This window comes from Myxine glutinosa, chromosome 4, assembly GCF_964187855.1.
Source record: "Myxine glutinosa chromosome 4, kmMyxGlut1.1, whole genome shotgun sequence".
Lineage (NCBI taxonomy): Eukaryota > Metazoa > Chordata > Myxini > Myxiniformes > Myxinidae > Myxine > Myxine glutinosa.
In genome coordinates this window covers 144,710,525-144,782,613 of record NC_136264.1, presented here as the reverse complement: position 1 = coordinate 144,782,613, position 72,089 = coordinate 144,710,525, and the positions used below count along the sequence as shown (strand labels likewise).

Below are 72,089 nucleotides of genomic sequence, written 5' to 3'. Positions count from 1 at the left end.
ATGTAGGAAGAAGGTTTTCCCAGTTGCTATCAGGTCATTGTAGGTAGCATTGTTCTCTCCCAGAACAGTCTCGACCAGCAATATCAGTCTGGTTGAGCACATTCAAGGCAGACAGTTTACCTTTTCCATTAGGGTAAGATACCGTGTCACAGCCTGAAAGTGCATGCATTTCCAAGATTCCCTTGCATTTCTCTCCGAGTTTGGCAACAGTGGAATTAATGTCAAGGCCTGATCCCTCCCATTTCTCCATCTGATCACGACAAGATACACTACTTTTCCAGCACCAATATACAGTCACGTGAAAAAGTAAGTACACCCCATGTAAAGTTTTGACTTTTTCAACATATTTCAACATACAGCTATTTGATCTTCATTTCAATAATATTGATAGATAAAGGTGATATAATATAACAAATATCATGAAACATTTACATTTTGTCATACATTGTATAATTTAAATAAACATAAATGCAAATTTCGCATGTGGAAAAAGTAAGTACACCCTTGGCTCTAATAGGTGGTATTGTGGGGGATAAGGCTTTAAACGCCTCATACACCATGTGACTCAGGTCACCTGCTTGCTACGTATATGTGTATGTGGGGATCATGCATTTAATTGTGCTTTTCTTGACTCGTCCAATTAATGTTTGCTTTAACAGCTAAATTCATTTATGCTTTATGCTTCAGAAAATACTGATGATTACATTTGCAAAGTTCATGCTTTGGTCAAGCTGCCCTTGGAGATAACTTTCACAATTGCTGTCCTTGTAAGAGCCAGGGCCTGGTAAACATCTGCGAAGGGGAGATAAGAACTTAAAGAATGTTGCAATAACAGTATGTGCGTCTTCTCCTACACTTTTCCCTGGCACAGCACTCCAAAAGGATAGGACAAGGGTCGGGGCCACTGGTCAACTTTCCCCCTCTATTCCTTTGAAAATTGCTTGGTTTGCAGAATTAGCGGAGATTGCTATCTTGCTTTGGCAGTATATAAGACACGCCTTTGCTGAGTTTCTTTAGTGTGGCTCGGACTTGCACTGCTTTACGTGATAAAGCTCTGCATTTCGGTCACGCTCCACAATTGTTTGATTCTTATTAAACTACTGTTGCTTCAACTTGCCTCTTCTTTCCTATAAAGTGAAGACCGACAACTGGTGTCAGAAGTGGGATACATCCAGCCACAGGTTCGAGGAGGGCTCCTCGGGACGGGAAGGGGAGGCTGGCGCCAGCAACAATTGGCTGAAGTAAGAATATTTGCACACCTAAATTGAAAAGCCTCTTCCCCTCCCTTGGATGCGGCGGACCTCCGTCGACTGTGCCTGAGCGTGTATCCTGAACCAAATTTAAGCGAAGCACCAGTGGGTTAACGAACCAAGCAAGAGAGGGCGCCCAGGGGGACAGGGGTAATAAGTTTCCGGAAGAAAGGGGTAGTGAGGATCGGGTGGCACCCTGATCCAAGAACTACCCAGGAGGGATCAGCCTAAGAAAGGAAGATGGGAAATAAACTAGGAAAAGAGGGAGAACCCCTAAAGAATACCCCGGCATATTATATGAAAAGGGAGCATGGATATGCTGCCGTGCAACCGGGGAAAGCATGGGCTGAGTTGACCAAGGATGTGAGTAATCCTTGGCCGGAAGAAGGGTCATTTGCATTCGAGAAGTTAGAAGCGCTATATGGGGCGTTAGACATCTTGGAAAAGAAAAAGAAAAGGCTTCCACCTGACTCATGGAAGGTATATGGGTGGTGGAAGGAAGAAGCCTTGAAACGACAGGCAGCCTCTAAGCAAGCGAGTTTGCGAGAGGAGTTGGGAAAATACCAGGATGAACGAAAGCAGGACAGACAAATGAAGGTGCTGATGGCGCAATCAAGTCAGAAGCTGATGGTAGCTGAGATGAACTCCGATGAGGAAGAGCAGGATGAGGGAGGTGAAGATCCAGATCCCCACCCCTCCCAAGGCCTTTGTCCAGTCCCAGGATCAAAGGCACGCGCATCCCGACACCAGGGCGCCACAGGGGGAACAAATGGGCAACACCCAAGGACCCGGGAACCCCGAACACCATCGGCTCCCAAGGTAGAGGACGAAGGAGATAGCGGCACAGACACCCCGGGCTTTCCGCCCCCGCTAGACCCAGGTTGGAAATTAGGATTATACCCCTCACTAGCGGAACATCAGGCAGTAAGCAAGGCAGAAACAAAAGGAGCGTTTCCCATGCGATGCGTAGGAATCGATGCGCAAGGCCCAGTGATGGCCCGGGTGCCATGGAAAGAAACGGATTTAATGGCAATGCAACATAGGGTTAAGGACTTGTTACTTGACCAACCCTCTGGGATAGTCCCGCTGATATCTCAGTGGATTATCCAAGGGAGAGCAGATTGGAGAGATATATGCCATTTGGGAGTGTCAGTGCTGCCACCTAAAATATCGGAACGGGCCAAAATTTGAGTGGCTTGGCCGGTCAACAATCCCCAGGGAGGGCCAAACCCAATCACTCCGGCTGCATGAACCCTCGCAAAGGCCATGTTATTGACAAGCATCGACCACGAGCTAGCACCCTCGGGAGGACCAGATTGGGGAAAGATCGGCGCGGTAAAACAAAAGGCAGGAGAAACGGTTGGCGACTTTCGGGAGAGAATAGAGAAAGCTATAGCTCGATGGGGAGGACTAGGGCAAATCCAAATCACAGATCTACCCCCTCCCCTGGTGAACAATTACCTAGTGGAGGGGCTTCGGCCAGCACAAAGGAAACAAGTGCAGACCGTCCTTTTCGGCTGGAAGGGGATGGGAACCAATGAATTATGTGCAAAACTCGAACAATGCCCAGGTTCCTCTTCGGAGGAGAAAAAGGAAATTAAGGAGGAAATGCTGCAAATGTTGGTGCGAGATAAAATAGCGCAGCAACAGCTCGCGAGGCGGGACGACAGAGTGCGTGTATTCAATGCCGTGCACGGCATTGAACGCATTCGGGTGGCCGAGGCAGACGAAAAGAGGATTATAATGAGCCAGGTACAATGATTAAAACGAGTGAGATATGGAAAGAAATGATGCAACTAGCCACGTCGGGTGGTTGCACCTTTGTGAACAACTGAAGTTAAGGGCTCAGAATGAGGAAAAAATAACGCGCGGAGCTGCCGTGTAAGGATGCAGGCCGGCTGGCATGGAGACCGGCGTGATAGGCAGAAGATTGGGAGAGACCCAAATCCTGCGGACAGGTGCAGTCGAGATTGAAACGAACGAGTGTGGGAGAGCCGTCTGGAGAGAAAGGCGCATTATGGAACAGAAAGATGCGTGAGTACGGGGGAGAACCCTGCTATGAGGTTGCTTGGAGGATGTGTGCCCAAATGCATTGTGGGCCACTTCAACTTTCCTACACGTGAGTCGTTCGTGCCTTGCCAGCAAGGTGGTTCATGCAATGTGATTCCTGCCATGCAATGTCATGAGAAATACGTTGTTTATGATGGGATTATGACGAAAAGTTGAATAAACTGCGTAGTATATAAAATGATTAAGTGATAGGCAATTGTTGTGGCAAATGGAGGATTTCAAGAAAGTAATGAATTTCCGGTACCAACCGGAAACCCTATCTTACAGTAAATGATGTACAGTGTGAACGAGGTCTCTCGCTGTGCCGGGAATACGATTGAGCGCTGGTTTAGTGCTCAGGAGCGGATGAAATGATAATAACAATTGCAACCTCAAGGTACGAAAGTGATGCGGTGGCAGCTGGGAGACGCAAGGTGCGTCGGTGCGCCTGTGTTGATTGATGCGCCTGACAACGGCCTTGCGGGCGAGCAATGGTGGTATGGTATAGTTATGAAAATGCATGTGGTTCTGAAGGCAGATAATGCAGGTCAAGTTGCCCCACAGGCGGAGAAGGGGAGAGTATTGGAAATTTGATAATTTGAGAAGAAATGTGGGGTGAACGCTCATCCGAGGGATAAAAATGGTCGGGTTTTCAACTGTCGGTATGTGATGTGGCTCACGCCGTGGGAATGATGAGTGGATGGGGTGCGTGATGCATCTCGGAGATGCGTCAGAGCGGAGACACGGGCGAACTCGAAGCATCTGGCTTGATGAGATGCCTGCGTTGTGGACAATGTCAGAGGTTGAGGGTTTTGGTCGTGTGACATGTGGGGGGCCGAGTTGGAGTGACGTGTTGAGTGAGCACATGTACGTTGTGCGCTGAGTGGCGGCTGAGTGCCGCAGTGTGAAGTATGCCTCCAAGAAGGGTTGTGGGATGCCAGAGTTGGACAGCGTGTCATTCAGCATTCCGACGGAGATATAGGTCATTAGGTGATGGTGACTTATTTGGAAGTATGAACCTTGCGAATGTGAGGTGGAAGGGGATGAGTGGCTGTTATAGTGCCGTTCCCCCTTGTGCCAACCCCTGAACCCCCCCCCCCCCCCCCCCCATGTACCCCTCTTACCACAGGGTGCACAAAATGTTGATTGCATTGTTCTGCATTGGTTTTCCGGTATCTCTGAAATGACGTTTTGATTGCTCATAGTGTGGGTGATCTGCCAAGAATGACATGTGGTGCTGGGAGTCATGACCTCACCACTGAGGAGGAATAGGGGTTATGGGTTTACCCCTGTGTCCGTCTGGGTGTGTCTGACTGCGTGTGCAGGTATGGATCAAGGAGGAGGAGCGGTGTCTGCGGTGTCTGTTATGGTGTCGAATGTCATCCACTGTGTCTGCAGACGTGACCGAGTGTGACTATGATGGGGTGGTGTGTCCCTGCGGGCAGAATCGTGGCAGCCTACAGGTTGGATTGAATGGACCTCTGTGAGACCTTCCTGTTCGTACGTTGGGGGGTTCGTTTATCTGTCTGTCTGTGTGTTTATCGGGTCACCTGTTGGTCGAGCAGGTACCAGGTGGATGAGTTGTTGTGGTCCCCTGTTGTGGGACACATTGGCTTGTAGTGCTGGCAAGGTCTGGATTTGGATCCGGCCTATTGGTGAGCGTGTGCCCTGTCATACTGCCCAACCCCCCCCCCCCCCTCCAATTACTCCCGCCCCCCTTTTCCCTGGATGTGTTGACTGGAGTTGAATCAGTTGCGATAGTTCTGGCCGTTGGGTCATGGTGACCCTGTAGATGGGGCCGCGTGAAGGGGGATGAGAGAGTGATATGCGAGGAATGTTGACAATATATTAATTGATTGCCTTTATGGGAGGCAGTGGGTTTAATCCCCACCGAATGTGAAGTAGGGGTATGGTTTCACCTGTTAGTCTGTCTGCAAACAAGATGTCTCATAGGGTATGAAAATAATCGTTTCCTTAATATCGGTTGAGTAAGATGTGATTGGATGAGGTGGGACTGCTTCGCGGTCCGAGTGTTGGGTTTCATGTGATTATGGTTGGGGGGTGTACAGACAAAAGTGTGCTTCGGTTTGTATGACTGGAAAAGAAGAGACAAAATGGTTTGCTTTGGAAATGCTGGCCTGTTGAAGAGGGGCAAAGGTCACCTCTCTTTGATTGTGGTGGCTGGCTTACACTGGTTTGGGTGGGAGAAAAAAATAAAGTACTGATGGCGCTTTGATCTCGCAGCCTGGTGCGGTTGGGGCTGTGGCTGGGTTGAAGGGTAGAACCCAGTAGTTTACAATCCTGAGCAGAGTGGATTGCCATTGGGCATGTTAATGATTTTAACAGAATGGTGGCTCCTGAGCAGGGGAATGAGTTCTGGGGAAATGAATTCACTGTTTGAATGTTGTTGAATCTGTTTGTTTGAGAGCATTGGGATGCCGCCCAATGCCAAAAGGTAACGGGGGAAGTGAGATACTGATGTCTGCATGAGGATGGCAGAATTGGCCTTCGAGGGACAAATTATTTTGTTGACAAGCTAGTTGTTTGCATGTAGTTCGTGAAAGCGAGCGGACCAAGAGACTACACCACTCTAATAAAGTAATGTCCGTCGGATGGAAATTGAAGCCTTGTGTATGGCCTCGATTGTCTGTCTGTCTGTCTGTGACTGGAAACTCAGAGAATTGAACTGGACTTGGACAGAAGGCAGGTAGAGTGATACTGCTCTGCTCTTGCCTCTTGCTTGGCAGAAGGTAGCGGTGGTTGTGGTTGAGGCCACCCAACCCCCTGTCTGCCTGTCCGATGTGTGTTCAAGAGGTCCATGGAGCGAGCTCATGGGCCAAAATTGAGCTCTCGGGGGCTGAAGTGTGAAAGATGGGGACGTCGTCTTGGGGACAATCCGTGAATGGCTAGACAGATGCGCCTGTAACGGGAAATGGTATCTACAACTCGTGTGGGCTGTGTTTGACGACATGGTTTTGGAGGAAGTGTGAATAATGTTTTGGGAAAGTGCGGAGATGACAAAGGAAAGTCGAATCAGATGGATTATTTGTCAATGACAGGTGACTTTGCAGGATTTGCTGAGAAAGTAGGGGAAAAGGTTGTAAAAAGTTGATGGTAAAGGCAGGGAATAAGGGAAAGTGGTTATGGAATGTTTGTTTTTGTGATAAAGTGATAAAAGTGGTTAGCTTGCACTGGGGGAGAGTGCGCCAACGAATGGAAAGTTGTGAATTTTATTTAACAAAATTGTGCTAGATTGCTACACGCAGGTTGACCCCAATTGAAGAGGTGGTTGGGTGCTGGTGCAGATCGGATCACGGCTCTGCAGACCAGGTCAACAGAACTCCACCAGGTACGTTGGGATCACATCAATTAAATTATTGCTCATAAGGGGAGGTGATAGGGCACTTCCCCTGGGAAAATGTGTAAGGAAATGTGTTACTTTGCATGGTTGACTCTGGGTTTATATTTATAGATACATCGAAAATGTAGTGGTTAGAGACGGTCATTAACCAGTATGGCAGCCACATTCAAGGGTAAGGTGTGCACAGAGGAAGCTTCAGATGGGGAAATGTGGTGAGTTTCTCCATTGACCGATTATGGTTGGGAGGATAATGCTTGGTAAATCATGTATTATTAGATGTAGGGAAGATGATTACAGGGAGGTATTTTTGGAAATTGGTGAAAGTAAATATGGCATTTGAATTTCCAGACATGACGCAGGGAATGCGGCTATAAATAGCCAACCATCTGAGAGATGAGGTAATGCCAATTGGCAACGATTGGGGGGAGGGGGGGCTAGGATTTTGATCAGTGAGTATCAGTAAAACTTGCAATGCAGGTACAGGTGAGCAGGTCATGGTGGGCCGAGAGCGGGAGGAAGATGAACGAGACGTCCCCATGTGCAAAGAGCGACAAAAGGGAGGAACCCTTAGATTAACGGTGAATGACCAGGCCCAGCATAATGTAACGAGCTTAACGGTGTCCTGGGGAACACCAAACTCCACCCTTCCCAAAATTAGTAAATGTATGGCCTCGGCCCTTATAGCACCCCATGGAGTAATGTTTATCTGCGGTAACAAGGCATACCCATACCTGCCTGAAAATTGGGGAGGGACTTGTTATCTAGGGTCCATCTTTCCCAAGGTAAACTTGGGAGACCATTTAAACGAAACAGGGTATATCCACAGGAGGGGAAAACGGGCCCTCTCCCTTTGGAACCCAGATGGGACAGTAAGTGTGTTTCTTGCATGCACAGCTCGTTTCAAATCCCCCCACAACATCTCGATGGGATTTAGATCCAGGTTTTGACTTGGCCATTCCAGAACCCTCCATTTCTTTCTTTTCAGCCATTCCTTGGTGGATTTACTGGTATGTTTAGGGTCATTGTCATGTTGCAAGGTCCACCTTCAGTTGAGCTTGAACTTTCCGACAGATGGCCTCACATTATCCTCAAGCAACCTCTGGTACAATGAATAATTCATAGTGGATTCTATGATGGTGTGGAAGTGTAACTCAGTGTAACTTATTAATTGGCACTGGTAACTTATTAATTAACACTGGTAACGAAGCAGATACATTTTACATGCAAACTCTGTGAAAGACGAGTTTGTAAATGAGTGTCAGGAATGCGCCCGAACATGATAATCTCTTGTCCACCTGGTCACAGCCCCTGGCTGAAGCACCCCCCTATCGTTTGGTAAACGGAACTCACAACAGGAGGGGAGCGAGCTGATGCCAGGACTTGGTACATGCATGACCTCGGGGCATTAGCGGAGAAAGGATTAACGGTCAGCGGACAGAGGATTAAGTCCAGTTTGTCCATATAAACGAGAGCAAACGTTGAGTCGAGAGGACTTGCTACCAGGAGCTCTGACCAACGGGAGTGGCGGAGGAACATCAGCCGAACGAGAAGGACCATGCGAAAAGAGTTAACCTGGTCCATTGAATTATGCGGTATTATTTGGTAAATGGAATGAAGTGAATAACCAGTTAATAAACCAGACCTTTTGTAAACCTGTGTCCGGTCATTGGAGTCTTGAGTCTCTCAGCTACAAATTCTCCCACAATCTGGAGGCACCGCTGACATCAATTGTACGAACAAGTCTTTAAAAAAAGGTGAGTGTGTCTTGTTTTGTCCAATATGATTACGAACTTGGAAATAGTTTTGTACATACATGGGGAAGGAGGTGGTTCTGGGGGTTCCGTGCGCACCGATGCCGCGATAGGTGGCGTGAGCCATCACGAAAGGTACTTCGATAAACGACTGTAGCAATTTATTCGTGTTTTTTTTTTTTTTTTTAATGATTTCTGTAAATACGTATTTTTGCGCTGGTCATTAAGGGTCTTACTGTGACCTGGGAGCAAACGGAGCATGCGTGCACCTTGCGACCATTTGCTTCCAGGACGTGTAAGGCCGGTACACTCGTTTACACACCCGTACACGTATAAAGTACTTCTTTTTTTTGCACTTGTTCAAAGCACTCGACTTGCTCGGCGAGCGACAGGGAACCGGGAAATGGAATTATATTTATATATATATTTTTTTACCTCATTCCAATTTATGGTATTGCGACAAAACGGCTTATATCTTTGGAACGACTGGTCGGATTTAGACAAATTAAAACTCGTTCGATCAACAAATAAATTCATGACAGACAATCCCACCTCATGCCGGTCCAGAATTAGTGTGAAAGATGGCGATTGGATAAAAATTGCATACCAACACTCCCTCACTGTCCCTTATTGTCCCTCATGTCCATTCCGGCACCCTGTCTCTTGCTCCCGCTCCTTTTCCCTCCCTTTACTTCCCATTGGCGGACGTTTTGCGAGAAGCAAAGCGTTTTGCAGGACGCTTCCAGGAAACAAAACCAGTGCTGTTGTTTTTTTTTTGACGAAATTTGCCAGATAAATAGCATGGGTGACACGGACAAAATGATTGGATTTTGGTGAAGACCCAGGTGCGAATCCGGCTACGAGAATTGTTTAAAGTGATTCTTCACCATAAAGAGATCGGGTGAAAAGCGATATACATGATATTTAACATAATATACTTATTAATGTTATTATTTTAATATTATTCATATATTTAAAAAAAAAAGTGACAAAAACACGCCGATTCCATTTTTGGTTCAGGTCCGAATCCACATCCGGCCTATCAGTGGGATACAAAACATAAACTGTTCACCAAGGCGGAGATATGCTCTCTACTGAGCGTCGTTCTAGTTGTGTGTTTGTTCGTCTGGGCGATATCTTAGCCATCCTTTGAGATAGGAAGCTGAATTTTGGGGAAATTGGTGAACAAGTGCTTTTGAAAAATAATAATAATAATAATAATAATTCTGTATTATTTGGTTAACCAGTTTGTGTGAAACCTCAACCTAAATATAAAAATTGATCTGCTTGGTGTTAGTTTAAGGGCTGTTCCAAATTTATCCTGATTATGAGAGATAATTACAGGAAATGTGTACTGTTCTTGTTTGGTGATTATGAGACAAAAACAGCAGAGTGGGAATCGGCAGACAATGGAACAGCTAGCGACGAGTGTTTGTGAGTAACAACCACCCTCTGGTCGAGGCTCATAGGAGGGGTGATGCTTACTGATTCGGCACGCTTACAATAGGTGTTAATGGTGGGATGTCAGAGGTTTTGGTGTGGTTTAATGTTCACACTGTTTTGGAAAATAATGCTCGATGCAACATGATCCTAAAAAGAACCCATCCCTACATCGAAAGATCAGGAAGGGAAGGAATGGAAAATTTGAAGTATTAAAGTTACGGAACTCAAAATGTCTGGGTTTGGATGTAGTCATTAAAGGATTGAGTCATTCATTGGTGTGATGATGGTCCTAATATTTTGATAAATGTTTGATAATGGTCCTGGTAATTTTAGTCTGGTAAGGTAAGGTAAGGTTAGTCCTGGTAAGGTATATTGCTGGGGACCCGAGGATGTGCCTTTTCAAGGTTTGAAATTAATCGGACAAGTGGGTCCCAAGGTATGGTCACCGTACTCGCAAGCCGTTCGCTTTGGCTCTGCGAATGAACCAAACCATTTCATGTAAATAGAGGGGGGGGGTTCTGTGGTCGTTCGCTTTGGCTTTGCGAATGGACCAAACCATTTCATGTAAATAGAAGGGGGGTTCTGTGGTCGTTACTGCCACGTGGTTTCAAAGTTTTTGTTGTTGTTGTTTGCACGCATGTTTTTTTTTGCAAGCACGTACGGGCAAGCACGTACGTGCGGGCACGCCCTAGTATATATAAATTGAGGTAATATTAAGTTATGAAATTAATTGCTTTCAACAATGCAAAGGGTGACAAGATATGGGATTTTAATGGGATTTAAATGGGATATTGGTTTAGGGATGTTTAGAGGTCATTGCAATGTGATAATTACTTGTGATCTTTCGTTGTTGCAACGTTTTGCTCCAACGTTTTGGGAACATTTAAATGTTGGGTTTTGCTGACGTTTCCACAACGTTGCCACAACGTTTCACTTTCGTTGTTGCAACGTTTTGCTCCAACGTTTTGTGAACATTTAAATGTTAGGTTTTGCTGACGTTTCCACAACGTCGCCACAACGTTTCACTTTCGTTGTTGCAACGTTTTGCTCCAACGTTTTGTGAACATTTAAATGTTGGGTTTTGCTGACGTTTCCACAACGTCGCCACAACGTTTCACTTTCGTTGTTGCAACGTTTTGCTCCAACGTTTTGTGAACATTTAAATGTTGGGTTTTGCTAACGTTTCCACAACGTCGCTACAACGTTTCACTTTCGTTGTTGCAACGTTTTGCTCCAACGTTTTGTGAACATTTAAATGTTGGGTTTTGCTAACGTTTCCACAACGTCGCTACAACGTTTCACTTTCGTTGTTGCAACGTTTTGCTCCAACGTTTTGTGAACATTTAAATGTTGGGTTTTGCTGACGTTTCCACAACGTCGCCACAACGTTTCACTTTCGTTGTTGCAACGTTTTGCTCCAACGTTTTGTGAACATTTAAATGTTGGGTTTTGCTGACGTTTCCACAACGTCGCTACAACGTTTCACTTTCGTTGTTGCAACGTTTTGCTCCAACGTTTTGTGAACATTCAAATGTTGGGTTGTGCTAACGTTTCCACAACGTCGCTACAACGTTTCACTTTCGTTGTTGCAACGTTTTGCTCCAACGTTTTGGGGACACTCAAATGTTAAATAAACCGGATAAGAATTCACGAGTTATTTAATTATGAGCGATTAATGAAGTACTCATTTAATTAATTACATTTCTTATTAAATTACAGTAATTACATTACAGTAATTACCTGAGGTAATTACAGTAATTACAGTTCCGGTAATTACAGTAATTACAGTAATCATTACAGTAATTGCAGTAATCTTATTACAGTAATTACATTACATTAACTCAGGCACCTTTTGAGTAAGGAAGCTGATATTTGGACATGACACTGACCAAGTGATGTGGCTGTCAAGGAAAATATTGATTTATTGATTAATCATTTAATAAATTAACTCGTTGATTTATAAATGACTTATTTAATTAAAAGTCCTCAGAAATACATCTTCGGATGAAATACTTACAGATTGGTTATGCTATGAGCCAATTGATTAAGGAAAATATTTTGTGATGGCCATATTGGCAATTTCGTGGCCATATTCGTGGCAACTCAGTTAGTGCCACTGCACCTTTAAAATGCATCCCTGCGTTCATTTTTCGATCGATTGAGTTGAAATTTTGAACAATCGGATCTGGACTGTCGCTGTTAACGACTCTAGCACGCACTCGTCCAATCAGGATGGAGCGGTATGGTCCCCGGATTATCACTGCCCGCAGTTTTAATTAATTTTACTTTTTCTCTTGGTCATATAATTTTGAAGACATGCATGTCATGATAGAGGAAATGTTTGTTCTGTTAAACGGAATAAATGTTGTTTATTTGTGTGGGTGTGTATTTTTGTGTATTTGGATATATTTTCACGACTAATTCCAGTTATCGTCCTGCAAAATGTCTGCTCGTTCTTTTTCCTTTGAGTCGTAAATTCCTGTTGAACTCTCATTAAAATGCGGAATTAAGTACGCTGTGTGATGATGGAGATCCTTGATGACGAATCAGGAATAGTGAATGAGCAAACAAATATCACGGATGGTACACCGGATAGGGAAAATGTAGATGAAACCCCTTTTGCTCAGGTGCTGTGCAGCGCTGCACAAAGATCCATATGAGCGGGGCCTGGGTGCTGTGTAATTAGTACACAAAGAACCAATTACTAGGGTGCTGAATAAACACAAAGATCCATTTTTGGAGCTGGTTCTCCCGGTGCTGTGATTTATTCAAAGAACCAAATCTTGTAAGAATTAAGATATGATTTGTCGACATTATAAATACTTTAATATATGTAACGATTTTTGTAACGATCATCCTGCAAAAGGTCTGCTCGTTCTTTTTCCTTTGAGTCGTAAATTCCTGTTGAATTCTCATTAAAATGCAGAATTAAGTACGCTGTGTGATGATGGAGATCCTTGATGACGAATCAGGAATAGTGAATGAGCAAACAAAATAACGAATGCTGCGGCTGGAGCAGTGGAAGCGATTTTTGAATTGTTCAATGATTATTCGATATTGTTATGACTTATTGTCAATAGGTATACTAAGTGGCCATGAGGTAGCCTGTTGCTATGTACAGTTTTATTCTATTGTTGATTATACCACATAGCTGTGGTGATAAAGGAAATGTTCGTTTAAATAGATGATTATGATAGGACCATGACTATAAAATCATGATGATTATTATGAATGATATCATAGGGTTCAAATGCAGAATGCTGCATGAACTTGGGAAAGAACTTTCAAGCCCTATGGGATAAATTGGGTATTACAAGCGATGGAGTTTCAAAATTTAGCATGATTGAAGGAATTTGACAGTCCCATTTCAGGAGTTTTACGAAATTTATATTGCCAAGAGATTTGGGTACTATTAAAAGAAAAATGATGAGATATTTTTCCCAAAGAACTTTAATATCTGCCATCCATTTTGGCTGTCTCACGAATGAAGGATGAGTTGCCTTTAGTGGTTGCAAAGAAAATTTGTGGAGACCAGGCAAAATGGGGAAATATGTCAGATATGACCCTAGGACAGGACGGTGATTCATCAATTAACATGAGGTACGAACCAGAGGTGACGGTCAATGGATGGACCTGTCCTGACATCATTGGGGAAAGGGCTTATGCAAGGAGTCATCCAAAATGATTAATTTGATTTATTGATGAATATTGATGAATTAATTGAAATTGAATAATTGATTGAATTGTTAATTGATTGAATCTAATTGATTGAATTTAATTGAATAAATTTAACTGGATAAATTGAACTGAATAAATTGAATTGAATATATTGATTGTTTGATTGATGAAAATGCGGTCTCAAGAAAGAAGCTTTGATATCTTTGCGAGATATTAACAATGTGGAGACAACCTGGGAAAATTGAGCAAGGTGGTGAGTTTATATACAGATATATATGTGCGGTTACCATTGTGTGATTTCCCCGTCAACAGAGCGGACACCTGAGGATTCACCCATTTCATACTGACCCTCCGGCTCATCTGCAAATACTGATCTGTGAGATTGGATTGTGCAAAAGCCACGGCTGAGGGAGATTCTCTGGAAATCACCATGTGAACAGGTGGAGAGACCCTTCCTGGAGGTACGAGTGAAGCTTTAGAGGAACAAACTACAACACATCCAACGCTACTTTGATAAAAGGCAGAATGGGAAATGGAGCCTGCAAGAATACACAAGGACAACCAGAGATTCCACAAAAAGGTACTTGTACACATCATATGTACGACCGTTATGGTGCAGAAGCTATAAGGCAGGTCGAGAATTGGTATTTGTGGACAAAGGGACTTAATGAGGAGTTTCCAAGAGATGGTACATTTGAGCGAAGTCGATTGGAAAGATTGGAACAAAGATTGAAAGCCAGGAAGAGACAGAATCTAACGGTAGACTGGCTTGCATTCCATCTTTGGGATGGTGAATCCAGACAACGGGAACAGCAAGAACGGATAACGGATCTAGAACTTAAAATAAAAAGGATACAGGATACAGTGGAGGAGACAAATGCACAACTGCCCTCGAAATTAGGAATGAAAGTGACGGTTGTCCCATCTGATTTCCAGTTGTCTCCCCAAAAAGGACGGTACAGAGAATTTTTTCATGTTTCAGGAGACAACGAGAGATTGCAGTGGCAACTCAGGGATGTAGAGATGCAGCCCAGCAATACAAATGCACAGGTGCACAGACCAGGAAACGACAGAAACCGGTGTTTCGAGTGTGGAAAGATGGGACATTGGAGAAGAAGATGTCCGTATGTCAACAGGAGGACAAGGTCATGGGGCAAACCAAGATCAAGGGTACCAGTGCGTACCGGTACCTCAGACAATGATTAGGCCTTCATTGCTGCAAATCCCAAATGATGATTGGCCTCAACAGATTCGATTACTGGACAAACATGAATAACTGTCGATGATTCTTGGGTCTGAAAAGTTTTCGGAGCAAGAATTATTCATTTTTTTCTTTTGCTTGTAAGCAAATTAGTAATTAATTGATCACATGCCGAAATTGGATCTTTTATGTTGGGCACACAATTTTAAATTTACAAAGTTGGAACAATTGCTTTGCAAATTTTAAACCAAGGGACAAGGGTCACATGATGATCAGGTGGGAATTTCGGACTATTGTTTCGCATGATTGATAGGTCAGTGGTCGACTGACATGTAAATGGGTGTGTAGTCAAATTTGGATAAATTATTGTGGGAACTGAAAGGGTAATTTCAATGTGACATCATAGGGGTTTTCTAAGAATAAACTTTTTGGTCCATTTGTGTATTAGCATTTCTAAAAAAATTGAAGGACAAATTTTATGAAATTGAAATAAAATTGACACCCATCTTGATCTGTAAATAATAGTTCCAACGCAAACAAATACGCATAATGCATGTGTGTGTGTATTTTTTGTGTGTCAATGTTAGTGTTTTTTATTGTTTTGCATATCAATCTTACAAGATTGTTGACACCGACAGTGTGCCTGTCTGGAAATGGATAGTTTTATGTGGATGGGATTGAATATGCAGAGAATCCGTAAAATAAAATAGAAATAAAATTTGATTATGAACATTATCTCTTTTGTCAAGGGAGATGGAATATAAAGATTTGATGTGCTGGGTTATGAGCAGCCATTAATTAAATAGTAAAATTGTGAGTAATTTGGGGATTCCATTTTTGATAGAATTTATATGAGAATAACAGCTATTTATGGATATGAGCTTCATAAAAAGAAATGAGGGAGTACAAAATTATCCAAATTTGGGAGAGGTCTTACACTGACTTCCCAGAATACTCTGCTCATGGATTTATACATATATATATAAACTTGAATTTTATCAGCATATAAATTGTGCTGCATGTATGGATGTGTATTAGGCATAGATGATATGGGAAAATAGTAAAGAAAATCTTGCTGATTTGAACTATTGTGAGTTTTAAAACGGAATGCATTGTGCATCTTAAACCAAGGGGCAGACATGAACGCGCTGTTACGTTATTTATACTCAGAACGCGCTGTTACGTGTACCTGCAACATATTTGTTAATCTCGCACACCTATATTGGCATACTGGTGTCAGTAGTACTCACTGGGTGCATAGAAATGGATGAGCAACAGTTAAGGGGGTGTAAAAAACACTTACTTGGATATTTTCTACAAAAGTAGGGGTTTCAATAAGTGGTACCATACACATGGGATTCATCAAATTAAGTTTTGGAGTTCAAACAAAGTCACTGGTTAACAGATGGGAATGGATAGTAAATAAATTCTTCGATGCTGGGTAAATGAAGTGAGATATTACAAAGACTTATTAGAGCTATTGTTCTTCCTTGCAGCAGTGGGAGAAAATTTAGATCCAACATAATGAATCTATAAATGAATGTGATAGGGATAATATCCTCAATTTGTACTAATTATTTGATTGTGGGTAAAGGAATTAATTTATCGTAGTGGATTGTTAACAAGCAGCCTGAAATGTCCTGAGAGTGTGCATCCATGTAATCAGAAATCCCAGATTTGTTTTTACAAACAACATTTTGGTAGAGATCTTATGTGGACGAATACTTGCTTGGTAGATAAAAACGGTACTGCATGTTGGCAGCCACTTCAGTGGCCATTTAGGCCGAACAAATAGGGAAAAACTGTAATTGAATATGTAATTTACAGATGAGTATTTGGGAAGTAAAAAGGGAATTTATTGATTTGGGAGACATTTTTCGAAGGTTTATTAAAGTGTTGCAATATGACAGTTGGCAAGGAAAATTATTGGATGGGAAAATTAGATCTGTTTATAAAATGAGTTTGTTGACCCATTGAAGTTAATTCTTTGAATTGTTGTTTAATTAGCATTTTGAGTTCAAATTGGAAATAGTTTGGTAGAGCTTTGGTTAAAACCTTTGGTTGCAGTGTTTTGGAACAAATTGATAAACCGTAGGAGGTTGATAAGAATAGAAACAAATATGGACCTAAAATAGAAAGATTGTTATGATGATATGAATAAATACTGAGATTAAAAGATTAAATCAAGTGATGTTGCAAATGAAACAGTAGAATTAAGATAATGGCATAACGACAATGTTATGAGTTGTGTCAATTACAATATCAGTGAACTCATATCACCACGAGTGACACACTGTTAGAAAAAAAAAAGGAAAAGAAAAAGTGGAGAGGAATTATGGTAATAATACATTATGCTTAATTTGTTGGTTTGGGAAAATTGTTGTTGGGAATTAGATATTCCCGTTTGTGATTGTAATCATATACAATTTATTTTCTTAGAGTAGTGCTAAAATACCTACATGAGTTAACTTTTGAACTATATTAACCTGAAAGCAATTGTGGATGCTATTCTTAGTTTAGTAGTGAAATACATACCTGATTGAATATTATTTGTGTGACGCATATAAATGAATATAACTTTTTGTGTTAAGGAAAAACAACAAATTGTTGAATGTGAAACTGTCGGAAGATATACATGATTATGCTGATTTCATGGTAAGATGCACCCTATCTGATCCAGTGTGTGCGGAAAGCAGATTCAGATGTGACTGAGCATAAGGATAAGACGAGATCACATTTTGGAGGGATTGCTAACGGAATTGGGAAGAAGTTCGAGAAAGAAAATTTGTGGCTAAAAAATGAAGTTAATCGTGGCATACACCCTCTTTCTCAAAGAATGATGAAGACATTCTCCCGTGTAACTTGGAGATGAATGCTTACCTTCACCAAGGAAATTTATGTGACCATTTGCCTGGATCACACTGCAACATATGAAAGAAAGGCGATCACTTACTCTTGTTCGAAGGCTTCGAACATTCACCACATCAGAAGTTGCAGGACAACGACATTTTACCTGCAACCTCTGTGAAATGCGGGGACATATGTTATTACTTCACCAACGTCCGGGGAACCAGCATGGAGCTGCAAAAAAACGGCTGTGCCCTTGTCACAACAGCTGTGCACGATTCTGCTGGTTGCTCCTGGTAAGGACCATGAATGACCTGAACACCATGGTCCCAACATCATTGTGGATGCATCCGGCATCCCTGTTCCACATCTTGCTGGCCAATCAACGTCACACCAATACTTGCTGCCCACTCACAATGAGGGAGGAGGCAAGTCGACTACAACTGGGTGAAGGCCTTGTTCAGGAATTACTATGGTTTACAGCAAAAAGTGGCAAGAATGCTACATGGAGAGCAGGGTCAGTCTATGACTCCGAAATGTTACCACAACAGCGAAATCCTACACGAAGTAGTGCAGGAGCTATGAAGACATTAGGAGAAAATGTTTCATACCAGGATTCAAACACAAGTGATCAGCCCTTCCTTTCAAACAAAGTCAACATTTGTGTGGAGGCAAACGTTTTTGCCAGATGGTGCAGATGCTTTATAAAACTTGAAAATGAAGTGAAATTGTTGTATCTTGGTGATGGTGAAGTGTTGTTTTGAAAATATATTTGTGATGCAAATGCAATAGATTGAACGATATGGAAGGAGTCAATGACCAACGAAATGTTTTGTGATTCTTGCAGGATGACGGTGTATGCCCAAGGGAATTTGATTACCAAAGTGATTGATTATTTACTTATACTTGTAATGATGTTTACTTGTAGTGATTGATTGTTTACTTATATTGATGTTTAGATTAATGGTTAATATAAACAAAAACAAAAAGATGAGGGAATTGTGGAAGTGTAACTCAGTGTAACTTATTAATTGGCACTGGTAACTTATTAATTAACACTGGTAACGAAGCAGATACATTTTACATGCAAACTCTGTGAAAGACGAGTTTGTAAATGAGTGTCAGGAATGCGCCCGAACATGATAATCTCTTGTCCACCTGGTCACAGCCCCTGGCTGAAGCACCCCCCTATCGTTTGGTAAACGGAACTCACAACAGGAGGGGAGCGAGCTGATGCCAGGACTTGGTACATGCATGACCTCGGGGCATTAGCGGAGAAAGGATTAACGGTCAGCGGACAGAGGATTAAGTCCAGTTTGTCCATATAAACGAGAGCAAACGTTGAGTCGAGAGGACTTGCTACCAGGAGCTCTGACCAACGGGAGTGGCGGAGGAACATCAGCCGAACGAGAAGGACCATGCGAAAAGAGTTAACCTGGTCCATTGAATTATGCGGTATTATTTGGTAAATGGAATGAAGTGAATAACCAGTTAATAAACCAGACCTTTTGTAAACCTGTGTCCGGTCATTGGAGTCTTGAGTCTCTCAGCTACAAATTCTCCCACAATCGTGAGCTGCCCAGGCCCTGATGCAGCAAAGCTGCCCCAAACCATAATATTTCCACCACCATGCTTTACAGTTGGTATCAGGTTCTTGTGGTCAAATGCTGTCTTTGGTTTTCGCCAAACATGTCTTCTGGTGCTGTGGCCAAATAGCTCTCCCTTTGCCTCATCTGTCCAGAGCACATTGTTCCAGAAGTGCTGGTCTTTGCCTCGGTGTTCATTGGCAAACTTTAGTCTTGCCCTGATGTTCTTTCTGGACAGCAAAGGTTTCCTCCTGGCACACCTCCCATGTAGATCAAATTTGTGCAGCCTCTTTCCAATGGTAGACTCATGCACTTTGACATCAACAGTGGCAGGAGCTACCTGTAGGTCCCGTGATGACATTCTGGGGTTCTTAGAGACTTATTTCAGCATCTTGCGATCTGCTCTCGGCTGAACTTGCTGGGGCGGCCTGGCCTGAACAAGTTGGCAGTTGTTTGCAATCTTCTCCACTTGTACATGATCTTCCGGACAGTCGAATGATTGATTTCAAATTGTTTGGAGATCTTTTTAAATCCCTTCCCAGACTCGTAGGCATCCATAACCTTCTTTCTGAAGGCCTCAGAGAGCTCTTTTGATCTCAGCATGGTGACGCCGCACACTTCAACAACAAAGAGCAAACCAAACTAAATGTCTGAGGTTTAAATAAGACAGGTTCCTCCAAGATCCTCTCTAACGATGTTCTAATCATTTGCACCTGAGCTGGTGCACCTGATTCTAATTTTAGGTATTTGAAGTAGTGATAAATATAGGGGTGTACTTACTTTTTCCACATGCGAAATTTGCATTTATGTTTATTTAAATTATACAATGGACTACAAAATGTAAATGTTTCATGATATTTGTTTTATTATTTCATCTTTATCTATCAATATTGTTGAAATGATCAAATAGCTGTATGTTGAAATATGTTGAAAAAGTCAAAACTTTACATGGGGTGTACTTACTTTTTCACGTGACAGTACGAGTAGCAAGAATACATCAGTGTCACCACAAAGGATTTGCACAGTTGGAGCTCCTGCCGATGGTTTTCCAGTCTTTGCCTTTTCCAAAACAAGGTTCAAACAAGCAGTGCTTGGCCATGATTCAGGATCTGAAAAAGAGGAAATGGCACAATTAGTACAAATATAGGAGTTAGTTTAATACATGAGGTTAAAAATAAATGAAACACATGGGGTATCAATAAAAGATATATATATTATTTATATGAATGATCGTTTTAAGGCCATTTTCCCCGCTGGAGCGGGGGGTTAGCCTTGCGGGCCACATGACAATCATGGTTCCCTGTTTGAGGCAATGTTTTTATGGCCGGATGCCCTTCCTGACGCCAACCCTTAGTCGCCTCTTACGATGCGCAGGGATACGGTGTACCTATTCTAAATCGGGGTACACACCGGGATCATTCATCCCAGCAAGCTGGTACTCAATTTTCCGACCTCGGAAGGATGACAGGCTGAGTCAACCCCCCTGGCGTTAATTCAGCGATCGATCGGGATTCGAACCCAGGATCGTAGGATCCCAAGCCGGCACCCTAACCGCTAAGCCAACAACAGGCTTAGCCTATATATCCATCTTCGCCTATATGTATATATATCCAAATATATATATTATATATATATAATATATATACAGTATGCATATATATATATATATATATATATATATATATATATATATATATATATATATATATATATATATATATATATATATATATATATACATATATATATACATATATATTGTTGCGAATATGGAATTTGGCCTCCATATCCGCTTGTAAATATTCCCCTATTTCCCCAATACTCCCCAACTATCCCCAATCCCCCATTCCCTAGTCCCATTGTCTGTAAACAACAATCAGTAGAGCCGACCTTCCCCTTATTCCCCCATTAAATGTCGTGCCCAGGTCCACCGCACCACACGTAGACAACTTTCGGACATCTTGCTAGTTATTCTTAGTCTATGTCAGTTAAGGCCTCGTTTCCATTAATTATGACTCTTCGTTGCACCAGAATGTGATTATATGGCATCAGTAGTGAGTTTAGGACCTTTCCCATACCTCCTTCCATCTTCTTCCCCAACAATTACAACAACAACAGAGGAGATGGCGGCGGCGCGGGGGAGGATGCGTCCTCACACCGGCTCGATTAGCGCCATTGACCATGCGCTCCACGGGGTTACCACGGAGGGGCTGGCTGTCAGCTCCTCCTCAAGGGCGGAGCCTGGTAACCCCCCGCACCCAATCAGAAGGGCGGACCGATTCCATCTGGGGCGGCGCTAGCGAGCCGAGGGCGTGTCACTCCCCGCCGGATATACGTGGCGACTTACCGGAAGTGAGAAGAGATGCGCCCCCAGCTGGAGAAAGAGGTACCTGCGAGCGCTGAGTCAGATGCGCCCCGCCTGAGAAAGAACGTTGCCTGCGATCGCTGAGAGAGAAAGACCCGCCTGAGAAAGAACGTCCCCTCCGAGCGCTGTGACCTCCCCGCATCTTTGGACCGGACTGTACCCTGCTTTGAGCCAAGAGTGCACCTTGAGCCATCGCTATCTGCCTTTCCTTGCCATCAATCCCCGTGTGAGTCAGCCGTTGTCCCGTTTACCTGTCGTCTGTCCGGGGTTAATATAAGAGTGTGTCTAAGTGCCTGTCTTCCTGTGATATACCTCTAGCCCCTGTAATCTAACCTTTCCTTACGAATATAATTGAGAATCGAAACATTGGTGTCTGTCATTATAACCCAGCCGGGTGTCTTCTTTTTCCTTATTGAGCCAGCGTGGCGCGGCTTCGTCAACGTTCGGGTACAATCGGGTAATTTGTGCGGACACGACGGCCATTCCGCTCGGCCCACCTTAACATCAAAGTCGTGTCTGTAACAATTGGTGTCGAGGAGTGAGATTCGGACCCGGGACTAAATTAGTTAGGCCCAAATTTTGGGAGGGAAAATCGATCCGGAGCGCGTACTGCGCTCGACAAAATCGATCCGGAGCGCGTACGGCGCTCGACAAAATCGATCCGGAGCGCGGTCCCGCGGTTACTGCACTCGCCGAAATTATAACGAAAAAAAAAATTTTGGATTTGTTTTACGAAAACTCGAATTTTGCAAGTCGCGCCATGGCGGATCAAGACGGCTGGGGTCCGGTAGGGGAGAGTGAAGCAGGGTCGGTCCAGGACCAAATTGAGGGACATGAGGGACATGAGGAGAGCGAAGCAGTGAGGGCGGCAGGTTCGCGAAATGGCGCCTCGCACATAGCTACGGCGGCCGCACCCGCTGCACAAGTGGGAGGAATGGCCCAAATGCAGGCCCTCATGGAGCAATTTATGGCGCAAATGCAGGCGTCCCTCAACCTACAGGGTGAGCGATTGGAAAACCAAATGGGGGTAATGGGGAACCGGATGGATGCTCAGGGTGAGCGAATGGAGGGCCAAATGGGGGTAATGGGAAACGAAATGGGGGTAATGAGGGACGCAGCGAGGGGTACTGGTGAGAAGTTAGACAATAATTTTGAGAAGTTAGACAAAAATTTTGAGGGGTTAGACAATGGGATAAAAGAGGTGAGACATGGGTTAGAGGGGGTAGAAAATAGAATGGCTGCCCAGGAGAATCAAATAGAGGGAGTGAAAAATGGGTTAGAGGGGTTAGAAAACAGGATGGAAGGCAAATTGAGGGACATGAGGGACCAAGCGGAAAGGGAAGTTAAACAAATGGAGCAGCAGATAGAGGGGGTCAGAATGGGGGTAGAAACCAAACTGGATGCTCACAGGGAGGAAATGGAGCAGATGAGGGTGGCATCTGGGCAGGAGATGCAAGTGATGGGAGAGGAGATCAGAAGAGGAGTGAGTGAGGAGGTCGGAGGAGTGCGCGAGGAGGTGAGGCACTGTAAGGAGCGCATGGAGAAGGAGGTGAGAAAGGGGACTGTAAAATTGCAAGGGGGCATAGAGGACCTGACGCAGGAGGTGGAGCAGCTGACGGTGGGACAAACGGAGTTAGTGGAGCAGGTTCAAAGGAACACTGCGGTATTAGGAGGTTTAAAAACGACACAAAACGACATAAAAAACGACTTGATAGCGACAAAGAGGGAATGTCAGATGGTACGTGAGGGACTGACAACGAGGTTGGACGAGGTGATAGAGGTAATGGAGACGAAGGACCGGCAGGTGAGGACGCACCTGGAAACGGTCAAGGTAGCCTTAGAGGATGAGCTTGAGGAGACGTACCGGGGAATGAAAGAGGTGAAGCAGAAACTAGAAGAAGTGGAAGAAGGGATGAGCGAAATTAAGAAGCGACGGAGAGGGGATAAGAAAGAAATAAAAGAGGAGATAAAAGAACTGGTCCAAAGTCTGTGTTTGGATCGTGATGATGTGCTCATTAACCGGATGAGGGATTCGCAGGTGATGGAGGAGAAGCGAAGAGGAAGAGGACCCGGTGTAAGTGGTGACCAATATGGTCGTGCGTATGATGCGCCAGGGGATTTAATAAGCTTGGGGGTCGAGATAGACCCGGGTGTTCGTGAGAGGCCGTTGGTGAAGTGTGCGACAGGTCTGGTGTGCGAAAAAGGAGGTGTGCGAGAAAGTCCGACTCTGGGGTGTGTGAGGAAAAAGTGCGTGCCAAGGAGTGAGGGTGCTGGCGAGAGTGAGTCGGTCGTAGCGCGTGTGCGAGGGGGCACATGGAAGCGCGGTGTGGTGAGTGTTACAGAGGATGTAACGGGAGAGTGTGCGCGAGAAAGGTGTGTGACGGACAGGTGCATGGGGAAAGAGTGCGCTGTCAAAAGTAAGGAAGAATGCACACCTGTGGTGAGTGTTACAGAGGGTGTAACGGGAGAGTGTGCGCGAGAAAGGTGTGTGACGGACAGGTGCATGAGGAAAGAGTGCGCTGTCAAGAGTAAGGGTGAGTGCGCTGTCAGGAATGGAGGTGAGAGTAGTGAGAGTGACAAGGAGAGTGAGCTGGTTGTGACAGGTGAGCGAGGATGTACACCTGGGATGGAAGGATGCACACCTGGAATGGTAGAGCGTGAGTGGGAATGCACGCTGGAGTTGGTGGTGAGGCACGTGGTTGGGTGTGCGAATGAGGGCACACCTGTGATTGTCACAGAGGAGGTGACCGAGGAGGGGGCGCGAAGCGGTGTATTGGTGAGGTGTGCGAGCAACGAATGTGTGCCAAGGTGTTCGGTGGTCAGGTGTGTGACCAAGGCTGTGAGTGGAATGGGTGTACCTGGGTGTGTAAGGAAAGGTACGAGGAGCATGGGCACGGCTGGATGTGTGAGCAAGGAACGGGCTGCGGGATGTAAGCGTCCAGGTGAAGCATCGATGTTAGACGGGGTAGAGTTTAGAACGACTTATAGCCGAATCGGGCCCTCGGTGCGTGCTGGGCCTCGCTTTGAACGGCCGCGTCCGTGCTCCACTAGGCGGAGCGGTCAGCCCGATAGAAAGGGTCGTCATGGCGACCACTTTTTGGTGAGGCATTCCGGCAGGCCGAGATCGAGCCATGGGATGGCTCCGTGCCGAGATGGTGCGTGGGATCTCGGCCCGGGTAAACCTCCTTCCCTGCACCGAATGCGGGATGTATCCAGCCGCTGGCACAGAACAACCCGCATTCATGGCTTGGCTTTACGAAGCCGGGCTTTGGACAGGGATTGGCGCACCGAGAGGTATTAGTGAGGAGACTGGGTGATGAGGATAGTGTTTTGGCCCCAAAATTAGAGAAAAACAAAATTTGATGATTGGCAAGGGATTGGCAGTAGTGATTGGCAGATGATGGGCAGTGATTGGCAAATTTTTGATTTATTGAAATTTGATGTGCAAAATTGGTAGTGAGAGACCCCCGATGTGGTGGGATGGCAAATCCACCATCCTTCCCATGTGGGGGCAAAGGAGCAATAGCTTATGGGGTGTATGGCAGTGAAAACTAGCCCGGGTGGGTTAGGTTATATGGATAGGGCCCTAGAAGATGACATTAGGTGACGTTAAGGTTAGTTAGTGACTGATACCTGTAGTGGGGACGCAGGTAGTTTAGTATGGATTATAATGACGAGGGAGCGCAATAGTTTAAAGGGACGACTGGGAAGCGCAAGTTTCAGAAGGGAGTAGTTAGCTGAGATGATGCCGTGTGTGTGAAGATTGAACAGGTGAGAATTGAACAGGTGTGATTGCACAGGTGTGCAACTGGACAGGTGTGTGGAGCAGTGTGTGAGTAGTGAGTGTGTGGATCAGCGCGAATGCGCTTGGGGAGAGAAGGGTGCAGGTGGCACCAGGTGTGAGAGCACAGGTGTGCAAGTACAGGTGTGTGGAGAGAGTTGGAGTAAGTGGTACGGAGTGGTGTGCATGGTGCGAAGGTGTGAATGGGGGAAGAGTGGACCCCCATCACGGATACCCGGGGCGGGTAGTGTAAGTGTTAGGTAGAGGGTACAGGTAAATTGTGGTTGGATATTGGCATCTGTGGTGCGGTTGCAGAATGGTGTTGTGAATGGGTGCATTAGTGTTGTGGAAATGGCTGGGCGTGTAGCCTGTTAGTGTGTGTAGTTGGTTGAGCACTCCACCACTGTGAGGATGTCGGCCAGGTGAGGCCGCAGGTGGGCTCTGGGAGCCGGTAGAGTTGTGGATGGGGCCCGAGGATCCGGAGGACGGACCCGGGTAGCCCAGTGCCAGAGAGGGCACCGAGTGGGGAGAGTGCCAGAGGGCCTTCCCCAGGTAGTTAGGTTAGGGCAAGGAGCAGGTAAGCTCGGAGGCAACTGCAGTGGTGGAGGTGTGCAGGTGGGTAGACCCACTGGGAGAGGTACACGCCGCAGCCCAGAAATTGTGCGAGGGCACCGGGAGATGAATCGGGGGAGTGAGACCCCAAATTGAAGCGCACCACAGTTTGGCCAATGGGAATTGGTTTTTAGAACCCATAGTGTAAGAGGGCCAATGGTTTGGCCGGAGAAAGACCCCGGGTAGTGTAAAGTTGTTAAAGTCATTTAGGAAATAGTTAGGATTGATGAACCTGTCGCACCATACGCAGCCACTTACCTGTGGTGATGATGATGACTCCACACCTGTGTTTTCTTTGTTTTGTTGCAGGAAATGAGATTGCTGTGGATTTGTGAGACGCATCACGACGTGGATGAGACATTGGGGTGATTCCATCTCTCCCTCCCTAGGAGGGACTGATGATGAATTGGTAATGGCAAATTTTGATGTGCAGTTGGAGATGGCAAATTTTGATGAGAGTTGAAAATGGCAAATTTGATTGGTTAGGAGGGAGAGAAGACGAATTTGGTTTATGGGAGGAACGGGGAAGACAGTAGGGATGTTTGTTGATTTGTAAAGTAGATGTTTATGGGTAGTGTTGTGTTTTGTGGATACAGTAAGGGGTAAGGGAGGGGCCATGTAGGTTACCTGGTGGGGGGGGGGGGGGGCGTACGATAGGAACGTACCTGTCTCACCTGGTTCCCATATGCCCCCAGTGTGCATCACCTTACATTGCGTGCACTTTTGCGCCCTTACCACCTTACTCACTTGTCTGCTTCTTTTGTCTCCCACCTCCGAGGATCTGGCTTTGGGGTAGAGAGAGAGGAGAGAGAGGTGCTGGCTGCGCAGTTGTGGGCCTGCACTTTCGCTGTTTGCTGCCGGGATCGATACACCATATGGACCGCAATGTTTGTGGCCACCCACAATGGACCGCAGTTCGTTTGCGGCCAAGCACCACCCGGGGATGGACCTATGGGTCAACGTGGCACCTATGCCATACAGGTGAACCACTTTTAGTTAACACCAAGTGCACCACAAGAAGAGCAAGAGACACCTGCAGGGTTAGGGGTTGTCGAATTTATTTTTATTCCAATGAACAATGGTGACTGCACCGATTGGTGGTGGGGTGGTGCTTTTGATGCTCGGGAAGGGTGCTCTGCACGTTATTAAAGGCCGTCGGCCACAGAGCACTCGTGGGTTGGTGTATCGATGTTGGCAAGCGCGCTCTCTCTATGCATAACATCTGCATGTGTTCCTCCAAAAACAGGTCCTGGATCGTAGTGTAAATAGCAGCGTAGTCTTGTAAATAATGCTCCCTACCGGCTGTATGTGTAGTTTGAGAACTCTTTCCGGATTCGGTTATCCTGTGGGTGTGTTTCTGTGAGGAGAAGGGTGCAACGTCGCAGGGGGACATATTTACTCATTTGTGAACATCTGTAAAACTGTCGCACTCAGGGTAGAGTTAATAGTAGAGGGACTACATCTGAGTGCCACACTAAACTAGGTAAAAATTTATCGGGTCGGGACGCCCCGAGGGTAGAGAAGGGTGCAATGTTGCGAATATGGAATTTGGCCTCCATATCCACTTGTAAATATTCCCCTATTTCCCCAATACTCCCCAACTATCCCCAATCCCCCATTCCCTAGTCCCATTGTCTGTAAACAACAATCAGTAGAGCCGACCTTCCCCTTATTCCCCCATTAAATGTCGTGCCCAGGTCCACCGCACCACACGTAGACAACTTTCGGACATCTTGCTAGTTATTCTTAGTCTATGTCAGTTAAGGCCTCGTTTCCATTAATTATGACTCTTCGTTGCACCAGAATGTGATTATATGGCATCAGTAGTGAGTTTAGGACCTTTCCCATACCTCCTTCCATCTTCTTCCCCAACAATTACAACAACAACAGAGGAGATGGCGGCGGCGCGGGGGAGGATGCGTCCTCACACCGGCTCGATTAGCGCCATTGACCACGCGCTCCACGGGGTTACCACGGAGGGGCTGGCTGTCAGCTCCTCCTCAAGGGCGGAGCCTGGTAACCCCCCGCACCCAATCAGAAGGGCGGACCGATTCCATCTGGGGCGGCGCTAGCGAGCCGAGGGCGTGTCACTCCCCGCCGGATATACGTGGCGACTTACCGGAAGTGAGAAGAGATGCGCCCCCAGCTGGAGAAAGAGGTACCTGCGAGCGCTGAGTCAGATGCGCCTCGCCTGAGAAAGAACGTTGCCTGCGATCGCTGAGAGAGAAAGACCCGCCTGAGAAAGAACGTCCCCTCCGAGCGCTGTGACCTCCCCGCATCTTTGGACCGGACTGTACCCTGCTTTGAGCCAAGAGTGCACCTTGAGCCATCGCTATCTGCCTTTCCTTGCCATCAATCCCCGTGTGAGTCAGCCGTTGTCCCGTTTACCTGTCGTCTGTCCGGGGTTAATATAAGAGTGTGTCTAAGTGCCTGTCTTCCTGTGATATACCTCTAGCCCCTGTAATCTAACCTTTCCTTACGAATATAATTGAGAATCGAAACATTGGTGTCTGTCATTATAACCCAGCCGGGTGTCTTCTTTTTCTTATTGAGCCAGCGTGGCGTGGCTTCGTCAACGTTCGGGTACAATCGGGTAATTTGTGCGGACACGACGGCCATTCCGCTCGGCCCACCTTAACATCAAAGTCGTGTCTGTAACAATATATACATATATATATACATACATATATATATACATATATATATACATACATATATATATACATATATATATACATATATATATACATATATATATACATAATATATACATATATATATACATATATATATACATATATATATTCATATATATATACATATATATATATATATAAATATATATACACTATATATATATATATACAATATATATTCATATATATATACATATATATATATATATATATATATATATACATATATATATATATATATATATATATATATACATATATATATACATATATATATATATATATATATATATATATATATATATATATATATATTATATATATATATCATATACATATATATATACATATATATATATATATATATAATATATATATATATATATATATATATATATATATATATACATATATATATATATATATATATATATATATATATATATACATATATATATATATATATAAATATATGCAGACTTGGCATTTAATATGGAATGTTTTTTTTTGTGGGGGTGAACTTACTTTTCAAGATGACTTAGAACGAAAAGTTCATTGGAATTATGTTGAAATTATTCTAGATTTTGTTAATGTGACCTTTAAAAGAAACAAAAACCACATTTGACATTTCAAAGCAAATAAATTGATCCTTGAAAGTGATGTAAACTGATATCGAACTCAATTCACGGACAGTACTGTGTTAATCTTCTGTTCGTTTTCCAGAAGTATCTCTTTATTTTGCACATTAGCCAAACATTTTTTGAATGAAATCAAAAGTTAAATTACGACTGGGATTACGGACAGTAAAATTACAGTTCAGTACTTCGTGTAACCCCCACGAGCATTCAGGAGAGCACGTACACGTTGAGGCATGCTGTTCACGAGATTTGCCAAGGTTTGGACAGGAATCGCTTGCCATGCAGTTACAATAGCCTGCTGCAATTCACGCACAGAGGCAGGCTGCTGGTCCAAGTTGTCGATTTGACGCGTTAATTCTGCCCACAAGTTCTCTTTCGGATTCATATCCGGGGACATGGCAGGCCACACCATATGCTTTACACCACGGTCAGCAAGAAAGTGTTGGATCATGCGAGCACGATGAGGCAGTTCATTGTCATCTTGGAAGACAAAGTTTCCTCGAAAGGCTGCACGAACAAATGTAAGCAATGTTTCTTCCAGAATGGCCCTGTGCTTGAACTGGTTCAGGTTTCCATTCAGAACAACCAGGTCAGTTTTGCCCCCTGCATGAAAAGCAGCCCAAACGGTCACCCCACCACCTCCAGCTTGGACTCTTGGCACTATACAATCTTCGTTGTAGGTTTCATGCACTTGTCTGCACACTCGGACGCGGCCATCTTGACAATAGACCAGAAATCTAGACTCGTCACTGAAGATCACGTGATTCCAGTGTCCTGGCTGCCATTGACGGTGCTCTCTGGCCCACTGCAATCGGCGCTGGCGGTGTTGTCTGGTCAGACGTGGCTTTCTCAGGGGACGCCTGGCACGATAGCCTGCTTGAACCAGTCGTTGGTTGACTAGCCTTCTGGATACAGGCACATTTGTCAGTTGCTGCCACTCAGCCCTAAGCCGATTATCTAACTTGGTACGGCCATTGCGAACTATCCGGTGCAGCTGGCGATCATCCCTCCTTGTTGTTCTGCGGGGACGTCCTGGCCTCAGTATTGGAGTCGGGACACCCCTCTGAGCATTTCGTTTCAGGATCTTTGACACCTGACCTTGAGTGATGCCATACTGCGAAGCAATAGCACGCTGTTTCATGCCAGAATTTCGTAAAGCCACCACTCCATGACAAACAGCATTGTCGAGTTGACGGACCATCTCCAGAGGAAGCGGGAATAACTTTTGTAGATGTGCAGCAGTTGATTTCCACTAATACAGAACGCAACAACCCTTATATACCCGATTGTGAAGCCAATCGTCAAATGTACCTGTCCGTACATTTTGTCACGCCACCTGTGATATAATCCTGTTATTGACTTCTTGCTGCGACAGACAATCAGTGACATGGTTCTTTTAACAAAGAAATCACCGAAGCATAAAAGAAACTCACCAGATTGATATACCGAGTTCAGAAAGTAAACCCAAGTCAAGAAAAAAAAATTCCATATTAAATGCCAAGTCTGTATGTCGACATATAGATATACAAATAGATATGTGAAATTTATGTTCTTTCAGGTAAACAGATGGGAGATAGGGGTTTTTAAATAGTGTTATATGAGTTCCTTGAGGTAAAAAACATGGGTGTGCTCATCAAAATAAAATCCGTATCTTTAACAATTTCTGAGTTTAGGTGATTTTAAGATTTATATTGTTATGCATGACGGCTATATTGGATTTTGGATAGTTGGAGGGATTTTAGGAGATTAAAACCGTGTTATTTGGATTCCTTGGGGTCGAAAACATAGGTCCAAAGTCTCCATGTTGCTTATTTATCAAGATATTCCGTATTTAGTGATTTGACCTAATTAATATGCTAATTAGGGCAATTATGCAAAATGCTACACAGATGCAAAATAGCATCCGGAAGTTTCTGAGTCCCCAAGACCCATAGATTACATTTCTACCATAAAACCTCATGGTACTCAACATTTCTAGGTTTACCAGGGTGGCTTGCAGACTATTAGGTATTCTGTCTCGCCAGATGATGCCAAGCACCTCATGAAGGCATCGCATATGGATTTGATGAATTGATCAAGGCGTTTGATATGGCGACAGTAGAGTATCCAAGAGGTTGCCATGAATTTTGCTCAAATCTGTTAACCTTATTATGGCAAGTAATTTCATGAAACTTAGAAAGCATGGAAAGAAAATTTTTCCATAACTCAAAGAAGCATAAATTCAAATTTCCTTTGACATATCATACACCTCAAAGACATATATCATATCATACATACAAAGACATATCAAATTAAAAAAATTAAAATTTAAAATTGCCTGGACAGCCTACTGCTTTTCCTGAGGCGATGCCTCTATCTCTGCTGAACGTATAGCTGAAGTTATTGTTGCAGGAATGGAGGCTTGAATCCCCTTCTCTTTCGAGTCAATTTCTCCTACCAATTGATGGTTCAATAATTCCTGCTCTGCAGCCATTCTTGCAAAGGATGCGGCATATCGGAGATGGAAAAACTCTTCTTCCTCAGACTCACATTCAGCTTTCATATCTGCCAGAAATCATTGCAAACATGTAACTTGTGAGGCGAAACATTCCTTTATCCAAAAGAAATGTGACAACCTCTCATCTTTTTCCACTAGTAGATCTTTCTGGTCATAAGCTGAAAGTATCTCCAACAACTTCGGTTGCTCTGCCTTTCCTTTGGTTTTCCGTTCCGATGGTACTATCGCTGTCTATCCGACTGATAAAGCAACTCTTTTTGGTTCTCTTTTCTCATCTAATTTCGCAATGGATGACTTTTTAACATTCCATCTCCCTTTGAAGCACCCCTTGCCAATCCAATGCCACTCCCTGTAATCTCTTTTCATGCAGTCATAAAAGTATCCCTCTTTCTGGACACATGCAAGGCATACAAACAAGATGGCACTCCTCGTGTCTCGAAGGTGTGTGCCTCAGAACTTGCTCTTGTGCTTTCTCATTTTCCGTTTTAGTTGAAAAACCCAAACTTTTCCTCTTTCCTGGAAACATGCCTCAGTAAAATCTATCTTAAAGAAGGGTGATCGTTCAAACCCTCCCAACTACCATCCTACTGCTCTGACTTCTACTATTTCCAAAGTCTTTGAATGTCTTCTCAATTCCCATTTCCTCAACCATCTTGAATCTCAGTGTTCCATCTGACCATCAATTAGGGTTTCGCAAGGCAAGATCTACCGGTGATACCTTTCTTACATAACGAATGTCTGGGCCTCTTTTCTGAGAGACTTTGGGGAATCCTTTATTGTCGGCCTTGATATCTCAAAAGCGTTTGACAGAGTTTGCAATTGAGGTCTGATATCCAAGCTTCCTTGTTTCGGGTTTCCTCCTTCACTCTGCTCTGTCGTATTGAGCTTTGTCTCCGACTGCTCGATATCTGTAATGGTTGATGGTTCAACATCTCCCTCCTTCCTTATCAACAGCGGTGTCCCTCAGGGTTCCATCCTTTCTCCCACACTCTTCCTTATTTTTAGCAATGACTTTTTTCTTCTAGAAATAACCAAATGCACTCGTATGCTGATGACTCGACATGACATTCCTCCATGTTTTTCCCCATCTGCCCCATCTTCCCTCACTCGATCTACATCTCGTTTCATCACAGCCACCTGTTTAAATTCGGATGTGGGCAAGATTTCCCAGTGGGGCACATGTAATCGAGTAAAGTTTAATGCTTCTAAAACTCAATTTCTTCCGATCCCCCTCTCTCTCTCTCAAACTCTTCTCAATTCTTCAATCTCCTTTGAAAGTTCTACAATTACACCATGTGATACAATAAACCTCTTAGATATTTACCCAAACATCAAATTTATCCTGGCCAACGACCCCATTTTCATAGCAACATTCATGAAGGTTTTTTTTAATGAATAAGTTGCACTTCATCATCACAACAACAAACCAGAATTGTCTACTCACCACAGACAGCCGGACACTTTGACTGTCATCGTCAATTTTTATTTCCTCCTGTTTTTCCAACTTTTGTTCACCATTTCCCTTCATTCTCTTTCTCTCTAGTTCTTCAGGTGAAGAACTCAAAGAAACATCCTCCTTATCTTCTTGAATCTCATCATCTAAACATCAAAATATGTCAGACGAGGACCCCTCAGAAATTAGGTTATCAACAGATTCCTTGAAAAAAAATAAAGGCAATGTCCCTGGGCTCATTTGGTAGAACCATGAAACCATTGGCAAGTGTGAATGGCAGAACAATATTTTAGCAAAGCCGAATGATATTTTAGCAAAGCAGAACGATATTTAAGCAAATGAAAACAATATTTTAGCAAAGCAGAACAATATTTGAGCAAAGCCGGATGATATTTTAGCAAAGCAAAATAATATTTTAGCAAATCAAAACAATATTTTAGCAAAGCCGAACAATATTTTAGCAAAGCCGAACAATATTTTAGCAAAGCAGAACAATATTTTAGCAAAGCAAAACAATATTTTAGCAAAGCAAAACAATATTTTAGCAAAGCCGAACAATATTTAAGCAAAGCTGAACAATATTTTAACAAAGCAAAACAATATTTTAGCAAAGTAAAACAATATTTTGGCAAAGCCGGACAATATTTTAGCAAAGCAGAAAATTTTAGCAAAGCCGAACAATATTTTAGCAAAGCAGAACAATATTTTAGCAACGCTGAACAATATTTTAGCAAAGCCGAACAATGTTTTAGCAAAACAGAACAATATTTTAGCAAAGCCGAACAATATTTTAGCAAAGCAGAACAATATTTTAGCAAAGCCGAACAATATTGCAGGAAAGCCGAACAATATTTTAGCAAAGCCGAAAAATATTTCAGGAAAGCCGAACAATATTTTTACAAAGCAAAACAATCTTTTTGCAAAGCAAAACAATATTTTAGCAAAGCCGAACAATATTTCAGGTAAGCCGGATGATATTTTATCAAAGCAAAACAATATTTTAGCAAATCAAAACAATATTTTAGCAAAGCAAAACAATATTTTGGCAAAGCAGAACAATATTTTAGCAAAGCCGAACAATATTTTAGCAAAGCAGAACAATAATTTAGCAACGCCAAACAATATTTTAGCAAAGCAGAACAATATTTTAGCAAAGCCGAACAATGTTTTCGCAAAGCAGAACAATATTTAAGCTAAGCTGAACAATATTTCAGGAAAGCAGAACAATATTTTAGCAATGCCGAACAATATTTCAGGAAAGCCGAACAATATTTTTGCAAAGCTGAAAAATACATTTGCAAAGCCTAACAATAATTTTAGCAAAGCCTAAATAATTTTAGCAAAGCCAAACAATAATTTAGCAAAGCTGAATAATATTTTAGGAAAGCCAAACATTTAACAAAGCAGTTGCTCAACTGTCCAATGAAAATTTATTGATGACAAGCATGTACCAAATGGGTTTTTGCTCTTCTTAATGCTGATCTTCCTACCTTGACGTTTGAGACAACTTGGTTTGCAACATCTTTGTAGAAAATGGCGAATACATGTAAATAAATTCTTCTTCTTTCCTTCTGCCTGCAGGAAAGGATCACAGAATCACTGAATCGTATGAATGTGAGTAGCTCTGGTCGGCACATCGCTTGGTATACACTAAGCACGGAATCTGTGAATCATGCTGCCATGAATAATAATATCTAAATTCCATTCAACAATGTACAAACTTAAACATCAAACACAGCACACAAAGAACAATAAACCTCCAGGTTTAAACAATTAAAAAGCGAAAACACCAAAATATGTACACGAAATATCAGCACAAATTAATCCAGTACTCTGACTTTTTTTTATTTACAGGAGCGTGGCTCATGTGAGAGCAAAGTAGAACTGACAGTGGTACAAACAACAGGGAATGAACGAACAGGGGAAGAGGAGAGGGGGCATTCCACATCATTATGGAGTGACAATTGAGTCAAAAAATTCCCCTTTTTTCATTTCAAAAATTATTTTTTTACTTTCTATTGATTATGGTGTACACTTCACCCGTGGCTCTGATCAGCAGTTAAGGAAATTCATACACATTGTCATGTATTCCAACAGTCATGAAATGAAATTCGTGCTCTGGAGTGACACTGACTATTTGACCAAGTCTGACAGTGGTAAAATAATCTTAAAATCCTGCTCTCATCGAAAGTTTGAAAAAAAGGCTATTTCACCAAAGAATAGATAATATATCTACTTTCTTTGGAAGGGGTTTCAACCTTCAGCAATGATGCCCCTTGGAATAATAAAAGTGAATGTTACTGTCAAGGAGTGACAAGTCGCATCACAATAATGTGTTCACACGACATAATGAACTGTTAATGCAGTAAAACTTGAAGAATAGTCAAACTTTTATATGCTAACATCTAACAACACCTGAAGGAAAGTCTCACAAAGTAATACAAAATAAAAATCAACATCTGATAGATAAGTAATACAAAAACAACTAAGTATTTATTTAAACGAAGTATTTAAACACATCATTAACTTCAGAGATTATACCTTCACAAAGACCCGTAACATCACCTTAACCTTAGCTTGTTTTGAACACAATGATGGTGTGAGTCATCGTTTTGGAGGAATGTCTTCCCTTCGTTCGTGTGATCCGAAGCATTGTGTGTCGTGCAATGGCTGTATTTATAGTCCAATGCGGGGCCCACAGAGGGTACCGCAAACATCGCAAGTATAGACTGGTCCTTGCAGAGATGGACGTTGGCAGGTTTTCCTTTCTTGCCTCTGCTGTTTCTCGATAGCAAGTCTCTCACATTCAAAGTGGTCCAGCCCTTTGTGGCAGATGTTACGCCAAGCTGACTTGTTTGTGGCCTGATGTTACCAGGTGATAACTGCAATGGCGCAAGACTTGAGTGTCAACTTAAGGACACCCTAACTTCATTTGTCCACCAAGTGACCATTTACCAAATATAAGTTGTCCATAGAAAAGCGCTCGGGATTCTATGGTCTTCCATGCGTGTGTGGTGTCCTGACCAGCAGCACTGGGCTTGCATCAGGAAATACTCAATCCCTTGGATTCGACAGTGGTCTAGGATTGAGGTGTTCGGTATTCTGTCTCGCCAGATGATGCCAAGCACCTTATGAAGGCATTGCATATGGAATTGATAAATTGATCAAGGCGTTTGATATGGTGACAGTAGAGTATCCAAGAGGTTGCTATGAATTTTGCTCAAATCTGATAACCTCTGCAATGGCACGTTCCTCCAATTATGGCAAGTAATTTCATGAAAGTCAGAAAGCATGGAAAGAAAATTTTTCCATTACTCAAAGAAGCATAAATTCAAATTTCCTTTGACATATCATACACCCCAAAGACATATATCATATCATACATACAAAGACATATCATATTAAAAAAATTAAAATTTAAAATTCCCTGGAAAGACTACTGCTTTTCCTGAGGCGATGCCTCTATCTCTGCTGAACGTATAGCTGAAGTTATTGTTGCAGGAATGGAGGCTTGAATCCCCTTCTCTTTCTAGTCAATTTCTCCTACCAATTGATGGTTCAACAATTCCTGCTATGCAGCCATTCGTGCAAAGGATGTGGCATGTCGGAGATGGAAAAACTCTTCTTCCTCTGACTCACATTCAGCTTTCATATCTGCCAGAAATTATTGCAAACATGTTACTAGTGAGGCGAAACATGCCTTTTTCCAAAAGAATTGTGACAACCTCTCATCTTTTTCCACAAATAGATCTTTCTGGTCTTAAGAAAAAGTATCTCCAACAACTTCTGTTGCTCTGCCTTTCCTTTGCTTTTCCGTTCCGATGGTACTATCGCTGTCTCTCCGACTGATAAAGCATCTATTTTTGGTTCTCTTTTCTCATCTAATTTCACAATGGATGACTTTTTAAAATTCCATCTCCCTTTGAAGCACCCCTTACCAATCCAATGCCACTCCCTGTAATCTCTTTTCATGGAGTCATAAAAGTATCCCTCTTTCTGGACACATGCAAGGCATACAAACAAGATGGCACTCCACTTCATGTCTCGAAGGTGTGTGCTTCAGAACTTGCTCTTGTGCTTGCTCATTTTCCGTTTTTGTTGAAAAACCCAAACTTTTCCTCTTTCCTGGAAACATGCCTTAGTACAGTTTATCTTAAAGAAGGGTGATCATTCAAACCCTCCCAACTACCATCCCACTGCTCTGACTGCTACTATTTCCAAAGTCTTTGAATGTCTTCTCAATAACCATTTTCTCAACCATCTTGGATCTCAGTCTTCCATCTGACCATCAATGAGGCTTTCGCAAGGCAAGATCTACCAGTGATACCTTTCTTACATAACGAATGTCTGGGCCTCTTTTCTGAGACTTTGGGGAATCCTTTATTGTAGGCCTTGATATCTCAAAAGCGTTTGACAGAGTTTGGCATTGAGGTCTGATATCGAAGCTTCCTTGTTTCGGGTTTCCTCCTTCACTCTGCTCTGTCGTATTGAGCTTTGTCTCCGACCGCTCTATCTCTGTAATGGTTGATGGTTCAACATCTCCCTCCCTCCTTATCAACAGCGGTGTCCCTCAGGGTTCCGTCCTTTCTCCCACACTCTTTTGTCTTTTTATCATTGACCTTTTTCTTCTAGAAATAACCAAATGCACTTGTGTGCTGATGACTCGACATGACATTCCTCCATGTTTTTCCCCATCTGCCCCATCTTCCCTCACTCGATCTACATCTCGTTTCATCACAGCCACCTGTTTAAATTCGGATGTGGGCAAGATTTCCTAGTGGGGCACATGTAAATTGTAATCGAGTAAAGTTTAATGCTTCTAAAACTCAATTTCTTCCGATCCCCCTCTCTCTCTCAAACTCTTCTCAATTCTTCAATCTCCTTTGAAAGTTCTACAATTACACCATGTGATACAATAAACCTCTTAGATATTTACCCAAACATCAAATTTATCCTGGCCAACGACCCCATTTTCATAGCAACATTCATGAAGGTTTTTTTTAATGAATAAGTTGCACTTCATCATCACAACAACAAACCAGAATTGTCTACTCACCACAGACAGCCGGACACTTTGACTGTCATCGTCAATTTTTATTTCCTCCTGTTTTTCCAACTTTTGTTCACAATTTCCCTTCATTCTCTTTCTCTCTTGTTCTTCAGGTGAAGAACTCAAAGAAACATCCTCCTTATCTTCTTGAATCTCATCATCTAAACATCAAAATATGTCAGACGAGGACCCCTCAGAAATTAGGTTATCAACAGATTCCTTGAAAAAAAATAAAGGCAATGTCCCTGGGCTCACCTGGTAGAACCAGGAAACCATTGGCAAGTGTGAATGGCAGAACAATATTTTAGCAAAGCCGAATGATATTTTAGCAAAGCAGAACGATATTTAAGCAAATGAAAACAATATTTTAGCAAAGCCGGATGATATTTTAGCAAAGCAAAACAATATTTTAGCAAATCAAAACAATATTTTAGCAAAGCCGAACAATATTTTAGCAAAGCCGAACAATATTTTAGCAAAGCAGAACAATATTTTAGCAAAGCCAAACAATATTTTAGCAAAGCAAAACAATATTTTAGCAAAGCCGAACAATATTTAAGCAAAGCTGAACAATATTTTAACAAAGCAAAACAATATTTTAGCAAAGCAAAACAATATTTTGGCAAAGCCGGACAATATTTTAGCAAAGCAGAAAATTTTAGCAAAGCCGAACAATATTTTAGCAAAGCAGAACAATATTTTAGCAAGGCTGAACAATATTTTAGCAAAGCCAAACAATGTTTTAGCAAAACAGAACAATATTTTAGCAAAGCCGAACAATATTTTAGCAAAGCAGAACAATATTTTAGCAAAGCCGAACAATATTGCAGGAAAGCCGAACAATATTTTAGCAAAGCCGAACAATATTTCAGGAAAGCCGAACAATATTTTTACAAAGCAAAACAATCTTTTTGCAAAGCAAAACAATATTTTAGCAAAGCCGAACAATATTTCAGGTAAGCCGGATGATATTTTATCAAAGCAAAACAATATTTTAGCAAATCAAAACAATATTTTAGCAAAGCAAAACAATATTTTGGCAAAGCAGAACAATATTTTAGCAAAGCCGAACAATATTTTAGCAAAGCAGAACAATAATTTAGCAACGCCAAACAATATTTTAGCAAAGCAGAAAAATATTTTAGCAAAGCCGAACAATGTTTTCGCAAAGCAGAACAATATTTAAGCGAAGCTGAAAAATATTTCAGGAAAGCAGAACAATATTTTAGCAATGCCGAACAATATTTCAGGAAAGCCGAACAATATTTTTGCAAAGCTGAAAAATACATTTGCAAAGCCTAACAATAATTTTAGCAAAGCCTAAATAATTTTAGCAAAGCCAAACAATAATTTAGCAAAGCTGAATAATATTTTAGGAAAGCCAAACATTTAACAAAGCAGTTGCTCAACTGTCCAATGAAAATTTATTGATGATAAGCATGTACCAAATGGGTTTTTGCTCTTCTCAATGCTGATCTTCCTACCTTGACGTTTGAGACAACTTGGTTTGCAACATCTTTGTAGAAAATGGCGAATACATGTAAATAAATTCTTCTTCTTTCCTTCTGCCTGCAGGAAAGGATCACAGAATCACTATCGTATGAATGTGAGTAGCTCTGGTCGGCACATCGCTTGGTATACACTAAGCACGGAATCTGTTAATCATGCTGTCATGAATAATAATATCTAAATTCCATTCAACAATGTACAAACTTAAACATGAAACACACAGCACACAAAGAACAATAAACCTCCAGGTTTAAGCAATTAAAAAGCGAAAACACCAAAATATGTACACGAAATATCAGCACAAATTAATCCAGTACTCTGACTTTTTTTTATTTACAGGAGCGTGGCTCATGTGAGAGCAAAGTAGAACTGACAGTGGTACAAACAACAGGGAATGAACGAACAGGGGAAGAGGAGAGGGGGCATTCCACATCATTATGGAGTGACAATTGAGTCAAAAAATTCCCCTTTTTTCATTTCAAAAATTATTTTTTTACTTTCTATTGATTATGGTGTACACTTCACCCGTGGCTCTGATCAGCAGTTAAGGAAATTCATACACATTGTCATGTATTCCAACAGTCATGAAATGAAATTCGTGCTATGGAGTGACACTGACTATTTGACCAAGTCTGACAGTGGTAAAATAATCTTAAAATCCTGCTCTCATCGAAAGTTTGAAAAAAAGGCTATTTCACCAAAGAATAGATAATATATCTACTTTCTTTGGAAGGGGTTTCAACCTTCAGCAATGATGCCCCTTGGAATAATAAAAGTGAATGTTACTGTCAATGTTACAAGTCGCATCACAATAATGTGTTCACACGACATAATTAACTGTTAATGCAGTAAAACTTGAAGAATAGTCAAACTTTTATATGCTAACATCTAACAACACCTGAAGGAAAGTCTCACAAAGTAATACAAAATAAAAATCAACATCTGATAGATAAGTAATACAAAAACAACTAAGTATTTATTTAAACGAAGTATTTAAACACATCATTAACTTCAGAGATTATACCTTCACAAAGACCCGTAACATCACCTTAACCTAAGCTTGTTTTGAAAACAATGATGGTGTGAGTCATCGTTTTGGAGGAATGTCTTCCCTTCGTTCGTGTGATCCGAAGCATTGTGTGTCGTGCAATGGCTGTATTTATAGTCCAATGCGGGGCCCACAGAGGGTACCGCAAACATCGCAAGTATAGACTGGTCCTTGCAGAGATGGACGTTGGCAGGTTTTCCTTTCTTGCCTCTGCTGTTTCTCGATAGCAAGTCTCTCACATTCAAAGTGGTCCAGCCCTTTGTGGCAGATGTTACGCCAAGCTGACTTGTTTGTGGCCTGATGTTACCAGGTGATAACTGCAATGGCGCAAGACTTGTGTCAACTTAAGGACACCCCAACTTCCTTTGTCCACCAAGTGACCATTTACCAAATATAAGTTGTCCATCGAAAAGCGCTCGGGATTCTATGGTCTTCCATGCGTGTGTGGTGTCCTGACCAGCAGCACTGGGCTTGCATCAGGAAATACTCAATCCCTTGGATTCGACAGTGGTCTAGGATTGAGGTGTTCGGTATTCTGTCTCACCAGATGATGCCAAGCACCTTATGAAGGCATTGCATATGGAATTGATAAATTGATCAAGGCATTTGATATGGTGACAGTAGAGTATCCAAGAGGTTGCTATGAATTTTGCTCAAATCTGATAACCTCTGCAATGGCGCATTCCTCCAATTATGGCAAGTAATTTCATGAAAGTCAGAAAGCATGGAAAGAAAATTTTTCCATTACTCAAAGAAGCATAAATTCAAATTTCCTTTGACATATCATACACCCCAAAGACATATATCATATCATACATACAAAGACATATCAAATTTAAAAAAATTAAAATTTAAAATTCCCTGGAAAGACTACTGCTTTTCCTGAGGCGATGCCTCTATCTCTGCTGAACGTATAGCTGAAGTTATTGTTGCAGGAATGGAGGCTTGAATCCCCTTCTCTTTCTAGTCAATTTCTCCTACCAATTGATGGTTCAACAATTCCTGCTATGCAGCCATTCGTGCAAAGGTCCTCTGGTCCTCTACTCTGGACATGCTGCTTCTGCTTTCTCAACAATGGATGGAGGTCCTCAACGCCAAACAGGAAATTAGAGCTGTCTCCCTTGACATTTCACGTGCCTTCGATACGGTCTGGCACCCTGCTCTGCTCTCCAAACTCTCCTCCTTTGGTGTCCATGGAAATCTACACGCATGGCTGGCGGACTTCCTCTCTGGTCGTAGTCAACGTGTGGCCCTGAATGGGTTTCTCTCATCTCCTCTTCCTGTTCAGGCTGGAGTTCCCCAAGGTAGTGTTCTGGGCCCTGTGCTTTTTCTGGTCTTCATCAATGATCTCTCTGACTCTCTTGAAAATCCTCTCTATCTCTTTGCTGACGACTCTACTCTCTGTCGCTCCATTCCTCATCCCTCAGATCGGCAGTCTGCAGCCTCCTCACTCTCTGCAGACCTGGACAAAATCACAGACTGGTCAAACAAGTGGAACATGTCTTTCAATCCTGACAAATCTCACACTCTTACAATGTCTCTCCGAAAGGACCGACTGGACAACCCTCCCATCTACTTTCTCAACAATCCTCTCCAAGAAGTTCTGTCGCTCAAGCTTTTGGGTCTCACTATCTGCCATGATCTTTCTTGGGAAAACCACATTTCCAAGCTGGCCTCCAAAGCCAGTCGCCGACTGGGCATCCTCCGTCGTGCGAAGTCCTTCCTTGGCACACCTGAGCTCCTCACCACATACAATGCTTTCATCCGCCGCTCAATGGAATACTGTTCCCCCCTCTGGGCTGGTGCTCCTGCCTCACACCTTGCTCGGCTTCACGCTGTTGAGGCCAAAGCTTTCAGAATCATTGGAATCTCCTGCAATGTAGTCAACGCCGAGGGCCTTTCACTCACTCACCGCAGGCAGGTTGGTGGTCTTTCTGTCTTCTACCGACTCCTCTCCGGCCTTGCTCCCCCAGCTCTCTCTGTGCTCTGTCCCCCCAATATTCCTTCAGGTCGCACAAGATCTGCCTGCAACCCTCTTATGGTTAAACTGCCAAAGTCTAAGCTCTCTGCTCACCTTCACTCTTTCATTCCCCTTTTCTCCCGCCTCTGGAACAAACTCCCCCACTCCCTTCAATCCCACTCCTCCCTCCAGGTCTTTAAAACAGCTGTTCACCACCATCTCTTATCGTCCCCCATCGAAAACCTTGATCTTTTCTACCCCCGGTAATTCACCCCAGAGTCCTTGCAGTGTTCATATGTTTTAATCCTCTCCCACCTCCCCCCAAGTCCTCCCGATGTCCCTGCTCTCAAATGTTGTGTTTGTGTCCTTCCCCCTCTTCCCCCTCTCTTTTGTGTCCTTCCCCCTCTCTCCCCATCTTGTCTGCCGCTCCCCTTGTTTTTTGTGTTTGTGTGTCGGTTTGTCTTTTTGTGTGATTAATGTTAGCTCTTTCACGAGCCTCGATCTTGTATACAAAAAAAAAAAAAAAAAAAAAAGGATGCGGCATGTCGGAGATGGAAAAACTCTTCTTCCTCTGACTCACATTCAGCTTTCATATCTGCCAGAAATTATTGCAAACATGTTACTAGTGAGGCGAAACATGCCTTTTTCCAAAAGAATTGTGACAACCTCTCATCTTTTTCCACAAATAGATCTTTCTGGTCTTAAGAAAAAGTATCTCCAACAACTTCTGTTGCTCTGCCTTTCCTTTGCTTTTCCGTTCCGATGGTACTATTGCTGTCTCTCCGACTGATAAAGCATCTATTTTTGGTTCTCTTTTCTCATCTAATTTCACAATGGATGACTTTTTAACATTCCATCTCTCTTTGAAGCACCCCTTACCAATCCAATGCCACTCCCTGTAATCTCTTTTCATGGAGTCATAAAAGTATCCCTCTTTCTGGACACATGCAAGGCATACAAACAAGATGGCACTCCACTTCGTGTCTCGAAGGTGTGTGCTTCAGAACTTGCTCTTGTGCTTGCTCATTTTCCGTTTTTGTTGAAAAACCCAAACTTTTCCTCTTTCCTGGAAACATGCCTTAGTACAGTTTATCTTAAAGAAGGGTGATCATTCAAACCCTCCCAACTACCATCCCACTGCTCTGACTGCTACTATTTCCAAAGTCTTTGAATGTCTTCTCAATAACCATTTTCTCAACCATCTTGGATCTCAGTCTTCCATCTGACCATCAATTAGGCTTTAGCAAGGCAAGATCTACCGGTGATACCTTTCTTACATAACGAATGTCTGGGCCTCTTTTCTGAGACTTTGGGGAATCCTTTATTGTAGGCCTTGATATCTCAAAAGCGTTTGACAGAGTTTGGCATCGAGGTCTGATATCCAAGCTTCCTTGTTTCGGGTTTCCTCCTACACTCTGCTCTGTTGTATTGAGCTTTGTCTCCGACCGCTCTATCTCTGTAATGGTTGATGGTTCAACATCTCCCTCCCTCCTTATCAACAGCGGTGTCCCTCAGGGTTCCGTCCTTTCTCCCACACTCTTTTGTCTTTTTATCATTGACCTTTTTCTTCTAGAAATAACCAAATGCACTTGTGTGCTGATGACTCGACATGACATTCCTCCATGTTTTTCCCCATCTGCCCCATCTTCCCTCACTCGATCTACATCTCGTTTCATCACAGCCACCTGTTTAAATTCGGATGTGGGCAAGATTTCCCAGTGGGGCACATGTAATCGAGTAAAGTTTAATGCTTCTAAAACTCAATTTCTTCCGATCCCCCTCTCTCTCTCAAACTCTTCTCAATTCTTCAATCTCCTTTGAAAGTTCTACAATTACACCATGTGATACAATAAACCTCTTAGATATTTACCCAAACATCAAATTTATCCTGGCCAACGACCCCATTTTCATAGCAACATTCATGAAGGTTTTTTTAAATGAATAAGTTGCACTTCATCATCACAACAACAAACCAGAATTGTCTACTCACCACAGACAGCCGGACACTTTGACTGTCATCGTCAATTTTTATTTCCTCCTGTTTTTCCAACTTTTGTTCACCATTTCCCTTCATTCTCTTTCTCTCTAGTTCTTCAGGTGAAGAACTCAAAGAAACATCCTCCTTATCTTCTTGAATCTCATCATCTAAACATCAAAATATGTCAGACGAGGACCCCTCAGAAATTAAGCTATCAACAGATTCCTTGAAAAAAAAATAAAGGCAATGTCCCTGGGCTCACCTGGTAGAACCAGGAAACCACTGGTAAGTGTGAATGGCGTACAAAATATGTAATGGAAAGGAAAGGAAATACATATTTTGGGAGGCAAACGCCTGATTTTTTTTAATGTCGTGAACAAACTTCAGTACATCGTGGGAGATGAAGGTTGTGGTCAAGTTTCATCCCAGAAAATAAAGCACATACCTTATCTTGTGGGGTTAAGACCACCCTCAAACCACCTTGAAAATGAATGAATGAATGATCGTTTTAAGGCCATTTTCCCCCGCTAGAGCGGGGGTTAGCCTTGCGGCCCCCATGACAATCATGATTCCCTGTTTGAGGCAATGTTTTTTATGGCCGGATGCCCTTCCTGACGCCAACCTTTGGTCGCCTCTTACAATGCCCAGGGATACGGTGTACCTATTCTAAACCGGGGTACACACCGTGAAACCACCTTAGACCTTCATTTTTGTTATGCTGTGAACAAACGTTGCTACATCATGGATGATGAAGGTTGTGGTCAAGTTTCATCAAAATCGTGTGTCGTTTCAGAGAGGAGAGCAAATACCTATTTTGGGGGTCAAACCTCACCTCTCCTCAGAAATTAAGCTATTAACAGATTCCTTGAAAAAAATGTTTAAAATCGCACAAAAGTGTACATTGTGAGTTTTAAACATGAACAAATCAATACTGGGAATTTGATTTGCCAATAGGTTGAAGAAATGTTGTGACCTGTTGGGATAGTTTTCATATATGTTTGAACAAGTAGAGTGAGCGTTTGTAGGGTTATCCAATCGGTGAGATTTCCTTGTCTCAAGAGATTGAAGGAATGTATTTCAGGCTTGCCTACTGGGTGAACAGTCCAGCATCCAAACTACAATGTAGTCTCTGGAACAATCCTAACCAGACAATGAAGGTTTAGTGGAATGATTCTGCTTAATAACTGGATAGATGGTTTTACTGCTGCTCTAATTTTACTGAATCGAAATATTCCATACTATGGATTTTATAACTTGTCCCAACACCTGAAATGACAGAATTTTCTGAAATACATAAAATTGTTATATATTGGTAAAGTGAGAAAGATGAGATATTTTTTATAACCTTTATCTGTGAGTTCCTGCACTGTTGTTTCAGAATGCCCAGTCGTCCACGGATGGTGAAGAATATCCTGGAAAACAAAATTCTGTACATGTACCAGCTGAAATTAAACGAGTTAAACACCCCCATGTTAGTCCCTGTGCAAAACATCAAAGTACACCACACCAGGATTTGGTGAATTTGAAGAAGTGTTTTAATACAAACCAAATCATCAATAACTTTGTTGAGAAACAGCCACCCACCTCCATTGAGAACCGCAAGGATGGGTCGTCACTAAACATGCATTTCAAAAGAGAAGTGCAGGATTGTTCAATTCTTGGTGGGGGCTTGTAGTTCAGATGTCCAGTGTTCTGGAGTTCCTGGGGAGGGCATAAACAGGGGTGGGAGGGGAAGAAAACTATTCAGAAAAGAAAAAAAATCAGTCACCATTTCTAAAGTTGCGTGAAATTATCTCAACAATAAGCCATCAAAATTGTAACTTGGACTATTACGGCCACAACCATGTGGTCTATGCCCTGTGGAAGAATACATTAATTGTCCTCCAGTTGTCGTGGTTTAATATGAAGCATTTATTTCTTTCAGAAGAGGGAGAAAGCATGGTATGACTTTAATTACAGCAGAAATACACGGATACTCAGAAACAATGAACAAATACAGGACCACGAGTCATCAGCATATATTTCTCCACGAGTCCTTGTACAAAAACCATTTATATAGCGTTCAGCTTGTGTGAGTTTGAAATTGCCGAGGCAGGAGGCTGGGGGGAGGAGAAGGAGGTGCAAGGGGGGGGGGGGGGGGAGACCTTGAGGAGATATCAACATTGACATCACAAAGTTGGGCCCCTGTGATCCAGCCAATAAGGAGACCCCAGTTGGTTACTGAGACAACAACATTCCTCAATGGCTGAATTTCCCAGATATTAGCTGTAAACATGCAGTTCTCCCTCTGTAAGCCTCCCCCACGCTGCCTGACATCAAAGAAAGACAGCCTTGAGATGCCAGACTCATTGCCGCCTGGCATGAGTATTTTTCAATAGTTGATCTATTCCCAATATATTTTAAAAGGGTTATTTGAAGGGAAAGCACCTTCAGTTGTTGTTTATGACCCCCCCCCCCCTCCCCCCTAAAAACTTCCTGCAGCATGTTGGCTTCTATTAAACTAGCTGCAAACTACTTTTAGCTCGGTTTTTATATACAACCGAGCTGGACACAAGTTTTGATCAATATATATTATACAAGATTAAATTTACCTACAGCACCCAATTATCAGATGAGTTAAAAAATACTATTTACTGCATGGGTTTTCCTGAATTTTTCCTCCTTTGTTCAAGTTACGCCAATATTGGGAAAATAACGTCTCTCCACACAAACTGATTTAAGAAAACAATTTTAATACAGTACAACCTCTTTTATCTGGAGTCGTCGGGAACAAGCACAGTTGGCAATTTGAGTCGATAACTCAGACTTAAGTCGCACTTGAGACTGGAGTCGAAATTGACTTGCGACTCAGACATAGGACTTGGTGCCATGGTAGCATTCACACCCCTTGATTTTTTTTTCACATTATGTTGTGTTAAACCTTGAATTTAAAATGGACGAAATTATTTTTTTTGTCGCTGATCGACACATAATACCCCATGATGTCAAAGTGGAATTTTTTTTTTTAGAAATTCATTCAAAGTAATTAAAAATGAAATACAGAAATATATAATTTACCCCCCTGAGTCAATACTTCATAGAAGCGCCTTTGGCAGCGATTACGGCTTTGAATCTTCTTGGGCATGTCTGTATCAGCTTTGCACATCTGGATTTGAGGAGTTTCTCCCATTCTTCCTTGCACATTTGCTCAAGCTCGGTTAAGTTGGATGGGGAGTGTTGGTGAACAGCAATCTTCAAGTCTTTCCACAGATTCTCAATGGGATTCAATTCTGGCCTTTGGCTGGGCCACTCAAGAACTTTCATGTTCCATTGTAGCCTTGGCTGTATGCTTGGGGTCATTGTGTTGTTGGAACGTAAATCTCTTTTGCAGTCTAAGGTCTTTTGCACTCTGAAGTACGTTCTCCTTAAGGATTTTCCTGTATTTGGCACCATTCATTGTTCCTTCTATCCTGACGAGTCTCCTTGCCCCTCCCGCTGAAAAGCATCCCCATAGCATGATGTTGCCACCACCATGCTTTGCGGTCGGGATGGTGTTAGATGGGTGATGAGCCGTGCTCGGTTTCCGCCAGATATAGCGCTTTGCATTCAGGCCAAAGAGTCCAATTTTCACCTCATCAGACCACTGAATCTTTGCCTCATGCTCTCAGTCTTTCACGTGCCTTTTCACAAACTCCATGCATGCTGTCATGTGCCTTTTTCATAGGAGTGGCTTCCGTCTGGCCACTCTCCCATAAAGCCTATATTTTTGAAGTGCTGCAGAGACTGTTGTGCTTCCGGCAGGTTGTCCCATCTCAGCCAATGAACTCTGTAGTTCTGTCAGAGTGGTCATTGGGTTCTTGGTCACCTTCCTGACCAACGTCCTTCTTGCCCAGTTGCTCAGTTTGGTCAGACAGCCAGCTCCAGGAAAAGTCTTTGTAGTTCCATATTCTTTCCATTTCCTAATGATGGAGCTCACTGTGCTCTTAGGAACTTTCAACACTAGAAATTGTTTTATACTCTTCCCCAGATCTATGCCTCCTCACAATTATATCTCAGAGTTCTACGGACAGTTCCCTGGACGTAATGGTGGAGTTTCTGCTCTGACATGCACTGTCTGCAGTGGGACCTGGAATAGAAAAGTGTGTTTCTTTCTAAATCAGGTCCAAGCAATGGAATTGGCCACAGGTGGACTCCAATCAAGTTGTAGAGACATCTCAAGGATGATCAAAGGAAATTGGATGCACCTGAGCTCAGTTTGGAGCGTCATAGCAAAGGGGTTGAATACTTATTGACTTAAGACATTTCAGCTTTGCAATTTTAATTATTTTGTAAAAATTTCTCAAACAAAAATTCCACTTCAACATTATGGTATCATGTGTAGATCAGTCACAAAAACTTACAATTTGATCCATTTTAAATTCAGACTGTAACACAACAAAATGTGAAAACAGTCAAGGTGTGTGAATACTTTCTGAAGGCACTGTATTTGAAAAGTAAATTTAACATAAATTTATTTTTGCTGGACCAAAGCAGCAAAACATTGCCACTGTATGAAGTTGACAAACAAAACTTGAGGAAATTTTTTAGTCATTAATCGAATAATTCAATAATTAATCATTTAATTGATTAATCAATAAATCAAAAATAGCCTTTGCAGCCAAATCACCTGGTCATTGGCATGTCCAAATATCAGCTTCTTAACTCAAAAGGTGCCTGAGATAATGGTCAGAAGAGAAAGGAAATTTAATTACTTAAATAGGTACTTAATTAATCGCTAATAATTAAATAACTCCTCAAGTAATTGATTAATCAAAAAACAAAAAATACCGTTTTTGACAAAGGACTTGCTCACTATTGTGCCGAAATTTCAGCTTCCTAGCTCAAAGGATGGCTGAGATATAGCCCGGGCAAACAAGAAAGAAAGAAAGAAAGAAAACAAACTGGGCTGAAAATTGGGCAAACTGGGCAAACAAACTGAAAACCGAGTACTCCCTTTCAGCATGCGTCATTGCCGAGCCCCCTTCGGTGCCCGGCAATGACGTTATGCAGCGCCTGGAGATGGCATCGGAAAGGTGCAGTGTACAACAAGAAAGCAAGAAAACAAACAACCAGAGTGAAAACTGAGTACTCCCTTTCAGCGTGCGTCATTGCCGAGCCCCCTTCGGTGCCCGGCAATGACGTAATGCAGCGCCTGGAGATGGCAGAGGAAAGGTGCGGTGTGCAACATGGCTCATTGTAAAGGACTCCATGTGGGGAATAGGTGTTGTTAACGATGATGTCATAATTCGACAGGGACAATGCTTAGTCTGATCAGTTTGAAATGTATTGAGCATGACCGATGCAGCAATTATATTAGAGAATATAAATTTATGATGTCATCGCTCACGTGGTCTGGAAGCCATATTGGATCAAAGCAAAAAATGTTCAAAAACAGAGTTGGCTCGCAATATGTTGACTGCGCAGGGTAAGTATTCTATGAAAACCATCTAGTTTATGATTTTGTCAGTGACATTATTGTTAAGATAATAACGAATTGTTAACACGGGTCCTAAAATCCTGTTCTTCCGCTCTTTCACTCCCTCTCTCTGTTCTCTTCACCCTCTCTTTTGCTCAAGGTCATCTTCCATCTGCTTGGAAATTAGCCAACCTCACCACTTTGCACAAAAAGGTGCAAAAACAAATCCTAGCAACTACAGACCAATCAGCCTTCTCCCAATGATCAGCAAAGTCATGGAATCCATCATTGCTTCAGATATGAAATCTTTCCTCTTCTCCAATGGCTTGATCTCTGATCATCAATTTGGTTTCAGACCTGGTCACTCTACTCTGGACATGCTGCTTCTGCTTTCTCAACAATGGATGGAGGTCCTCAATGCCAAACAGGAAATTAGAGCTGTCTCCCTTGACATATCACGTGCCTTCGATACGGTCTGGCATCCTGCTCTGCTTACCAAACTCTCCTCCTTTGGTATCCATGGAAATCTCCACGCATGGCTGGCTGACTTCCTCTCTAGTTGTAGTCAACGTGTGGCCCTGAATGGGTTTCTCTCATCTCCTCTTCCTGTTCAGGCTGGAGTTCCCCAAGGCAGTGTTCTGGGCCCTGTGCTTTTTCTGGTCTTCATCAATGATCTCTCTGACTCTCTCGAAAATCCTCTCTATCTCTTTGCTGATGACTCTACTCTCTGTCGCTCCATTCCTCATCCCTCAGATCGGCAGTCTGCAGCCTCCTCACTCTCTGCAGACCTGGATAAAATCACAGACAGGGCAAACAAGTGGAACATGTCCTTCAATTCTGACAAATCTCACACTCTTACGATGTCTCTCCGAAAAGACTGACTGGACAACCCTCCCATCCACTTTCTGAATAATCCTCTCCAAGAAGTTCTGTCACTCAAGCTTTTGGGTCTCACTATCCGCCATGATCTTTCCTGGGAAAACCACATTTCAAATCTGGCCTCCAAAGCCAGTCGCTGACTGGGCATCCTCCGTCGTGCAAAGTCTTTCCTTGGCACACCTGAGCTCCTCACCACATACAAGGCTTTCATCCGCAGCTCAATGGAATACTGCTCTCCCCTCTGGGCTGGTGCTCCTGCCTCACACCTAGCTCGTCTTCACGCTGTTGAAACCAAAGCGTTTAGAATCATTGGAATCTCCCACGATGAAGCTAACTCCAAGGGCCTTTCACTCACTCACCGCAGGCAGGTTGGTGGTCTTTCCGTCTTCTACCGACTCCTCTCTGGCCTTGCCCCCCCAGCTCTCTCGGGGCTCTGTCCCCCAAATATTCCTACAGGTCGCACAAGATCTGCCTGCAACCCTCTTCTGGTTAAACTGCCAAAATCAAGACTCTCTGCTCACCTTCACTCCTTCATTCCTCTTTTCTCCCACCTCTGGAACAAACTCCCTCACTCTCTTCAATCCCACTCCACCCTCCAGGTCTTTAAAACAGCTGTTCACCACCATCTCTTATCTTCCCCCAGGAAGGGCATCCGGCCATAAAAACATTGCCTCAAACAGGGAACCATGATTGTCATGGGGCCCGCAAGCCTAACCCCCGCTCTAGCGGGGAAAATGGCCTTAAAACGATCATTCATTCATTCATATTCATCCAAAACCTTGATCTTTTCTACCCCCGCTAATTTCACCCCAAATCCACTTTTTTGAAATACCAACTTCTGTCCTGGAAGTCCTTGGGGTCCTTGTGTTTTATACTTCTCCCACCTCCCCCCCCCCCCCCCCCCCCCCTTTCCCACGCTTCCTCCCTCCAAGCCCTCTCCCTCCCACACATCTCCCTGCTCTCAAATGTTATGTTTGTGTGCTTCCCCTTCTCTCCCCATCTTGTCTTCCGCTCCCTCTTTTTATATATCTTGTTTGTCTGGTTGATTTGTTTGTGAAATAAATGTTAGCTCTTTCACGAGCCTCGATTCAGTATACAAAAAAACAAAAAACGAAGCAGACTTACACAAAAATAAGGATATATAATGATCATTATGAAGGCATCGATTTTATTGCTCACCTTAAGTTCATCTTTTTTGAAAGGGTACTCTCTATTTAACAAGGTGTGCAACGTTACACCCAGGGCCCACACGTCAGCTGCTGGACCATAATAATTCTTTCGCTGGACCATTTCAGGAGACATATAGGATATTGTTCCACCTCGATATCGTATCAACTTTCCACGTTCAAATGTAGTGGCCGTTCCAAAATCGACGACCTTCAGCACCGCTGCTTCACTATAGAGGAGGTTTGCAAGCTACAAAATAGATGCAGAAAAATGTATTAGTCAAGGGATGGACACAGGCTGAAAGTTAAAACATGAGATAACTCAACAGGACGGACACATTCAACGAAGCCATTGTTAGTCTGAAATTGTGTTTCACACCTGCAGTATTTGATCCCAACTATTTTTTATTATAACATGTACATCCTATGAGATTTAAGTTATTTTTTGCACTCGCATCAAATTTCAAGTGATGTATATGAATACAAATGGTCTGACAGGATGGTGCAGAGGTAGCGCGTACTTCACTGTGAGTGTTCTTGTCTGGGTTTGATTTGCAACATATCAATTGCTGGACTAGTGGTTTCACACAGAGCATAACAGCAATAATTGAGTCATATATGGGATTTTAAAAAATTGTACACATAGTTTGTTCCTCTCCCCAATGATAACTGCCTATGAATCACCCTGCCTGTGAAACACCACAATGACAGTTTAGAGCTGGGTCGGGATTCGAACTTCGGCTGGACAGCTTAGAAAGGAGTGTGCGTACATCTAGGTCGAGGCCATCAATGTCGGCCTTGGATTCGAAGTGATGTACTGTTTCACTCCCAAAAGTACTTGTCAGCATTTATCGGATCATGGGGTGGTGTTGATGATATTCAGCTTCAATGTTACCCAGTATGTTACCCGTTAGTGATCACCTCTTATCTTTAAAATGGTCTCATCCCACCTTCAGATTCATAAACCCAAGTCCAACGGATTTTAAGGAATAATTCGATTCTTCCACGATACATAAGCAAAATCGAGTCTTGCCACAATTTATGACGATTACTTATAATTGTAATCTTAACTTATAATTATAATTATAACTTATAATTCAATCCAATTTCAATATTTCCAATTTCATCCAATTTCAAATCCAATTTCAAAATCCAAACACACACATAACATAAACATCTATACAAACATTTTATTTATTTCATAAATGCTGTTGTGGTGGCAAATGAGATTCTTCAAATTGTTTGAAATACAGTTCCTTGTGACAAAAAAGAAACTCTTTCTTTGTTACTAAATACATCCTTCTAGGTTTCCATGGTAATTAGCACAGTTTTTTTTTTACCTTTATATCTCCATGTGCAACATTCATGTTGTGCATGTAATCAAACGCGGATGCAGCCTGGAAGAAAAGCAAATACAAAAGGTTATGGGATGGATTTATAAATCAAGCGTTTGATAGTTTTCAAAATCATGTTGGTCAATCTGCTAGACCCAATTTCAAAGCAATCTATAACGGCACTCAGTAGAGAGCAAACCTCCACATGGTTGGCCATATCACTCAATGGTGAAGAATCACTTTTAAAATTCTACTAGCTGAATCCGGATCCGGATCTTTACCAAAATCGAATCGAATCGTCCATGTCACGCACACAACCTGCACCAAGTTTCATCCAATCCGTCCACAACTTTTTGAGATATCCTGCTATGTATAGTTTTTGGCCATATCTCCCAATGGTGAAGAATCATTTTAAAATTAAATAATATTCATTTCCGAATTTATCATCAGATCTTCACCAAAATTGAATATATTTGTCCTTGTCAGACACCCAACCGGTCTTTCAAGTTTCGTCCAAATCCGTCCACAACTTTTTGAGATATCCTAGTAGGTATCGTTTTTGGCCATATCTCCCAATGGTGAAGAATCATTTTAAAATTAAATAATATTCAGGTCCGAATTTATCATCAGATCTTCACCAAAATTAAATATATATTTGTCCTTGTCAGACACCCAACCGGTCTACCAAGTTTCGTCCAAATCCGTCCACAACTTTTTGAAATATCCTGCTTGGTATCGTTTCTGGCCCTATCTCCCAATGGTGAGGAATCACTTAACAAATTATACTAACTGGATCCGGATCCGGATCTTCACCCAAATTGAATTGTTTCTTCATTGTCACACACACAACCTGTTCACCAACTTTCGTCCAAATCCATCTATAACTTTTTGAGATATCCCGCGATGTATCGTTTTTGGCCCTATCTCTCAATGGTGAAGAATCGCTTTAAAATTAAATAATTCTCATATACGAATCCATATTCAGATCTCCACCAAAATCGAATCGTCCTTGTCAGACACCCAACCGGTCCACCATATTTCGTCCGAATCCGTCCACAACCGTTTGAGATATCCTGCTATGTATCGTTTTTGGCCCGATCTCCCAATGGTGAAGAATCACTTAAAAAATTCTTATAGCCGGATCTGAATCCGGATCTTCCCCAAAATCTAATCATTTCGTCCTTGTCGCATACACTCTGCCAAATTTCGTCTGAATCCGTCCACAACTTTTTGAGATATTTTGTTCACAAACGGACAGACAGACAGGGGTGAAACCATAACCTCCATCCACCTTTGGTGGCGGAGGTAATTATTTGGAAAGTAAGTAAATCATCATGTGATTATGCTCACCTGACGAATGATGGGCTTGAGGAGCTCTTCTGAAAATTTTACTTGAGCCCTGAGCATGCTGCTGAGTGTATCTGTAAACAATAATAGAATCATGGAAGGAAGCCATCATCATCACATCACAACAGGGAAGACGAGCCCTTTAAAAGTGGAAATGTATGTGCAAATATGACGTGTCTAAGAGCCTCTGACGAAGGAATGACTAATGCTCAAAATGGCAGTTGCCCCTCATGTCCCACGGTGGTAGATAAACGCGAATCTAACATTTTTTAGTTGATAAAAGCCGTTGTGCATTTTGTCCATCGGCACAGCCAGACATGAACCTTCAGAGACAAAAATTCAGTTTTACCCACAACATTTGGCCAGCGTTGAGGTCACTTCCTGTATAACTTGCTTGAGGGAGACAATAATGTGACAAAAATGACCGGGATTGATTACTAACTGGAATTCATCACGTATTTCATGAACAATGTTCGCAAAAGTGTTTTGTAATTTCTATTCCAGCTGCTCTTTTGTTCACTTACTGTGCCCCATTCCCATTTTGGTATTTATTAAACACCCCCACCCCCATAGGATAGGGGGAGGCCTATACCTGTTGTAGGGTTTCTTTCCACAGTTAGTGCTTCTAATTGTAATGGTACCCCAGAGTTTCTTTCATCCTGAGTAGTACCAAACCACCATTTAGGTTTTTCTCCCTTTTTCTGCCAATTCCGGAACTGTAGCTCAGAGCTGGGACTTGTGGAATGAAATTTTGCATTGATGATGGCAATACAAAGTGTGTGGGTTTTCGATAATTGTTTTTGACCTTGCCCTAATTTTAAGGTCGTGACCTAATTTATAGTCATTTTAACATTTTCACCATAACTCGACAGAGGCTTGTCCAATCAGAATGAAATTTCCCTCTCTAGATGTCCTATAGCAAGACGCATTTACACTTTATTTACATCATACCCCTCCGAAGTAAAGGTCAACGTCAAATGGCGGTCTGAAAAAAACAAACATGTTTTTCGTCATCGTGCAATTTTGCCAATGCGGATTCTCAAAGACCACTTGGCCTTCCAAAATGTCCTTGCATCATAATAGTGCACCTGCATTGAAGTTGTGCACCTGATATTTCATTAGTGTCCACAACCTACTTTTTAAGATTGTGACCTAATTAACAAAACAAATCTTTTTGATCATAGCTTGGAATAAGTTTCCTCCGATTTTCATGATGTTGGACTTTATGGAAAGCCAAGCAGTGATGCGTGCAGGATGCCTCCACTCAGTGTTTTGGGAGTTCATCTCAGGCGGCCTCATGTCACCGATTAGGCCGCAACACAGAACCCTGGGGGCCACCTGCATTAATGTTATTGGCTACAGAAGGTTGAACCTCATGCCACACAAAAATAAAATGGTGCACAACACAAGACAGTGGTCACAGACAATTGTTTACAACATGCAGGCTGTAACCTACGTATTGTCGCGTTCCTGGCGATTAAAATCTTTACCAGGAAACAGATTAGCGGGGCAAGCTTTAACTCTGGGGCGACGATCAAATGTGGACTTTATATATGCGGGGGAATAAAGGGGAGGGGAAGATGAAGGGTTGTCCGCCGGACCTGTTGTTCGCCGACAGTTCCCGAACCTGCGAAAAATAAACTCAAACAAAACGGGTTTAAAATGTACAAGGAAATTAACAAAAGGATTTTTTTGAAAGAAAATACCGATAACAAGAGAAACGCGATGGTCAAACTAAATTCCTATGGGATCCTTCACACCAGACATAACGGACAAATCTATATATATATATATAAACGCGAGTCGTCTGTGTGTGTGTGTGTGTGTGTGTTCAGTTTTTGTGTGTCTGCGTTTTATTCAGAGATGGCTGAACGGATCTTCATCAAACTTTCAGAGGTTCATCAGTGAGTGCCTGGGGGTGTTTACGGCCAAAAAATTTAAAAATATATATAAAAAAAAAATAATAATAATAATAATAATCGCTCGACAGTACCTAAGCCTTTTTAAATTAATGACAGTTATATACAAGTACACATTCGCATAAATAAATACAAAACAATCACCAGACATCTGAATACAAATAAATCAAACTATTCCGGAAGTGTGCGAATTTGGTAGTGCGGCTTCTTCTTCTTCCTGATCCGCAACACTTAACTCAAACGCAGAAATGTGATGAACGCCACATTCACCCACCAGCATATACATGAACCCCCTTCCTCTCTTGCCTCCTTTCCCCTCCCTCCCCTCTCCCCCCCTTCCCTCCTTCCCCCCTCCCCCCCTTCCCTCCCCTTTCCCCACCTCCCTGCCCCTTCCCCCCCTCCCTCCCCCTGCCCCCTATCCCTCCCCCTTCCCCACCTCCAACCGCTTTTCCCCCCTCCAACCCCTTCCGCCCTCCCCTCCCCTGTGAAGGGTAAAAGGCAAGAGAGAAAATGTCGGTCCGAGAGTTATTTTAACGTTGGGTCATGACATCATCGGTGCTTCTCTTCCAATGACCACAGGCCACCACTATTGTCCACCTCTCCACCAATCAGCGCATCGCTTCTTGCTCGCCCTTCTCTCTACCAATCAGCGAGTGCCTTCTTACTCTGCCCTGGCCAATCACGGCTCCTCGGGGCGTGTCTTCGGCCTGCTCGACCTCGATGTGTGCTTCCCAATGGTGTAATTCGCGGCAGTGCTCAATGTCCTGGCTTCCTGGTGGTTTTTATTGTTATTTAGTGTGGTTTAATGTCCATTCTAACTGGTGTCTATGGTGCGGTGCCAAAAAGGATAAAGGATAGATCACTGAGGTTTGATGAACAGGGGAATTAACATAATCCCTACAACGAGTTAACACAAGGGCCATCCTCGTATGGCCACAATTATTCACTCTTACGTGACAACCGGCTAAACAAAACTTACTACATGATGATGGTTCCTACCCGACATCCGGAGCATGTTAATTTATCCGGACATAACACAATTCACTGAAAAGAAAATTCACATTTTTTTCTGTTGCTTCATGTGAAAGGTTCTAAAGCCCAGGATTTAATCAGCACATACATTAAAAGTAGCCTGATGTAAGAAAAGATAATAATCCAAACCTCACAGCAGTTGTACAAACTCATACAAAGCATATCTTCACCAGGCTAAACAGTTTACGTTTTGTAACCCACTGATAGGCCGGATCTGGATCCAGACCTGAACCAAAATCTAATCACCTTTTTCTTGTCATCTACCCAATCCTTCCACCTTGTTTTGTTATAATCCGTCCATAACTTATTGAAATATTGTGCAATATTTAGTGCCTGTAGAAAATCTACACCCCTTTCAAATTTTTCACCTTGTCGCCTGGAATGCAAATGCATTAAATCAGACTTTTTCCACCTTTATTTAGAAATCCTACATCGTACCCCACAACTTCCAAATAAAAAACAAATTCGGCAAATTTCAGAAAATTAATTTAAAATACAAAACGAGAATATCTTGTTTGAATAAATGTTCACCCCCCTCATAACAGCAATTGTAAATTAGCTCAGGTGAAACCAATCACGTTCAAAATCATACACCAAGTTAAATGGCCTCCACCTGTGTTCAATTGTAGTGATTCTGATTATTTTAGAATAAAATCAGCTCTTCCTGTTGGTAGTTTTTTTGCTGGGTCGTGCATTTCACAGCAAAGACTCAACTATGAGTACCAAGGAGCTTTCAAAAGATCTCCGGGATAAAGTTGTGGTCCGGATCTTCACCAAAATTGAATCAATTCGTCTTTGTCAGACACCCAAACCTGTCAACCAAATTTCGTCCGAATCCATCTACAACTGTTTGAAATATCCTGCTCACAAACAAATAGACAATCGGGCAGGGGTGAAAACATAACCGCCTTGTATTAATGGTAATAATGTTTTCCATATCATCTTAATAATGTTTTCCATTAAGTTATATCAGCTGATGTGTGGTGGATTCAATATTATATTTATTGTGCATTGAGCAGATTGGTGTACAAATGAAGCCACAAAACAAAGAAAGTCAAAATGATTTAAGATTACACATGCAGTATTACATGGGTTCAAACAACAGCAGAACAATGTCAACAAAGAACAATGAAAAAGGGAAACTCACCTGCTAATACAAACTCAGTGACCATGAAACAGTGATCTTCATACTGCTTCACACCCAACACTTTAACTACGTGGGAATAGCAGAGTGGAAATAAGATAAACATTAGAAAGCTCATTCCGAAGTTCTCTTTCCCCGTTTTGCCTTTAACTGTGTTTCAGAAATGTTGTTTCTCAATTAAAGTTTTCATATTTCCTAACACAATCATAAACTGATGCGTTCATTTTAGAATGAATGAATGATCGTTTTAAGGCCATCTTCCCCGCTAGAGCGGGGGTTGGCCTTGCGGGCCCCATGACAATCATGGTTCCCTGTTTGAGGCAATGTTTTTATGGCCGGATGCCCTTCCTGACGCCAACCCTTGGTCGCCTCTTACGATGCGCAGGGATACGGTGTACCTATTCTAAATCGGGGTACACACCGTGATCATTCATCCCAGCAAGCTGGTACTCAATTTGCCGACCTCGGAAGGATGACAGGCTGAGTCAACCCCCCTGGCGTTAATTCAGCGATCGACCGGGATTCGAACCCAGGATCGTAGGATCCCAAGCCGGCACCCTAACCACTGAGCCAACACCAGGCTTTTTAGAATTTTTCTCTTGAATTTTTAGAATCTTGAATCTTTTCATTTTAGAGTAGGCATGAAAAGGACACTAAATGAAATTCTCTCATCTCTTCCTGTCCAGGGTGGAGTTCCTCAAGGCAGTGTTCTGGGCCCTGTGCTTTTTCTTATCTTCATCCAAGATCTCTCCGACTCTCTGGAAAATCCTCTCTACATCTTTGCTGATGACTCCACCCTCTGCTGCTCCATACCTCATCCCTCAGATCGGCAGTCTGCAGCCTTTTCACTCTCTGCAGACCTGGATAAAATTACAAGGTGGTTTCTGTCTTCCACCGACTCCTCTCAAGCCTTTTTCCCCCTGCTGTCTGTGCTCTGTCCCCCAAATATCCCTGCAGGATACACAAGGTCTGCTAGTAACATCTGGTGAAACTGCAAAATCAAGAATCACTGCTCACCTTCACCCTTTCATTCCTCTTTTTTCCTGCCTCTCGAACAAACTCTCACGCTCTCTTCAATCCCTCTCCTCCCTCCAGGTCTTCAAAACAGCTGTTCACCACCATCTCATATCTTCCCCTATCCAAAACCTTGATATTTTCTACCCCCGCCCCCCCCCCCTTAATCTATCTCAAATCCACCTCCTTCAAATTCCCTGTTTTCTTTCCTGAAATCCCCTGCAGGTTCCAACTTGTTTATCCTGTGTACCCCACTCCTGCCATCTCTCTTCCACAGATCTCCTGATGTCCCTTTTCCCAATTGTTGTTGTGCTTCCTTCCCTACCCCTCTTGTCTCCCGCTCCCTTTATTATATGTTATATGTGTTAGGTCTTATACAAGCCTCGAGTAAGCATACAAAAATAGGCCCTTAAATGAACTCGAATATTCTGGAGAGTATGGTGATGACAGAAAACGACAAACTTCAAAATGGATTAAAAAACCAAGCAGAGAACAGAAAAACCACGCGTCTGCTTGCACGTTCAATGAACCAAAAGGGAAGATCTCAAGATGAGGGCTGGCAGGATGGATTAGAGGGATGCGCAGTTGCCGTTGAGATGTGTCGCTCGGGTTCAAATCTTGGCCCAGCTATAAACTGCAACTTGGTATTTGGACATGCATGGTGTTCTATCCATCGGAAGCACATCAGGCCAGAGGACCCATCTGCCATCATTGGCCGTTGGTGGACGTTAAAGACCCCACAGCATCAAGCTGGAGGACTCCCACAACATGAGTGTGTCAGTAATCATCACCACCATGAACGGAATGGAAATTCCTGCCACCTCCGTTGATCAACTACGTAGTCTGGGCAGCTGTCTTTTCAGACTTGGGCAACAAACTTTCCCGAGCTGACCCCACAGGATGGTGAGAATAATAGCAACTGTAAAAGCGCTGTAGTAGTAATAGTAGTAGTAATAGTAATTGTAGGAGTAGTAGTAGTAGTAATAAGAGTAGTAGTAATAGTAGTAGTAGTAGTAGTAGTAATAGTAGTAGTAATAGTAGTAGTCATAATAGTAGTAGTAGTAATAATAGTAGTAGTAGTTGTAGTAATAGTAGTAGTAATAGTAGTTGTAGTAATAGTAGTAGTAGCCGGCGTTGGTGGACGTTAAAGACCCCACAGCATCAAGCTGGAGGACTCCCACAACATGAGTGTGTCAGTAATCATCACCACCATGAACGGAATGGAAATTCCTGCCACCTCCGTTGATCAACTACGTAGTCTGGGCAGCTGTCTTTTCAGACTTGGGCAACAAACTTTCCCGAGCTGACCCCACAGGATGGTGAGAATAATAGCAACTGTAAAAGCGCTGTAGTAGTAATAGTAGTAGTAATAGTAATTGTAGGAGTAGTAGTAGTAGTAATAAGAGTAGTAGTAATAGTAGTAGTAGTATTAGTAATAGTAGTAGTAATAGTAGTAGTCATAATAGTAGTAGTAGTAATAATAGTAGTAGTAGTTGTAGTAATAGTAGTAGTAATAGTAGTTGTAGTAATAGTAGTAGTAGCCGGCGAAGCCGGTGTTGTCAATGAACGCGTACGTATTATGCTGAAAAAACAGATTATGCTGGATCTCTTGGCTTGAGAATTTCGAAGATTTGACACACCAAATTGCTCAATGGAGGCCGCCATCTTGCGGATGCGGAAGTATGCATAACAAATTTGAAAAAAAGTTCCATAGGAGTTTGTTTCACCCGTCTTTGTTTGATTCACAATCTTATGCACCTCTAATTTGTAATTAAAATACTTTAAGACCAACCTCGGCCCGCACGGGCCTGGTTGTCTTCAACGAAAATCGTCACCAAACACCGGAACCAATGAGATTCGAGCATTTGAAAAAATACTTCAAAGAAGCGTATTACGCGTTTTGGAGGCTGAAAACGGCGTCAAATATTCTAAAATTGACGAAGAATTATTTTTTAGAAATATCGCGGCAGTAGGGGATAGTTTTTCACGGCCGGAAATATCCGAAGTCGAGACGGAATTCACCGAATTAATCAAGAAGGAAATTTTATAAATTTTAATCTCATCCAGAATGCAAATGGTGTCATTTTAGGTCTGAATTTGCGAAATTTTGTGAGCTGACCAATCAGCGATCAGCTTAGGTCAGCCAATCAGCGCCAGCGACACGGTTTGATTAACGACAGCCACACATTGCCATTGAAACGGCGCTATCGTCTGATCTGTCGGCACTGATCTTACTGCAAGCTAACTTCTTCTGGTGGAGGAAGCCGCAGTGCCCGGAGAGAACCAGTCCTGACAGCGACTGAAGTTAGAAGACTACACACATGCTGTGAAAACGTATATTAAGCCCAGTTAAAATTTCTTAAAATAGGCCCTAAGCTAGCACATCGTATAGTTACTTCCTTAAGCTTCTTGTGACATTTATTGTATGTAGGTATTGGGGAGGACTGTCTGCTCTTCTCTTTTGCCAAGTCTTACCAGGTACGGTACCTACTACACCTACCAACTACCTAACCCACTGATGCCATCGTGATGGGTAAAATAGTGGCAAGAGGCTTTGGCTTCGCCGGCTCATTGCGGCTTTGCAGTCGGGTACTAGTAGTAATAGTAGTAGTAGTAGTAGTCGTAGTAGTAGTAGTAGTCGTCGTAGTATGACATGATGGATAACAAATCAATGAATGGTATATAATTAATTATCTACAGAAGTCCTCATGCTCATGTTCATTACGTTGTACACTGATACAGGTGAGTAAACTTTTGTCCCATCTGCAAGCATTAGTTGGTGGACATTATAGCTCCCCTGATATATGTTGTGTTGTAGCGACCCATGGGTCCCCCAAGCGAGACCAGCAGCAGAATCTCCTTGCTCCAGCCGGTGACGTCACCGGCGGACAACCTCGGCGCCGGGGTGGCTGGTCACGTGACCACCAAAGCGTGCCGTGCGTGCGGTTACCATCCTTTGCACCTGTCGGTCACGTGACCACCGAAACACGCCTCGCCTAAGAGGCGTGGCTTTCGGTTTCGGTTGTGCTTTCTGGTTGTGATATATATGCAGCCCGATAAATGGGCTTTGACGGAGTTCCTGAGTTGGGTTTTACAATAAACATCTTCTCGGACGAGTTTGTGTCTTGCCCGTCACTTCGTCCGTCTCAAGCAAGAGCTCGGCTCTTCAGTGTCATGTCATAGGCTAGGCTTTGGCTCCACATCATGTCATACTACTACGACTACTACTACTACTACTACTACTACTACTACTACTAGTACCCGACTGCAAAGCCGCAATGAGCCGGCGAAGCCAAAGCCTCTTGCCACTATTTTACCCATCACGATGGCATCAGTGGGTTAGGTAGTTGGTAGGTGTAGTAGGTACCGTACCTGGTAAGACTTGGTAAAAGGAGGAATTTGTTCCTTTGAGATGGCATTTGCTTTAGTCTTTTATAAACCGGATACAGAAGGTGGTTATCGCAGGCATTTGCAATTTGTTCAGGGTGCCGGTGAAAGCTCACTTCACAACATATATCAGGGGATCTATAATGTCCACCAACTAATGCTTGCAGATGGGACACTCAGCTGAACATCAATCCAAGGGACGACACACTTTGTAATGTAACGTTCAACCTGCGAAGCACTAATCTGACAGTTTACAGTTGGGTCCTGTCAGAGGAATGATTTTATAGGAATATTACAAGGAAATGTAGAGGTTGATGGGCGATATGGGATTTGAATGTGGGATTTCAGCACTGTGAATGGTGTGTCACATGCGAATGTCAAAAAAGGCAAATCCAAATGGATTATTTGTATTGTAATCCATGAAATGCACACTTACCGATATTCGGATGGCTTAGGGAACTGAGCAAATGAGCTTCTTTCAAAAACTGAAATCAAACAGCACAGAAATGTGTCAACAACAGAGCAACCATCTTCCCGACTTTCATAGTGAGGATATTTCATGCATTTGTTATACCAGCAACGGGACCCGCCCTATGGGCGGGGCTTCAATTGGGAGGCCCAAATGAAAAGGTAAAATATCAGAAATTGAAGGCTTTTTTATTTTAAACGATTTATATAAACATCCGTTAAATCATATCACACGCAAATCATCAAAATCTAAACAGTATCTTACTATAATTCACCAAATGTCCCACATTCCACACATCCACACAATCACGTGTACGGATGTTACATGTGTGTGCCGTGTGTGTGGATACGACGCACGGGTGGGAGGCCGGAAGCAAACAGGCAATGCAGATACGGCGAACGCTAAAGCATGAAACCAATAAATTCCACATTCCTGTGGCACCTTCAGTCGCACGTCAGACATGGACAGCAAGTTCGTGAAGGACTTCCATGAAAAACGTACCCGTTCGCAAACAAACGGGTGCGTTCACGTATCGAAACATCGATGATCGATGGAAAGACTCGGACAAGCACAATATTTCCAGTAATAATTCAGTATTTTGACTGACAGAACGGTGGATGGCAGTCAAAATAAATCGAGGTCTGGGCGACACTTAATCTTATTGAGACTTCGGATACGATTGCTCAATATGTAAAGGAAACTCTTTTCAACCCCTCAAAACTCAAAATAAACGGTTTCCAGAGTGTCGCACTCCAGCGTGTCCTCGTTTTTTGAAAGTTCAAATATGATAACCCCATCCCTACCGAAGCGGCTAGGGGGTGGGGGAGGGGTTATGTTATTAACTTTATGATTATTACTACCATAGCAGAGTGCCTGTCCGACAAGTGATCTTGTCCCAAGCATGCTGCACGTTCTTCTGACACATCCCCTTATTTGGGCGGTGTATAGTATAGGCAACACACCGCTGTCTTTATCGCTCCCAATAAATAGAAAAAAACAACCAAGGTTACGTACACGAAGCAAAAACATAATATGTATTACTTATGTGCATGTATAATAAATACATCACGCTTATATACTTCGGGTAATTCAAATTTCAACCCCACTCCCGTCTCGGTCTCCCTCCTCCCAAAGAAAGAAATTTCCGACACTCGTGCACCGGCACCCGCACCCGCAGACGCCGGGAGTGGCAGGAAGGGTCATTCCTCTCTGGGGTATATAGATTACAGTCGATCTATGGGTGGGTCTCAAGAACATTGGGTGTGTGTTCATTTACCAAATTTCTTGTGGAGAGATCGCCAATGGTTTAAGCATTTGAGCAAGCACTCCATTCAAAACCGTTAAAGAACGGCTGGCTTGGCAAGCGCAAGCTAGCTGCTTGGTAAAGGAGCACAACCCGCCTTCTACCTTTCAGTTTCGTATGAAACAGCAGGAGCGAGTTTCAAAAGTTCGGTACGAAAAATGCCACTGGCAGAAAGGGCCATGTTATTAATCCAATATTTGTGGGTTATATAGAGTACAGTAGATCTTCGCTCAGTTCTGTAAGTAAACCTTACTTCACGGATGTCGGGATTCCTCCAAATTTCTTCATTTAGTGTTTATAAAGAGCATTAGCGACTGTTTAAAAAGCTAAGCATACGTGTTTGTGGTTTATAATATTTTTCCTTCCTGCAGAAGCTGTTGCTCCCAAACGCCATTATAACTCGAAGCTATTTATACCGGCATACGTTATCACTTATCACTGCAGGAAAAACGCTTTGGGGAAGTGGGACATTATTATATTAATATTGTTTTTGTAATAACCATAACAATATGCAATTATCATTAATGTTGTTATTAAAAGCGTCTTTGGTAAAACGCCACGATAAAATTATCTTCTTGTTTGGAAAAACACCACGATAAAGCTAATTTAACATTGATATACACCTCAACATGCAAACCCATTGGCGGCAATGGCGGGGAAGCGGAGGGGGGCAAATGAATGCGCTACAACCTTCATTATGTAACCCTTGGTCATCCTGTCAAGTTTGGTTGAGATTGGATAAGTAACGACGGAATGTATTGGCGTCAAAAATTCATCAGACAGACAGACAGACACGAAATGGCGTATTTTAGTATGATGATGGGCGAAAAATATTCTTCCCAACCCGATGGAATCAAAGAAACTTCCACAGGCACAACGTCGTTGATCCCTGAACGTATCAGCTTCCTCGGGCAATTCCTCTCGGAGTAGTAATTGATACATACATACACACATACGCCATAGCTCTGTTAAAATCTAGATTACTATTCTCATTTGTGGGGTCAACCAGGGAACCATTTTGGTTGAAGTCTTTCACGAACTGACTCACCAGACATTGAGACACCAGTTTAAAGTCCATCCTAAAGATGGCGAACTTTCTAATGAAACACCCTGCCTGAGAATCACCGATATCGTCGGGTTCAGTAATCAAACCAAGACGAGACATGTACAATTAGGTCTGTTCATCATGCTCATTCACACAAACTCACCTTGTTCCAATGACATTTCTCTTTGGGAATCTTCACAGCAACCTGAAAGAAACAAAAATAATCTTTTCAAAGAAATCCACATGGAAGCGTGAAAGCATGTATATTTGGTTACAGTTTCAAACAAAAGCAAAGGTGAGGCCACCGTCACAAACCATTTACTCAACATAGGTCGTGGCAATAATACGGTAGAGTTCGTGAGGGTGAGTTTCGTCACATTAGCTTCTGTCGATATTTCGTTGTCATGGATACAGTTGGTCGACGTTACGTTTTAACGGTGTTAATCTCAATTGAAAATGTTCACTTTGGTTGAGATCATGAAGAGCGCAAGCAGATAGAAGACGAGTGAAACTGCCCATTCCTCTTTCCTCTCCACCTTTTGACAAATAAATCAAAGTATTTCACTGTGCAACATCCAAACCTCTCCAACACCACGCTCAGCCGTACCTTAATTCCAGAAGAGACTTCCTTTGCAAGGAAAACTTGTCCAAAGGCTCCTTCACCCAACAACTCGCTCATCTTCGTTTCAGGAATGGGACCAGAAAGAAAATGCATAAACACGCCGAGTCAATCACAATGCCGATTACAAAATACGATGACAACAACAAAATATAGAAATGAGAAATTGTTTAAAGAAATAATTAATAAAACGCGAAGTTGTGCCAAAGATGAAACAAAAATCTCGAATTATCAGGTAAACAAACCAGGTATACGAACCTGAAGATCCTCCCATTCAAATGACAACGCCATTGCTATCAATGTATATCACAAAGACAGACGACAGATAATCTATCACAAAACAATCAGCACGGAAAGTGCAGAGCGACAAGTAACCTGTGCTTCGAGAACAGGACAAGAAACTACTTTGTGATGTCACAGGACAATGACGTCACTGGTGACGTCACAAAGCCACACGCTGAATATCATATTTTATCACCATTTATTTTTACCGTCAATAATTACTTGGACATTTAGCAACATCAATTTACTGCAGAATGATGCACGTTAATTTTTTTTTTTTTTTTTTGTATTCAAGATCGAGGCTCGTGTAAGCGCTGACATTGATCACATTGATCACAAAAAGACAAACTGACACATAAAACATAAAACATGATAAAGGGAGCGGGAGACAAGATGGAGAGCAGGGACATCGGGAGATCTGTGGGAGGGAGACGGCTTCGGGTGGGGGGGAGGAGGCATGGGAACGGGGTGGGGGGTGGGAGAGGTAAAAAAAACACATAGACACTGCTACGACTTCCAGGAAAGAAGTCAGTATTTCAAAAAAGTGGATCTAGAGTGAATTAGAGAAGATCAAGGTTTTGGATGAGGGAAGATAAGAGATGCTGGTGAACAGCTGTTTTAAAGACCTGGAGAGTGGAGTCATCAGCAAAGAGATAGAGGGGATTTTCCAGAGAGTCGGAGAGATCATTGATGAAGACTAGAAAAAGCACAGGGCCCAGAACATTGCCTTGGGGAACTCCAGCCTGAACAGGAAGGGGGAGATGAGAGAAATCAATTCAGGGCCACACGTTGACTACGATCAGAGAGGAAGTCCGCAAGCCATTCGTGGAGATTTCCATGGGTATCAGAAGAGGAGAGTTTGGTGAGCAGAGCGGGGTGCCAGAACGTATCGAAGGCACGTGATATGTTGAGGGAGACAGCTCTGATTTCATGTTTGGCATTGAGGATCTCCATCCATTGTGAGACAGTAGAAGCAGCATGCCCAGAGTAGAATGACCTGGTCTGAATCCAAATTGATAATCCGAGATCAAGCCATTGGAGAAGAGGAATGATTTGATGTCAGAAGCGATCAAATACTGCACGTTATACTACAGAATCAAACGTTATATCAAATACTGCAGAACAGTGCACTTTTTATCAAATACTTCAGAATAGTGCACGTTATATCAAATACTGCATCATCGTGCACGTTATATCAAATACTGCAGAATAGTGCACGTGATATCAAATACTGCAGAATAGTGCACGTGATATCAAATACTGCAGACTAATGCACGTGATATCAAATCCTGAAGAATAATGCACGTGATTTCAAACACTGCAGAATAGTGCACGTTGTATCAAATACTGCAGTTAATCAAATACTGTTTGGCAGATGCATTGGTTTGGCGCACGTGTTGGTTTGGCATATGTGTTGGTTTTTGCAGTTGTATTGGTTTGGCGCAAGTGTTGGTTTGGCATATGTGTTGGTTTTTGCAGTTGTATTGGTTGGCACCTGTGTTGGTTTGGCAGATGTCTTGGTTTGACGGATGTGTTGGTTTGGCAGATGTATTGGTTTGACGAATGTGTTGGTTTGGCGCATTTGTTGAAATGGTGGATGTGTTGGTTTAGCGGATGTGTTGTATTGGCGCATTTGTTGATTTGGTGGATGTGTTGGTTTGGCGGATGTGTTGGTTTGGCGGATGTGTTGGTTTGGCGGTTGTGTTGGTTTGGCAAAAGCATTGGTTTGGCGGATGTGTTAGTTTAGCGGATGTGTTGGTTTCGCGGTTGTGTTGGTTTGGCGAAAGCATAGGATTGGTGGTTGTGTTGGTTTGGCGGTTGTTTTAGTTTGGCGGATGTGCTGGTTTGGCGGTTATGTTGGTTTGGCGAAAGCGTTGGTGTGGCGGATGTGTTGGTTGGGCGGATGTGTTGATTTGGTGGATATTTCGGTTTGGAGGATGTGATGGTTTGGTGGATGTGTTAGTTTGGCGGATGTCTTAATATGGCGGATGTCTTAGTTTGGCGCATGTGTTTGTTTCGCGGATGTGTTAGTTTGGTGGATGTCTTAGTTTGGCGCATGTGTTGGTTTGGCGGATGTGTTAGTTTGGTGGATGTCTTAGTTTGGCGCATTTGTTTGTTTGGCAGATGTGTTAGTTTGGCGGATGTCTTAGTTTGGCGGATGTCTTAGTTTGGCGGATGTCTTAGTTTGGCGCATGTGTTTGTTTCACGGATGTGTTAGTTTGGCGGATGTCTTAGTTTGGCGCATGTGTTCGTTTGGCGGATGTGTTAGTTTGGCGGACGTCTTAGATTGGCGCATGTGTTTGTTTGGCGGATGTGTTAGTTTGGCGGATGTCTTAGTTTGGAGCATGTGTTTGTTTGGCGGATGTATTAGTTTGACGGATGTCTTAGTTTGGCGCATGTGTTTGTTTGGCGGATGTGTTAGTTTGGCGGATGTCTTAGTTTGGCGCATGTGTTGGTTTGGCGGAGTTGTTGATTGGGTGGATGTATTGATTTGGCGGATGTATTCCTTTGGAGGATGTATTGGTTTGGTGCATGTCTTAGTTTGGCGCATGTGTTTGTTTGGCGGATGTGTTAGTTTGGTGGATGTCTTAGTTTGGCGCATGTGTTTGTTTGGCGGATGTGTTTGTTTGGCGGATGTGTTAGTTTGGCGGATGTCTTAGTTTGGCGCATTTGTTTGTTTGGCGGATGTGTTAGTTTGGCGGATGTCTTAGTTTGGCGCATGTGTTTGTTTGGCCGATGTGTTAGTTTGGTGGATGTCTTAGTTTTGCGCATGTGTTTGTTTTGCAGATGTGTTAGTTTGGCGGATGTCTTAGTTTGGTGCATGTGTTTGTTTGGCGGATGTGTTGATTTGGCGGATGTGTTGGTTTGGCGGATGTGTTGGTTTTACGCATGTGTTGGTTTGGTAGATGTGTTAGTTTGGAGGATGTGATGGTTTGGTGGTTGTGTTGGTTTGGCGGATGTGTTGGTTTGGCGGAGTTGTTGATTGGGCGAATGTGTTGTTTTGGCGGATGTGTTGGTTTGCCACATTTGTTGATTTGGTGGATGTGTTGCCTTGGCGGATGTGTTCATTTAGCGGATGTGTTGGTTTAGCGGATGTGTTGGTTTGGCGGATGTCTTAGTTTGGCGCATGTGTTTGTTTGGCGGATATGTTAGTTTGGCGGATGTCTTAGTTTGGCGCATGTGTTTGTTTGGCGGATGTGTTAGTTTGGCGGATGTCTTAATTTGGCGGATGTCTTAGTTTGGCACATGTGTTTGTTTCACGGATGTGTTAGTTTGGCGGATGTCTTAGTTTGGCGCATGTGTTGGTTTGGTGGATGTGTTAGTATGGAGGATGTGATGGTTTGGTGGTTGTGTTGGTTTGGCGGATGTGTTGGTTTGGCAGAGTTGTTGAATGGGTGGATGTGTTGTTTTGGAGGATGTGTTGGTTTGCCACATTTGTTGATTTGGTGGATGTGTTGCCTTGGCGGATGTGTTCATTTAGCGGATGTGTTGGTTTAGCGGATGTGTTGGTTTGGCGGATGTCTACGTTTGGCGCATGTGTTTGTTTGGCGGATGTGTTAGTTTGGCGGATGTCTTAGTTTGGCGCATGTGTTTGTTTGGCGGATGTGTTAGTTTGGCGGATGTCTTAATTTGGCGGATGTCTTAGTTTGGCACATGTGTTTGTTTCGCGGATGTGTTAGTTTGGCGGATGTCTTAGTTTGGCGCATGTGTTGGTTTGGCGGATGTGTTAGTTTGGCGGATGTCTTACTTTGGCGCATGTGTTTGTTTGGCGGATGTGTTAGTTTGGCGGATGTCTTAGTTTGGCGGATGTCTTAGTTTGGCGGATGTCTTAGTTTGGCGGATGTCTTAGTTTGGCGGATGTCTTAGTTTGGCGCATGTGTTTGTTTCACGGATGTGTTAGTTTGGTGGATATCTTAGTTTGGCGCATGTGTTTGTTTGGCGGATGTGTTAGTTTGGCGGATGTCTTAGTTTGGCGCATGTGTTTGTTTGGCGGATGTGTTAGTTTGGCGGATGTCTTAGATTGGCGCATGTGTTTGTTTGGCGGATGTGTTAGTTTGGCGGATGTCTTAGTTTGGAGCATGTGTTTGTTTGGCGGATGTATTAGTTTGACGGATGGCTTAGTTTGGCGCATGTGTTTGTTTGGCGGATGTGTTAGTTTGGCGGATGTCTTAGTTTGGCGCATGTGTTTGTTTGGCGGATGTGTTAGTTTGGCGGATGTCTTAGTTTAGCGCAGGTGTTTGTTTGGCGGATATCTTAGTTTGGCGCATGTGTTTGTTTGGCGGATGTGTTAGTTTAGCGGATGTGTTAGTTTGGCGCATGTGTTTGTTTGGCGGATGTGTTAGTTTGGCGGATGTCTTATTTGGCGCATGTGTTGGTTTGGCGGATGTGTTAGTTTGGCGGATGTCTTAGTTTGGCGCATGTGTTTGTTTGGCCGATGTGTTAGTTTGGTGGATGTCTTAGTTTTGGGCATGTGTTTGTTTGGCGGATGTGTTAGTTTGGTGGATGTCTTAGTTTGGCGCCTGTGTTTGATTGGCGGATTTGTTAGTTTGGCGGATGTCTTAGTTTGGCGCATGTGTTTGTTTGGCGGATGTGTTAGTTTGGCGGATGTCTTAGTTTGGCGCATGTGTTTGTTTGGCGGATGTATTAGTTTGACGGATGTCTTTGTTTGGCGCATGTGTTTGTTTGGCGGATGTGTTAGTTTGGCGGATGTCTTAGTTTGGCGCATGTGTTTGTTTGGTGGACGTCTTAGTTTGGCGCATGTGTTTGTTTGGCGGATGTCTTAGTTTAGCGGATGTGTTAGTTTGGCGCTTGTGTTTGTTTGGCGGATGTGTTTGTTTGGCGGATGTGTTAGTTTGGCGCATGTGTTTGTTTATCGGATGTGTTAGTTTGGCGGATGTCTTAGTTTGGCGCATTTGTTTGTTTGGCGGATGTGTTAGTTTGGCGGATGTCTTAGTTTGGCAC

General features: G+C 42.8%; 1 protein-coding gene and 1 long non-coding RNA gene across 2 annotated transcripts in view; both read right to left on the bottom strand.

Annotated features, from left to right (window-relative positions):
• Positions 1–2,463, bottom strand: part of LOC144891822 (uncharacterized) — an 18,695-nt gene extending 16,232 nt beyond the window's left edge. Inside the window, exon 1 of the long non-coding RNA XR_013623215.1 lies at positions 1–2,463. This exon is cut by the window's left edge and continues 247 nt beyond it. This is a non-coding gene — a long non-coding RNA (uncharacterized LOC144891822).
• Positions 2,464–20,018: 17,555 nt separating this feature from the next.
• LOC144891825 (putative sperm motility kinase W) lies at positions 20,019–64,807 on the bottom strand. Its single transcript, XM_078776562.1, has 12 exons — positions 64,739–64,807; positions 63,846–63,894; positions 59,012–59,077; positions 54,917–54,987; positions 53,573–53,629; positions 52,246–52,482; positions 46,338–46,454; positions 46,099–46,165; positions 44,766–44,920; positions 39,743–39,827; positions 33,200–33,354; positions 20,019–20,275 (listed from the first exon to the last, which is right to left on the bottom strand). The coding sequence occupies exons 1-12, from the start codon at positions 64,739–64,741 to the stop codon at positions 20,243–20,245; spliced, it is 1,095 nt and encodes a 364-aa protein (XP_078632688.1). The 5' UTR covers positions 64,742–64,807; the 3' UTR covers positions 20,019–20,242.
• Between the last annotated feature and the right edge of the window lie 7,282 nt (positions 64,808–72,089).

Bases quoted from the DNA above. Each gene is read 5' to 3' on its own strand.
- LOC144891825 (XM_078776562.1), bottom strand. The intron at 59,078-63,845 runs GTAAGTGTGCAT...ATTCCCACGTAG, and splicing joins CCTAAGCCATCCGAATATCG to TTAAAGTGTTGGGTGTGAAG. The intron at 39,828-44,765 runs GTGAGTAGACAA...CCTTTCCTGCAG, and splicing joins AAAGTGTCCGGCTGTCTGTG to GCAGAAGGAAAGAAGAAGAA.